This window comes from Danio rerio, chromosome 8 (assembly GCF_052040795.2).
Source record: "Danio rerio strain M-AB ecotype USA chromosome 8, GRCz13ab, whole genome shotgun sequence".
NCBI classification, from domain to species: domain Eukaryota; kingdom Metazoa; phylum Chordata; class Actinopteri; order Cypriniformes; family Danionidae; genus Danio; species Danio rerio.
The window spans coordinates 60,375,348-60,437,911 of NC_141028.1; the positions used below are offsets into that span (position 1 = coordinate 60,375,348).

General features: G+C 37.4%; 2 protein-coding genes across 3 annotated transcripts; one reads left to right on the forward strand and one right to left on the reverse strand.

Moving 5' to 3' along the window:
- The first annotated feature begins 11,135 nt into the window (after positions 1 to 11,135).
- Positions 11,136 to 59,825, forward strand: adgrd2 (adhesion G protein-coupled receptor D2). 2 transcript variants are annotated; one of them, XM_087265555.1, is made up of 26 exons: positions 11,136 to 11,554; positions 22,067 to 22,116; positions 22,233 to 22,293; positions 23,217 to 23,459; positions 24,752 to 25,402; positions 27,723 to 27,851; positions 29,516 to 29,601; positions 31,133 to 31,411; positions 31,693 to 31,804; positions 32,983 to 33,108; positions 34,364 to 34,472; positions 35,655 to 35,760; positions 36,962 to 37,014; positions 37,114 to 37,237; positions 43,496 to 43,599; positions 43,683 to 43,785; positions 45,412 to 45,565; positions 45,980 to 46,113; positions 46,287 to 46,402; positions 46,831 to 46,951; positions 51,031 to 51,072; positions 51,642 to 51,695; positions 55,437 to 55,590; positions 56,155 to 56,213; positions 56,929 to 56,959; positions 58,175 to 59,825. In XM_087265555.1, exons 1-26 carry the CDS (start codon positions 11,326 to 11,328, stop codon positions 58,180 to 58,182), a joined length of 3,438 nt encoding a protein of 1,145 aa, XP_087121681.1. In that variant the 5' UTR covers positions 11,136 to 11,325; the 3' UTR covers positions 58,183 to 59,825. The 2 variants fall into 2 exon arrangements, with proteins under 2 accessions (XP_087121681.1, XP_087121682.1); XM_087265556.1 differs by lacking the exon at positions 11,136 to 11,554 and adding an exon at positions 19,785 to 19,951.
- On the reverse strand, positions 39,159 to 41,682 carry LOC141375944 (uncharacterized). Its single transcript, XM_087265559.1, has 4 exons — positions 41,318 to 41,682; positions 40,348 to 40,479; positions 39,984 to 40,205; positions 39,159 to 39,865 (listed from the first exon to the last, which is right to left on the reverse strand). Exons 1-4 carry the CDS (start codon positions 41,433 to 41,435, stop codon positions 39,186 to 39,188), a joined length of 1,152 nt encoding a protein of 383 aa, XP_087121685.1. The 5' UTR covers positions 41,436 to 41,682; the 3' UTR covers positions 39,159 to 39,185.
- Positions 59,826 to 62,564: the final 2,739 nt, after the last annotated feature.

A 62,564-nucleotide genomic window follows, 5' to 3' on the forward strand; every position in this document is an offset into this window, starting at 1 on the left:
TTCCGACAACTTTTAACCGTGAAAAGATGTAAAAAGTGACTTTTATTGACTTGTGTAATAGTTTGCAGTGCTATATTGTGGTTGGTGTTGTATATTACGCTACAAACACCTTGTAATAAACTGCAGTTTATTTACTGTTATTTTACACACTTATTTCTCTATATATTATTATTTCTTATATATCATATTATGATCTCAAACTATTAAAATGTCAATAAAAGTCACTTTGTTAAACTGTAGAGTTGAATTCTCAACATCAAAAGTGGATAGAGCAGAGATCAACATCCCATAATGCACATCACAACCGTAAATAAATGAAAAACATCACAAAATACAGAAGCAGTTTATTAACAGATATTTTTACAGCATATATAACACCGTTCTAGTGGATTTTCAATAAATTATTACATATCGCACCTTTCATGCAATGTACGTTATTACTCAGACATGTTCTAAGCAAAAAATAAAAAAGATCTTCAACATGAGAGTATAATGAATCATGTTCAGTGTCTTGTCCGCAATGTGCATGTGCAGTTCACTGAATGGCCACCGGTGTCGCTATAAACAAGGCTATTTAAATTCTACAAGCAGCTCCTTTTGTTTCATTGTCATCTGCATGTACAGTTTTTCAAAACATACACTGTGAAAAATATCTCAAATTCAGGGGTTTTACATATTTTGTGGTTCAGGTTTTTATTTTTCCCCATTCATTTCTGCTTTTGAATTGCATTATGGGATGCTAATCTTTCATCCAACAACTTTTACCCTGACTTTTATTGAACATGTGTAACAGTGTGAAGTGCTATAGTGTCTGGTTTGGTGTTGTACATTACGCTACAAAAACCTTGTAATGAACTGCAGCACATTTATTGTTATTTTACACACGTATATATTTTCTTATACATTATATTATTTTAAACCACTAAAATGTCAATAAAAGCCACTTTAATACGATATTACTCACACATTTTCTAATCAAAAAAAGAAAAAAGAGATGAGATTATGTTGAATTATGTTCAGTGTATTGTTCGCAATGTGTGTGTGCAGTTCACAGAATGGCCACCAGTGTCGCTATAAACAAGACTATATAAATTCTACAAGCAGCTCCTTTCATTTCAGTTTTTCAAAACATACACTGTAAAAAAATCTCTAAATTAGCAGTTTTCTGTATTTTGTAATTCATGTTTTTATTTTTTACCCATTTATTTCTGCTTTTGAATTGCATAATGGGATGCTAATCTTTCGTCCAACAACTTTTAACCTTGAAAAGTTGAAAAAAGGGACTTTTGTTTGGTGTTGTATATTACGTGACAATAACCACCAGCACATTTTCTGTTCTTTTAAAGACTTATTTCTCTACATATTATTAATTCTTATACATTATATTATGTTAAAATATAAAATGTAAATAAAAGTCACTTTGTTAAACTGTATTTTCTGTTGAATTTTCAACATTAAAAGTGGACAGAGCAGAGATCAACATCCCATAATGCAATTCACAACCGCAAATAAACACAGAACACAGACTCTGTTGATGAACAGATATTTTTACAGTGCACCATGATATGCTTTTTTTGCTCCTTTCAGCATTTTCTGGATGAGGGAGCTCTCAGATTTCATCTAAAATATCTTCATTTGTATTCTGAAGATGAATGAGGGATTTAAATGACATGAGGGTGAGTAATTAATAACAGAATGATCATTTCTGGGTCAACTACTACTTTAAATCCAATGACCTCAATTCATTTGCAGTGTCTGCAGTTGTGTTTTGAGCGCAGCTCTGTCTCCATCAGTGCATTAGAGTGTTTGTGTTGCGACTGATCTTCAGTTTATTTCCCTGTGGTGTTCACATCAAAGGGGCAGTACTGGGACGAACAAATGCACAAGCAGTAAAACTTAACAAGGTGTGAATGTCCTCATGCTGCCCTGACACACAGCTAATGCCCTTTTTGCATTGCCATAGCCAGGGGGTGAAAATGAGTGAGGTCTGAGGAGTTCTGCAAATAAAATATGTACCCTGTGAAATGGTTTATTAACCATTTGCATATTTTGTGATTCACAAGTGTTTTCCATTTATTTACTGGTTGTGAAGTGCATTATGGGATGTTGATCTCTGCTCTGTTCACTTCTGATGTTGAAACTTCAACTCTACCGTTTTACAAAGTGACTTTTATTGACATTTTAGTCGTTTAAAATAATATAAGAAATAATATATGGAGAAGTAAGTCTGTAAAATAACAGAAAATGTGCTGCAGTTTATTACAAGGTTATTATAGTGTAATATGCAACACCAACCAAGACAATATAGCCAACCCAGGCTCATTCAGAAAAGTGAAAACATACCCCTGTATACCTTTCTAGAGCGCACCAAATATGTCCTAGGACAGGGGTGTCCAAACTACGGCCCGCGGGCCATCTGCAGCCCGCAATCAGTTTTGTGGCGGCCCGTGAGGCTTTTTATAAATATCAATAGAATCTGGCCCGCTATACAAAAAATGAACGTAATTCAATAAATAACCACCGGGTGTCGCTATTACATGCATTCAATTAAGCAGCAGTTCTTGTTATGATCTATCTATCTATCTATATACACACAGTTGAAGTCTGAATTATTAGCCTCTCTTTGATTTATTTCTTCTTTTTTAAATATTTCCCAAATGATGTTTAACAGAGCAAGGACATTTTCACAGCATGTCTGATAATATTTTTTCTTCTGGAGAAAGTCTTATTTGTTTTATTTCGCCTAGAATAAAAGCAGTTTTTAATTTTTTATGAACCATTTTAAGGTCAAAATTATTAGCCCCTTAAGTCTTCAGAAAAAAACATTGTTGCCCTATTAACTTGCCTAATTACCTTAATTTGACTAGTTAACTTAACTAACCTAGTTAAGTCTTTAAATGTCACTTTAGGCTGTATAGAAGTGTCTTGAAAAATATCTAGTCAAATATTATTTGCTGTCATCATGACAAAGATAAAATAAATCAGTAATTAGAAATGAGTTACTAAAACTAATATGTTTAGAAATGTGTGGAAAAAAAAATTCTTCTCTCCGTTAAACAGAAATTGGGGAAAAAATAAAAAGGGGGGCTAATAATTTAGGGAGGCTAACAATTCTGACTTCAACTGTATATATATATATATATATATATATATATATACATCTATATATGCGTGTCTGTGTGATGTAAGTAAAATTTGGCCCACGAAAACGTTTTTTTTTTCCATCTGGCTCTCGGCCCAAAAAGTTTGGACACCCCTGTCCTAGGAGCTGCGTTTTTTTGCCGTTTTTGTCTTCGTGAATCCACCAGAGGCTGCTGTGTCACTTTTCCAGATCTCAATGTTCTCGCGAGTGCCATTCATGCCTGCTGTTCTCACATAAACCCACCAGAGGCCGCTGTCCACTGACTGATCGGCTGACCCACCCATCCCCTTCCCTAAACCCAACCGACAGTGTTTTAATAAGCAATCCAGAAAAAGAAAAGCCCTCGCATGATTTTTACCACGTTTTCAGATTTTACCACACTCACACCCTGTTATTTACTTGTTTATTAGATTTTTTTGTTTTACCTGCTTTCTGCAACAATTCTTTGCCAGACTCAAACCCTATCGTCATGGTCAACTCCTCTCTGCGTCTAAATTCCGCCAACGTACGCGGCGAACCTACTGGACAAACTGGCTACGGCAGAAAAGCCGTCCATACGGAGCTAAGCAGGAACTGCGTCATACATTCCCTTAGCATTCGTTTTAAAAACGAAATGCAGCTATACATACATCTGGCTACATAATTCACAATCTCCAGCAATGTATATAGGGCTACATTTACAGAATGAGCCTATGTTGAATATTAGTGTTGGATTGTCTCCAGAACAAACCACTGTTATACAATGACTTGCCTAATTACCCTAACTTTACCCTAATTACCCTAGTGAAGCCTTTAAATGTCACTTTAAGCTGAACACTAGTGTCTTGAAGAATGTCTAGTCTAATATTATGTGCTGTCATCATGACAAAGAGAAAATAATTCAGTTATTAGACATGAGTTATTAAAACTATTATGTTTAGAAATGTGCTGAAGAAAATCTTCAACCCCAAGAAAATGGGGGTTAAAGGTTATACATAACTCAGACTTCAGCTGTAAATGTTTATGAATTTTAGCTAAACTTTTGCTGTAAATGCTTCAAATTTCAGATCTGTTCCACAAGGGCTTCGCCTTGATGTCAAAACAACATCAACAGACGATTCGTCTATACGTCTGGAGTGAGACTGTGTAGTCTCTGGGGTGAGTTTGTAGAATGGTGCCAGCTCCTGTGGGGGCGAGTGTAAAGGAAACATCAGGTGTTTGAAACAGCTCATTCTCTGCTCGCACACACTGATTTATCTGCGCATTTCAGAATTATGTTCCCGACCTCTTCACCTCGGTGCCATTTGTGTTTTTCCCCCCGCTCATAAAACAAGCGTGTATCTGCACCCCCTGCCCACCTCCAGAGTCACCCACAGTTCAGCGTCCACCCGCGGATGACTTTAGTCTAGGCATAAGATTCTGAAAGTATGATAACCTTGGAATAAAACATCACGGTTAATGCTCTAAAATAGGTTCCTTTTAAATGTCTGGGTTAAAAAATAAATAAATAAATAACTTTTCCCCTATTGAACACAATATATTTTATTTTAAGAAACATTTATAATATTTGGAGCAGTAAACATGTCAGGCTAAATAATTAAATCATTGACTTCTGCTGTCTTCATTAGTTTCAACTTTACAGCATCTTTGGAGATCTTTCTCTGACAGTAAGCGTACTGGGTTGCAGCTGAAAGGGCATCCACTGTGTAAAACCTATGCTGAAATAGTTGGCGGTTCATTCCGTTGTGGTGACCCCTGACTAAACTGAAGGAAAATGAATGAATGATACAGTAAGCCACTGCACTGTTCAACTCTAGAGCATGCTGGGAAATCGATTTATAAGCGATTAGTTTTTCATGAATCGTGGGCTGAGCAGTAGCTTTTGATGTGGGTGGGTGCTGGTCAATCGAAGGTTTTGAAAACACTAGTGGTTGGGTTTAGGGAAGTGAGTAGGTGCTGGTCAGTCAGAGCTTTTGAAAACACTAATGGTTGGGTTTAGGGAAGTGGGTGGGTGCTGGTCAATCAGAGCTTTTGAAAACACTATTGGTTGGGTTTAGGGTAGAGGGCGGGCACTGGTCAATCGGAGCTTTTGAAAACAATATTGGTTGGGTTTGGGAAGTGGGTGGGTGCTGGTCAATCGAAGGTTTTGAAAACACTAGTGGTTGGGTTTAGGGAAGTGTGTGGGCGCGGGTCAAACAGTGCTTTTGAAAACACTAATGGTTGTGTTTAGGGAAGCAGGAGAGTGGGTCAGTCAGTCAGTCAACGGTGGCCTCTGGTAGATTTATGCAAGGACAGCAGGCACGAATAGTACTCGCAAAAGAAATTTGAGACCTCAAACAGCGTACACAGTGGTCTCTGGTGGTTTTGCAATGACAAAAACTGCAAAAAAAAAAAAACAGCTCCTAGGATGTTTTTGGCGCTCTCTAGAAATGTTTATAGGGGTACGTTTTCGGAATGAGCCTGCGTTGGTTTCTGGAGATATGGTTGCCTTAAAAAACTGAATAAAGTATTTGTAAAAAGTATATATACTTTATGTATTTTTTCCCTCAATTTCTGTTTAACAGAGAGATTTTCTTCAGCACATTTCTAAACATAATAGTTTAATAACTCATTTCTAATAACTGATTTATTTTCTCTTTGTCATGATGACAGCACATAATATTAGACTAGATATTCTTCAAGACACTTCTATACAGCTTAAAGTGACATTTAAAGGCTTTACTAGGGTAATCAGAGTAAAGTTAAAGTAATTAGGCAAGTCATTGTATAACAGTGTTTTTTTTTTAGACAATCCAAAACAAATATATTAATATATTATATAATAACCAAAAAATATTTTATTAAAATGGCTTTAAAAAAATTGAAACTGCTTTTATTCTAGCCGAAACAAAACAAATAAATAATGTGAAAATGCCTGAATCTGTTAATGTTTAACAGAGGAAATATTTGAAAAAGAAAAACACAGGAGGGTGAATAACTTTGTTCTCAGCTGTATATCGTATAGAAACAGAACATTTTAGCGGTGTTAAAATCTTGACTTTTCCAAACCGTGGTAATCCTTAAAACAGTTATCATCCCATGTTGACTTTAGTCTCCTCTTGGACGTGACGGTGCATTCCAGCCAAACCAAAACCCCTCTCTCCTTTCCACAACACACACACACTTTGAAACTGGAAGCCACAACACACACATGAGACTATGCACACAAAAGGAGCTTGATGTGACGAGATTGATAAGCCGTGAAAGCATGAATCAGCGTTGAGAAATGTTAATGGAGTTATTACGCCATTATGCTGATCAATGGGGGTTTTACGAACTTTTAATGACTGATGACAGGAGGACAAATACTTCATTAATGTCAGCAGGATGTTTGATGTTTGGACCTACTGAAGTATCAGGCTCAGGATTATGTCTACATTAGGTCTACAACTTATTATTATTATTATTATTATTATTATTATTTTTATTATTATTATTTGTTATTATTAATATTATTTGTTATTATTATTACAACTATTATTATTATTATTATTATTATTATTATTATTATATTATTTATTATTACTATTAGTATTATTATTATTACTTTTGTTATTACTTGTTATTATTATTACTATTTTTATTATTATTTGATATTATAATAATAATTATTATTATTACTATTATTATTATCATTATTATTATTATTAATATTTTATTATTATTATTATATTATTATTATTATTGTTATTATTATTATTATTATTACCATCATTATTATTATTCTTATTGTTATTACTATTATTATTACTATTATTATTATCATATTTTTACTATTATTATTATTCTTATTTTATTATTTTATTATTATTATTATTAATAATAATATTTTACATAGTATTTACTATTTTTCTTTTTTAAAAACATTAGCTGGAATAAAAGCAGTTTTTAGGTCAATATTATTAGCCCCATTCAGACTTTTTTGGCTACAGAACAAAGTTGTCCCATGACTTTTAAATGTATTTAGTCTATTAAATTAACCCTAGTGAAGCCTTTAAAAAAGCTGAATACTAGTATCTTGAAGAATATCTAGTCTAATATTATCCAACTGTTATTAGAAATTCCTTATCAAATAAATTATGTATTTTCTCTCCAGTAAACAGCACTTGGGAAATAATTTTACCTTCAACTCCACATGACTGATCATAATGTTAACAAAAAAATAAGGTCAGGTCTATTAGGTGTTGCATAACTGTTAAATATTTACCATTATGAAGTACCATTGTACAACTGTACCATTTTCAGATTTACAAATGCTGTAATTTGTGCCATTTTACTACAACTTGACTTTAATCCACACTGAGAAGCGGGTTAGGGTATAGGGGAATTGATGAACTAAATTAGCCGTAGTGTAGTTGCAGCTGGAAGAGCATCTACTGCATAAAACAAGTGCTGGAATAGTTGGAGGTTCATTCCGCTTTGGCGGAAAACTCCACACAGAAACCCCAACTGGCCCAGTCAGGATTCAAACCAGCGACCTTCTTGCTGTGAGACCTTAGTGCTAACATAGTGCTGAGCCACCGTGCCGTCCCTAAATTTGTAACCATAACAGTAAAATCAAATACTATGAACATCAAAGTTTTCCAATGTTCATTAAAACATCTTTCTTTGTGTTCAACAGAAGAAAGGAAGTCAAAGTGGTTTGGAACAAGTAAAGGTGAGGTAATGATGACAGTAAATCATTTGAACTGTCTCTTTAAAATCGCTAATTACAGTAGTTGTTCAGCAGTGACCTCTAGTGGACAGGCAGTTTACTGCAACCTAAACAATTATTAAAATGTTCACTCATTCATTTTCTTTTCGGCTTAGTCCCTATATTAATCTGGGGTCGCCACAGCGGAATGAACCCCCAACTTATCCAGCATATGTTTTATGCAGCGTATGCCCTTTCAGCTGCAACCCATTTCTTAGAAACATCCATACACACTCATTTACACTACGGTCAATTTAGCCTACCCAATTCACCTGTACCGCATAAAGTTACCTAGTATAACATGAGAACTGCAGAGTCCAGCATTTTTATTTAGCTCCTCACTCCATTTAGCTCTTATGAAGGCTCTTAGCCAAAGACGTCTGCAGTTGGCATTAAAGCAGTGTGGTGTACGGTAAAAGTTTTCTATTTTTGGACTTTCGATTTTGGCATCCTACCGCACAACACCACGTGTTTGCCATTGCAACCGGCAACCGGTATGCACGGTTGAACCCATGTGACATGTGTGGCGTAGGTTGGTACTTGCCCTATTATGGGAACAATAGGTTCAACTTCCTACTATGGAACTCAATGGTTACAGGTTTCCAGCTTTCTTCAAAATATATTATTTTCTGTTGAATAAAAAATGAAACTCATGAAGAACGTGTTGTGTACTGTTGCACTACACAGACTGGCCACAGGGTGTCAGCATAAGTCAGACACAATGGAAGACAATTCCACAAGACATTCAACATTCTGTTGAACACAAAAGAAGATATTTTGAAACATGCTGGACACCTGTAACTTCCACAGTATTTGATTTCCCTACTATGGAAGTCAATGATTGCAGATTTGTGGCATTGTTCAAAATATCTTCTTTTATTTTCATTGTTCAACATAAAAAAGAAATTCAAAAAGGTTTGGAACCACTTGAGGCTGAATAAATAGTGAGTAACTTTTCATTTTGGGGGAATTATCTATTTAAGGATGTATAAAGTATGGTTGCACTGCACAGACTGACCTCAAGGTGTCAGCATATGTCACATCTATGGTAGACAATTCCACAAGATATTCAATATCATGTTGAACACTAAAGAAGATATTTTGAAAAATGCTGGAAATAGGTAACCATTGACTTCCATAGCATTTGTTTTTCCTACTGAGGAACCCGATGTTTACAGGTTGTTAGTGTTCTTCAAAATATATTCCTTTGTGTTTAACATAAAAACTAAACTCAGTTCATTGTTAAGCATAAATAAGAAACTCACACAGGTTTGGAACCACTGGAGGGTGAGTAAATAGTGTGAGAATTGATTTTTGGGGTAAAATATCCCTTTAAGTCCGTATTGAGTACTGTTGCACTTCACCGACTGGCCACAGGGTGTCAGCATAAGTCAGAAGCGATAGTAGACAATTCCACAAGACATTCAATATTCTGTTGAACACAAAAGATGTTTAGAAAAATGCTGAAAACAAGTAACCATTGACTTCCATAGCAGTTGTTTTTTTCTGCTCTGGAAGTCAATATTTACAGGTTTTTAGCTTTCTTCAGAATATCTTCTTTTGTGTTTAACATAAAACCGAAACTCAGAAAGGTTTGGAAACACATAATGGTGAGTAAATAGTGAGTAACTTTTCATTTTTAGGTGAACTGAACCCTTTAAAGACGCATTGAGTACTGTTGCACTACACCGACTGGCCACAGGGTGTCAGCATATAACACTAAAGAAGATATTTAGAAAAATGCTGGAAATAAGTAACCATTAACTTCCATAGCATTTGTTTTTTCTATTATGGAGGTCAGTGTTTACAGGTTTCCAGCTTTCTTCAAAACATATTTTGTGTTCATTGTTAAGCGTAAATAAGAAACTCACAAAGGTTTGGAACCACTGGAGGGTGAGTAAATAGTGAGTGACTTTTCATTTTTGGGTGAACTGTCCCATATTGAGTACTGTTGCACTACACCAACTGGCCACAGGGTGTCAGAATAGGACAGAAGACAAATCCACAAGATATTCAATATTCTGTTAAACACAAAAGAAGATATTTTGAAAAATGCTGGAAACATGTGATCATTGACTTCCGTAGCATTTGTTTTTCCTACTAAGGCACCTAATGTTTACAGGTTTTTTTTTTCTTTAATATATATTCTTTGTGTGTGTGTGTGTGTGTGTGTGTGTGTGTGTGTGTGTGTGTGTGTGTGTGTGTGTTCAACGTATTGAGACGTATTGAGTACTGTTGCACTACACCAACTGGCCACAGGGTGTCAGCATAAGTCAGAAGCAATAATCAACATAATTATGTTGAACATTAAAGAAGATATTTTGAAAAATGCTGGAAACCTGTAACCATCGACTTTCATAGTAATAGTTTTTTTCTGCTCTGGAAGTCAATATTTACAGGTTGTTAGTGTTCTTCTATATATATTATTTTGTGTTTAACATAAAACCGAAACTCAGAAAGGTTTGGAAACACTTAATGGTGAGTAAATAGTGAGTAACACTAAAGAAGATATTTTGAAAAATGCTGGTAACCTGTAACCACTGACTTCCAAAGCATTTGTTATTCCTACTATGGAAGTCAATGGTTACAGGTTTCCAGCTTTCTCCAAAATATCTTCTTCAATATTCTATAAAATAAACATCATACAGTTTTGGAAATCGTGAGTAAATGTTCATTTTTGGGTGAAGTGCAAAGTATTCTTGCTATATCAGTGGCGATTTATCTCATACTGGCTCGGTGGGGCTTTCTAAAGTGTAGGGTCATTTGGGACAAATTGGTCACGTGACCCCTTAAACCCTCCACACCAAGCATTTTGTGATTGGCCCCTGTTTTTGCCTTTGTTTGAGCGCTGATACCCGCAGCATTTATGGCTGAGCTCCATAAAGAGCGTCTCTATGGGGATGTGCTGGCCGGACTGATGCTCATAAAGCGGGTCTGCTAGAGTCTGATAGCCAAAGACAAACACGCCACACTGTAAAAAATATAATTGTAGAAAAACAAATTCTGTATTGGGAGTTTCATGTTCATGAGTGTAGTGTGCCAGATATTATGTCAACCCAAACCTTAATTTTTTTTAGTGCTGTATTTTTGCACTAAATACAATTATAAGCCTGTTTACTCACTGACACGTCTTACCCAACATCGCCTGCTCTTTCAATGCATGTTTCCTGCAGCGTTCCATGAATCAACCTAAGGTGTTGAAGAATGCATTGAACATTCAGAAGGAAATGTTCCTAATCAGATCAGGTGACCCCTCGTCTCTCTGTGTGTTTCATTCATCAGAGATCATATGAAGCGGCGGCGGCGCTCGTCTTCTGGGAAGATCTGCGCTTCTTTGTCTCTGTGTTTGACGTGCTCATGCCATTGATAGAGCGCTGGGGTTGCCATGGCCTGCGGTGCATGTGGAGGAGAGGAGGCCAGAGAAAAGGGCTTGTCACTGGATTTAAGTGTAATGTTGAGGGAAGGAAGATAAATGCCTGTGTGGCTTTGTTCGCTCTGGATGCAGGACGGGTCAAGGCTGATTAAAAGGAGCAGCTGGCTGAAGATGATCCAGAGAGAAACGGGGAGGGACTTTACTGGAAGAAGAGGCGGGAATGGTTCGATGTGTTGTTTCAGGTCCCCCTCAGTCCTCCGCAACATCTACAGGGGGAAATATCAAACCAGTGATGCAACTGTTCATGCAAACATCAAAGACTCTCAATGTAAGTGTATTCATTTTTAAGCTGCTATGAAACAGAAGTCAAGCATTGTTGGAAAAGGTGTTGCTAATTAAATGAAAAAAGCTGATGAATGAGCTAAAATGAGACATGCCCTTATAGCCTCACCCAAAATGATTCATAGCTCCACCCTAAATGACTGATAGCCCCGCCCTTAAAGACTGATAGCTCCACCCTAAGGGCTGATAGCCTCCCCCATCAATGACTGACAGCCTTACACCAAAGGACTGATAGTCCTGCCCTATATGCCTGATAGCTCCACCCTGAACAACTGATAACCCTGCCCTAAAAGACTGATAAACCCGCCCTAAAGAACTGATAGCTTCAACCTAAATAACTCATAGTCATGCCCAAAATTACTTATAGCTCCACCCCAAATGACTGATAGCTCCGCCCTAAATGATATATAGCTCCACCCTAAAGGAATGATAGCCCCACCTTAAATGACAGATAGCTCCACCCTAAATTACTGATAGCTCCATCTTAAATGACTAATAACTCCAACCTAAACAGCTGATAGCACCGTCCTAAATGACTAATATCTCCACCCTAAATGACTGATAGTCCCGCCCTAAAGGACTGATAACCCCACCCTAAATGACTGATAGCTACACCCTGAATGACTCCTAGTCCCACCCAAAATGACTAATAGCTCTGACCTAAATGACTGATAGCCCCTCCTTAAATGACTGAAAGCTCCACCCCAAAGGACTGATAGCCTCACCCTAAAGGACGGATAGTCCTGCTTTAAAGCACTAATAGCCCCGCCCTAGTTACTGCTAGCTCCACCTTAAATAACTAATAGCTCCGCCCTAAAGAACTGATAGCACCATCCAAATTGTCGGATAGCACCATCCTAAATTACCAATAGCTCCGCCCTAAATGACTGATAACTCCGCCCTAAATGACTGATAGCTCCACCCTAAATTACTGATAGCTCCACTCTAAATGACTAATAGCTACGCCCCAAATGACTGATAACCCTGCCCAAATCACTGATAGCTCCACCCTAAATTACTGATAGTTTCGTCTTAAATCACTAATAGCGCCGCCCTAAATGACTGATAGTCCCACCCAAAATGACTGATAACCCCACCCCAAATGACTAATAGCGCCACCCTAAATTACTGATAGCTCAGCCCTAAATGACTAATAGCGCCGCCCTAAATTACTGATAGCTCAGCCCTAAATGACTAATAGCGCCACCCTAAATTACTGATAGCTCAGCCCTAAATTACTAATAGCGCCGCCCTTAATGACTGAAAGTCTCGCCCTAAATGACTGACCACCCCGCCCCAAATGACTGATAGCTACACCCGAAATTACTGTTAGCTCCGCCCTAAATTACTAATCGCGCTGCCCTAAATGAATAATAGCTCTGCCCTAAATGACTGATAACCCCGCCTCAAATGACTGATAGCTCCACCCTAAATTACTGATAGCTCAGCCCTAAATTACTAATATCACCGCCCTAAATCACTGATAGTCCCGCCCTAAATTACTGATAGCTCAGCCCTAAATTACTAATATCGCCGCCCTAAATCACTGATAGTCCCGCCCTAAATTACTGATAGCTCAGCCCTAAATTACTAATATCGCCGCCCTAAATCACTGATAGTCCCGCCCTAAATTACTGATAGCTCAGCCCTAAATTACTAATATCGCCGCCCTAAATCACTGATAGTCCCGCCCTAAATTACTGATAGCTCAGCCCTAAATTACTAATATCGCCGCCCTAAATGACTGATAGTCCCGCCCTAAATTACTGATAACCCCGCCCCAAATGACTGATAGTCCCGCCCTAAATTACTGATAACCCCGCCCCAAATGACTGATAGTCCCACCCTAAATTACTGATAACCCCGCCCCAAATGACTGATAGTCCCGCCCTAAATTACTGATAGCTCAGCACTAAATTACTAATATCGCCGCCCTAAATGACTGATAGTCCCGCCCTAAATTACTGATAACCCCGCCCCAAATGACTGATAGTCCCGCCCTAAATTACTGATAACCCCGCCCCAAATGACTGATAGCTCCACCCTAAATTACTTACAGCTCCGCCCAAAATGACTGATAGCTCCACCTTAAATGACTGATAGTCCCACCCTAAATTACAGATAACCCCGCCCCAAATTTCTGATAGCTCCACCCTAAATTACTTATAGCTCCGCCCAAAATGACTGATAGTCGCGCCCTAAATCACTAATAGCGCCGCCCTAAATGACTGATAGTCCCACCCTAAATGACTAATAGCTCCACCCTAAAGGACTGATAGCTCCGCCTCAAAGCTTTCCATGTGACCAAAAAAGTTGTTTCGATGGGGGGGATGGCTATAGTATTGAATTTAATACTCTGAGGGCACATTAATTTTTACATAAACATAATAGTACATGAGTTCATGCTGACTAAGGCTGCTGTAAGTTTTTGACTCTTCTGAAGCATAAAAATACTATGATGTGTTTGCAGATATTTAGGAAACATGCTAATTGAACAATTTTATCTGAAAAACAATGCTGAATTCAGTTATTCTTCTTTATGCCATCCCTGCTGGAATATCTGTCTTTGTTTTGGTCTCTATAACCAGCCCGCTGCCAGTTTAACCAGTATATATCAGCACCCCGGGTTGCCTTAAAGTGGAAAACAGCACATAAAGCCTGAACGCTTTTAAAATCCTCATACAGTCAAAAACACATTTAAATGCTGAACTATAATCCAGACTCAGCACTGCATATCCTGCGACGTGTCTATTGCGCATGAGCACATTGCTTTTGACCGATGCTGAAACGAGATATATCGTGCAGCTCTAATTTACAGCATGGTCTCCAGCACATCTTTGGTCTGAGTCAGTTCAGAAGAGCGCAGATCAGCTGTTTGATGAGCGATTGAGCATCTGCCATGACAAAGCAAGTGTTTAAAAGCGCCTTCATTCACACTGTGGTCGTCTGTTGCTCCGGGCTCCCTTTGGAAAAATGCTTGAACTTCTCCTCCTTCTTCTAAGGCAGGTTTTATGGCCCACATTCACTGCTCTGAGTTCAGTAACTCCGTCCCGTGCAGCTGCCAGCTACTAAACTTTAAAGGGGAGCTATTATGCTGAAATCACCTTTATAAGGGGTTTAAACACAGTTGTGTGTCAGCAGTGTGTGAATATCTCCAGCCTCTATATCTCCAGCCTCTAAATTCCAAGCATCAGATGTAAAAAAGATATATATATATATATATATATATATATATATATATATATATATATATATATATATATATATATATATATATATATATATATATATTAGGCATGGGTGACGGAGTGGAGCAGTAGGTAGTGCTGTCGCTTCACAGCAAGAGGGTTGCTGGTTTGAGCCTCTGCCCAGTTGGCGTTTCTGTGTGGAGTTTGCATGTTCTCCCTGCGTTTGCATGGGTTTCCTCCCCGTGCTCCGGTTTCCCTCACAGTCCAAAGACATGCGGTACAGGTGAATTGGGTAGGCTAAATTGTCCGTAGTGTATGAGTGTGTGTGTGTGAATGAGTGTGTGTGGATGTTTCCCAGAGATGGGTTGCAGCTGGAAGGGCATCCGCTGCGTAAAAATGTGCTGGATAAGTTGGCGGTTCATTCCACTGTGGCGACCTCGATTAATAAGGGGACTAAGCCGACAAGAAAATGAATGAATGAATAATAGGCAGGGGACGATAAGCGTGTTCAAGGTATACCATGGTTTGGAAAAGTCAAGGTTTCAAAACCGTCAAAATGTTCTACAATATCGTTCCCAATGTATGTGTAAGATCTTTTATTTATACTTATTTTAGGACAACAGTATCTGCCAACCCAGGCTCATTCTGAAAACGTAGTCCAGCGGACGTTTCTGGAGACAGGGAAATACGTCCCGGGAGGCACGTATGGCTGCATTTCATTTTTTTAAGCGAACGCTACGGGGCGGTGTGGTGCTGTTCCCTTTCGCGCTTGCCGGCTGACGGCTTCGTGTGGAGGGCTTTCCCGCTGCAGACACGCCCCATTCACAAGGGGCTTCAGCGTCAACGCTTGACTGAAGGCGTGTCTGAAGATGGGGCCGAAGCGATCGTCATAGCAGCGTCCGCCAATGAAATTCAGTCAGTAATAGGCCACTGTCTAGCTGGTGTATTTGCATACAGCGATCTGATTGGCTGACGCTTCCGACGGCGCTTGAAAAGTTGAGCTAGTTCCAACTTCTGCAGCAAGCAACGCCTTTGAAGTGGCGCTGACGGATCCACAATGCAGTTCGGCAACGCCTGACATCACTCATTAAAAATGAATGGGAAGCGTTGACGCTGAAGCCCCATGTGAATGGGGCATCAGTTTGTCCGGTCAGCTCATCGTGTGCGTCGGCGGACTTCAGATGCAGAGAGGAGGAGTTGACAAAGGCATCCGGGTTCGAGTTTGGGGAATAGCGGTTCCAGAAACCAGGTAAGACAAAAACAGAATCCAAAAAATAAAGCGAAAAAGTTCATAACAGGGGGAGAACGTGGTAAAATCCGAAAAAGTGGTAAAAAAAAAAACAGACGAGTGCTTTTCTTTTTCTAGACGGCTTTTCTAAATTGTTGCTCGGGTTTAGGGAAGTGAGCGGGCGGGCGGGTCAATCGGTAAAACTGGTTGGGTTCAGGGAAGGAGGAGGGTGGGTCAGCTGATTGGCCGGTCGCGCAGTCAATCATTCGGTCAGTCAGACAGACAGCGGCCTCTGGTGGGTTGACGCGAGAACAGCGCGGGCGCAAACGGCACTCGCGAGAGACGTTCGAGATACGAAAAAGCGCACAGAGTGGCCTCTCGCGGATTCACGTAAACAAAAACTGCACAAATACGTACCTCCCGGGACGAATGTCGCGGCCTCCAGAAACGTCCGCTGGACTACGTTTTCAGAATGAGCCTGGGTTGGTAACTGCACCAGAATAAATATCCAGCAGAATAAATATCCAAAGATGCCGATTTAATTTGTAAATAAATCTGTGTTTTAAAACTAATGAGGACGGCAGAAGACAGTAATGCAGTAATTCTTTAGCCTGACATGTTTACTGCCAAAATATTTTAAATATTTCACAAAATAAAATATATTGTGTTCAAAGGGGAAAAAGTTTTAGTTTTTTACGCAGACATTTAAAAAGAATATATTTTAGAGTAGGAATTGCAAAACCGTGAAACCGTGAAACCATGATATTTTCATCTAGGGTTATTATACCGTCAGAATTTTATAACGGGCCATGCCTAATATATATACTAGGGATGTAACGGTATCAGAATTTCACGGTACGGTAATACCTCGTTATGAATGTCACGGTACGGTATTTATTGAATCATTTACAGGAAAAAACAAAACTTATGAAAATACTCCAAAAAAGTGCCAAAAGTGTCAATGACATACAAATTAGCCATCTATCTGTAAGCTTTGAAACAGGAACTTCAATTTTAATAACAAAAAAAATATTAAACCATGTAAAAAAAATAAAGTTTCAATTTAGTATTGTTGAAAACTCATCACATTCAACATTTAAGCACTCACTCACTTAGATAGAGATGGGTTTAAAGGAAAATTATCATATAAATATAATCTGGTAAAAGCTGGTATCTCTGGGTATTTACAATGTCCCCTGCAACAGAAAAAACCCTCTCATTTGGGACTGAGCTTTCTGGGACAAGAGAGATATGACTTGGCCCAGGTTGACAGCAGTGGGTAACGCTGTGCATTGTCTTTCCCCCACTTGAGAGGGCAAGCCATGAGTGAGATCTCATGTCTGCATCAATCTGAACAGTGTGCTGACAACACCGCTATTCAGTACGCGCGACAACACAGCTGATAAGAACTCGCGCGACAACACAGCTGATAAGAACTCGCGCGACAACACAGCTGATAAGAACTCGCGCGACAACACCGCTGATAAGAACTCGCGCGACAACACCGCTATTCAGTACGCGCGCGACAACACAGCTGATAAGAACTCGTGCGACAACACCGCTTTTCAGTACGCGCGCGACAACACAGCTGATAACAACTCGCGCGACAACACAGCTGATAAGAACTCGCGCGACAACACAGCTGATAAGAACTCGCGCGACAACACCGCTATTCAGTACGCGCGCGGCGACAACACAGCTGATAAGAACTCGCGCGACAACACTGCTATTCAGTACACGCGCGGCGACAACACAGCTGATAAGAACTCGCGCGACAACACAGCTGATAAGAACTCGCGCGACAACACCACTATTCAGTACGCGCGCGGCGACAACACAGCTGATAAGAACTCGCGCGACAACACAGCTGATAAGAACTCGCGCGACAACACTGCTATTCAGTACACGCGCGGCGACAACACAGCTGATAAGAACTCGCGCGACAACACAGCTGATAAGAACTCGCGCGACAACACTGCTATTCAGTACGCGCGCGGCGACAACACAGCTGATAAGAACTCGCACGACAACACAGCTGATAAGAACTCGCGCGACAACACCGCTATTCAGTACGCGCGCGGCGACAACACAGCTGATAAGAACTCGCACGACAACACAGCTGATAAGAACTCGCGCGACAACACCGCTATTCAGTACGCGCGCGGCGACAACACCCGCTTTAGGGTTTTCCAGCTCTTTTTCATCCCCTCTTCTAGCAGCACACTCCATTTCCGCATTACTGGATCTGTAGCGACAACAGACCGCAAGGGATGATGGTCAAGCATGGGCTGATGGGAATTGTAGTTTTCGCTACCTCCCGTTCGCTTCATTCGCCTGAGCAAATTTTCTCAGAAGACCTATAGTTTTACCGAGTCATGCGACTACGGTAATATCGAAAAAAATTAATATTGCGGTATGACGGTATTTACAATACCGTTACATCCCTAATATATACTGTAGAAAGTGCTGCATTCAACACAGTTTCTTCATGCTGTCACACAAATCAATAAGATAACTTAATTGTTTTTACATTAAGTAGATTGAACATAAAACAATTAGATTGTCCTAAAAAAACTTAAGAATTGTGTTGTTTCAACTCAGCAAAGGTAATTTTTTTAATATAAATTCATTAATTTTCCTTCCCTTAGTCCCTTTATTCATAAGGGGTCCCCACAGCGGAATGAACCACCAGCTTATCCAGCACATGTTTTACACAGCAATCTGCAGCCTAGTACTGGGAAACATCCACCCACACCAACACGGGGAATAAAAGCAAACTCCACACAGAAATGCCAGAAACGCCAACTGGCCCAGCCGGGACACAAACCAGCGATCTTCTTGCTGTGGGGCCACACACTAACCACTGAGCCACCTCTGCATAGGCCATTTTTGTCACCATAGCACAATTTCAGTATCACTGAGACATTGTTTTGACCATAAAACCCTATTTAATGCTGAAGTTTCATCCACAGTGCTTCTCTGAGAGATTGTTCTCCACAGTCTTTCTTCTCTCTGTACATGTGAGCTGGTGTCTACAGTGCATACTAATAGCAGACTCTCTCTGTGTGCTGCGGTGTACACTGTGCATTAGTGATCTCACTGCTTTTGTCCCGTCTTCAGATGAACACTAAAGCTCAGCATACACTCTTACTGAGAGTTTTTGTCTTGTTTCTCGTCCTAAACATCTAAACATTCTTAAAATTCTAGACGAGCAAAACATTTAGTCTTGTTTTGAGAAGTAATATCCCAAAATTAAATGAGTTTTAACTTTAAAAAAGCTAAATAATCTGCTATTGGGGGAAGAGAAATTATTTTGGTTTTCATTTTGACCCAATTGGCAGATTATTTAGCTTGTATCAACTAAAAACACACTTAATGTTGGCATCTTACTTCTGAAAACAAGACAATATGTCTTACACGTCTAAAAAAATGCTTCTTAATTTAAGTATTTTTAGATATTTAGACTAAAAACAAAACAAGAAAGGCATTTCTTGCAGTCCAGCCACCCACGAACTGCGCTTTTCAATGCAACAAGCTGAATAGCTTAAGCAGACATTACGCTGGACATTATACGTGCTGGCAGAATGCTCATTTTGCTGAGGTTTGGACATAAAAAAGTGCTGGACGTCCCGCTGGTCTTGATGAACTCTGTGTGCCAACATTCACACTGCTTGCGCAACAACCAACGCTGTAATAAATGACATGCATTAGCATCACAAAGCTAAAATGACGCTGGAGCCGGTGGGCAGGACATTAACACACACACACACACACACACTCACACACTCTCACAGGAGGTCAGTCTGCCTGAGATGGATTTGGGTTTGGATCAAACTGAAGGAGGAAGATGCGAAACAGATAATATGAGATTGACACACACGTCACACTGCAAACAGATGCATGGATGACGGGACTCAAACTGATTATCAGATGGACAACAGCAGGAGACCACACTGCAAACACACCTGTGAGTCAAAGCTCGATTCAATTGGTTAAATAAATCAGGCAAAGACAAAAGGAACAATAAGAAATAAACTTATTGCACTTTAGAGGTGACATCTGAAATCGACAGCTTTATACATACAGTGCTCAGCTTAATGGAGCACACCCCATTATGAGAATGAATATCTTTCTCCATTTCTCAGTGAATATATAAGTGATGTATTTTGGTGCATTTAAACAAAACAGATTTATTAAACAGATATATTAATATATAATAAAATTATATTTTATTTAGAAATTTAAAGATAATACAGTTAAATTAATGCAAAATATTACTAAAATGAATTATAACCTACAAATTTTAAACAAAATTTTTTTCTTCTCTTGATTTTTCCTCTTTTTTTAAATTTGTATTTAATCAGAAATCAGAAAGAGCTTTATTGCCTGGTATGTTCACACATACAAGGACTTTGTTTTGGTGACAGAGCTTCTAGTGCAACAGAATTACAGAGACAGGACACAAAACAGATTATATATATATCTTTATATAAATAAAGAAGTAATTAGTGGATGCAAATATACAAATTAACAAGTGTATATACAGGTATATTACTATATACAATGTTATATGTGCAGCTGTTGTGTGCAAATTGGCATATTTTTCTATTACAAACAGTTGAGGTCAGAATTATTAGCCCCTTTTTTATTTTTGTCTCCCAATTTCTGTTTAACGGAGAGCAGATTTTCTCAACAAATTTCTGCACATAATCGTTTTAATAACTCATCTCTAATAACTGATTTATTTTCTCTAATATTAGACTAGACTAATTTTTCAAGAAACTGCTTAAAGTGACATTTAAAGGCTTAACTAGCTTAACTAGGCAGGTTAGGGTAATTAGGCAAGTTATTGTATAATGATGGTTTGTTCTGCAGACTATCGAAGAAAAATTAGCTTAAAGGGGCTAATAATATTGACCTTAAAATGTGTTTTAAAAAATTAAAAACTGCTTTTATTCTAGCCAAAATAAAACAAATAAGACTTTCTCCAGAAGACAAAATATTATCAGACATACTGTGAAAATTTCTTTGCTCTGTTAAACATCATTCGGGAAATATTTAAAAAATAAAAAATAAATAAAGGGGGGTGAATAATTCTGACTTCAACTGTATATGCTGAGCACACAGTGTATTCCAGATTGCATGCGAATCGGTGGCACTAATGACCTTTTTGTTTAATATTTATTTTAAATTTGCAATATTTAATACGATAAAATGTTTGATTGAAGACAAAAATCATTTGCCATTTTACATATTTTCATCCTATATCACACACTCATATCACACACCATCCCTTACAAGAAATCGGCAAAGTAATTCATTTTAATTTAATTGAATTCATCTATTAGTTTAATTAATAAATAATTACAATTGTGTGATACAACGACTCTCAAACATGGAGGAACTGCTACACCGTAAAAAAGAAGAAGCAAATATTTATATACAGCTGGTCAGAATTATTAGCTCCCTTTTGAATTTTTTTCTCTTTTTTCCCAATTATAATTCAGTAAAAATAACTGTATATGTCCCTGTAGTTTTCCTGTTTCTTTTGAGAAAGGTTAATTTCCAGAACCTTTACTTTCTCTGTTCCTTAGAGATAATATAGACAAAAATATTTTATGTTTTTAGTAAGTGCCTTTTGATCTTACAGTAAAAAAGACATGCTTTCATGCTGAGCAGTGTTGAGTGTAATGAGTTAAAAGTAACTAGTTACTGTAAATAAAGTATATATATATATATATATATATATATATATATATATATATATATATATATATATATATATATATATATATATATATATATATATTAAAGGTTTTATTTGTCTTACAACTGCACAAGAAACAATGGCAATTTATGGTATATTAAATATGGTATTATTAATTAAATTACATCTCAATGTGATTGCAAAAGTCATCTAAAAACAGTTCTGCTGTTAAGGAAGATGACTGAGAGTGACTGAGCAAAAGTCTGCTTTCCTATTAAAGCAGGAACTGAAATCTGTTGAGTTGAGATAGTGCTCTCTTTTACTTTGTTTTGTTTGTGCCATTATTACAAGCAGCTTTTGTCCCGTTTCCTTCAGATGTGAAGATGCCTTTGTTGCTCTTTGGGGTGGCTTTGGCTCATGCTGTGGTAATGTTGGCTTTCACTTGTTCCTTTGTGTCTACATATTCAAAAAATAAATTATTCTATAATGATAATTTCAAACACACTGTGTGCTTTTTCTCTCTCTATGTTTTACACTGAAGACGATGGGTTTGTGCGAACCAACTCAATCCTGGTCTGACAGGACAGAAAGTGGGCTTTTGGGTAAGTAAATGTCTTTGTTTTTATGCTGTAAAATATACTCATTAGTCATTAGTGGCAATTTTCGGAAATTGAAATCATGTATACTTGTCTGAAAGCTGAATAAATAAGTTTTCTTCTGGTGTTTGGTTTGTTTAAGCAAGACACAATTTAGCTGAGATACAACTTTTTGAAAATCTGAAAATTTGAGAAAATTAAGTTTTGATTTATTTACAGTAGGAAATTTACTAAATATCTCAATGGAACATGATCGTTACTTAATAATCGAATGATTTTTGGACAAAGGAAAGCAAGTATCTTCCTGTTAGACTTTAGTGTTTTATGTAGAGAGTTGTGTGTAGTGTTTTGAGAAAAGTGTTTTATGCAATTGAAAACTGAGTTCAAGGCTGAGAAACAGCTTCTGGTTTTGGAGATTTGCTGTGTAGTTTTTCATTTTGAGTAAGAGGTTTCAGATAAAAACTGAATTATTTATACTTTCTACTATTATTTACAAAGATTATTTACTTTATATTCCAAAAACTTGGACATTTTTTAATTTTCTTCGGAGCTGAGTGACTTTTCAAAGCTCCTGAAACATCTAAAAATCTCATCTTTTGATATTTCCAGAACCTTTACTTTCTCTGTTCCGCAGCGGTGGGATGATTTCTCCAAAGCCACTAAAACCCCTATATTAAATTTTCACAATGACTTTTTTCATGAAAACTCCTTTGATTCACAAAATATAGAAACTATCAATTCATCGATATTATTTACATTTCTTTTCTACCGTATTTTTAATGGTAAAACTCCTGCAACCACTACTGCTGTTTGCTGTTTTTTTTTACCTTAAATTTGTGTGTTTTTCATGTTTGACATAAATCTGAACTGTTTGAGATCTTATTGACTGAACTCCCAGCAATAAAACAGCTGATGGTAACCTGTTGTAGATGTGCCAGACTCCCACATTCTGCTGCAGAAAGACGCGGTGTACCAGCTTGTGAACACTTCGCTGAGTTTCAGACAAGCTCTGCATTACTGCCGCGGGCAGACGAGTGTCCTCACAACTGCTGGGGTGAAAGAGGACGAGGACGGAGCCCAGCAGTTACTCAATAAATCCAACCTGAAGGGCCCGGTTTGGTTCCAATCAAACAAAAGACATCATCCCACAACTCATCTGGAGCGTCTCGAAAGTATGGTTTCTAAGACTGTTACTTTGGTCCAATTAAAAACATTTTGTGTCTAATCAACCAGTTTAAAAAGTTATATGAGAGAGACTTTAAAACTTTTACAAATCTTTAGTTTCAAATCAGTGGTGAGGAGTGCGTATCTAATTTGCAAAGTCACTTGATTTAAGTAAACGAGGCTTTGTTACTTCATTACTGTTTCGAAAACGCTTAAAAAATTAGCAATATCTTTAACTGAAACCAGTGTTGTGTTTTCATTAACTATTTCGAAACAGTGAATCATTTTGTGAAGTGTTAAATTTTATTAAAAGCTATAAAAGCTTTGTTTTCCCAATCACTATACAGTACATGCTGTAAACAAACTATAGGAAAGTAAAATGTCCAAAATTAAAGGGGTCGTTTACCCAAAAATGACAAATTTAGTCACTATTTTACGTGTTTAAGTAAAATGTAATTTTCATTTTATTCCGTAAAGGTTAACATTTCTTTCAGATTTTAAATAAAAATACTATCATTTAGAATAAAAGGTGCCAAGTTTCAGACAATTCTATATTCAGTTCTTAAGACAATACCACTTCAGTAGATTTAAGTATTTGGTGTAATAAATACAATCACAACAAATTTCAAACACACAAGACCACATAAAAATGACAAATGGCAGCATTTTTATATGAATTTTAGACAAACTGGTAGATAATTTTTTAATCAGTTCCATATATAAAGATCTTGAAGTGGCTGTCCATGAGTAAATTGTTAACCTGCAGGTTTCCACTGGTTAAAAACTAAATACAGATTACATTGCATATACAGATGACACTTATTGTTGATATGAATTAACTTAGTAAGAGTAATGTCTGAATAACAAATTATGCTGAAATCTACTAAATTTACTAAATGTAAAAACAAACAATTTTTCAAAAGTCTGCATGACTGTAACTCAAAAATGATAAACAATAACTCAATCTGTCAAAGTTCAGGCTCTTACGCTTTCCTTATGATAGGCCATTTATATAAATCATTTTCAAACTTGGTTTATCCTGTGTAACTAGGCTAATTTTAAACACCTCTGCAATCTAGTAGATTACTCAGCAAATATTAATATTTATGTTTACTTTTTGTGAGAGAAAAAAAGTAGCCTTGGTACTTTTTCTTCGTATTTGGTTGATTTAAAATGAAATTATTCTTTGCTTATTTATTACATTTGTCCTTTGAAAATATCTGTCTGTCTTATAGCATATGTGTCTCTTTTTTAAGTTGTAAAAAGCTAAATTTAAGTCAATATGTCTGATTCTTCGCAGAAACAGTCTTGCCAGGGTTATCCTTCAAGTCCAAGGAAGGCTTTGCGCGCGTAAACGCGACTTTCCCGCCACTGTCGGCGGCGAGCGTTTGCGTGCGCGTGCAGTGGGATGCACATCACGAGAACGTGTCTACGGTGTTCTCATACGCAGCTCCGGTTTTCATCAACGAATTTCAGTTGAGAGGACAAATCGACGAGTCTAGCCGCGGTCAAACCGACAGAAAGGTCCGCCTGGCGCTCCTCATTCAAGGGCAACATCATCCATACAAAGCCGAGCTGTCGGTCGATGGAAACTGGCACCATGTTTGCGTCACCTGGCGCTCGAGCGATGGATTCTGGGCTATTTATGTAGACGGAAAAACGGCGGATTCCGGGAAACGGGATTCCCTACAAAAAGCCAAGGACATACATGGGGATGGGATATTTATACTGGGACAGGACCAGGACACTTTTGGTGGGACTTTAACGGAGCCGTTTGTCGGAAACCTCACTGATCTGAGCGTTTGGAGTGAAGCGCTGGAGTTGGAACAGGTGCAAGCGCTGAACACGTGCTCGCCGCTGACCAATCACAGAGCCGTATTCAGATGGCGGGACTGGAACCTCAGCATCCACCAGTCTGTCCAGAATGTGTCTGCAACTCTCAGCTGTCCAGGTTAGTTTCGTGTCCATCTGCTTGAAGAATTATAAGAAGTTAAAAAATATATTTTTGATGTAGATTAGTCGCCTGTTGAGTCCCGCCCAAGCGGCAACCTCCCGCTTTTCTTGGTGAAGCTAATTACTGAAGTAACTGACACTGCAATTCATCGAAATTCCGCTAGTCCTGGCTCCATAATAGAGCAGATTTCCATTGACCCCAATTTTAAAATGGCCGACTTTACAGCAGAAAAAAAGGGTAAAGTCTAGATCGGATATGCGGCTGCACATTAATAAAGCAGCATTTTTTAATGACACTGTATAACAATAATTTATATTTTTACAGTACTGTGATGGTTGGGTTTAGGGTTGGGGTGGGGGTAGGCGTTAAAAATACATTTTATTGGGTAATTTAATAGATAACATAACTAATACTCGGTACAACTACAGTTTTTACATTACTGTGACGGTTGGGTTTAGGGTTGGGGTGGGGGTAGACGTTAATAAAATACAACAAATGAGAATTTTAATAAATAATAGAAATATTTCTCGTTAACTTCCGGCCGCAAACGTATCCGCTCTAGCAACAACAGAAAAAAAGCTGTTTACAGCCTGGTACAAAAAATATTTTGGTGCATGTAGCTAATATTACTCCTCATGACAACTGTGAGGGGGTGAATTGTCTCATAACTCATTCATTTCATTTATATTAAATTATATTAGGTCTGCATAATTAAGAGCGTGGCCACTTGAGTGACAGCTAGGTCTCTGATCGTCTTCACTTAAGCTGATTCCAGCTGATTAGCCGCTGAACTCTGCATATACATCGTATTTTTGTTGTTTTATGTGGCTTTACACAGTCACCTTTTGGAATTATTTCCTGCAATTATCAGATAATATAGCATGCTGTGTGCACTTAGTTGTGCTCCATTTCCTAGGTGAGTGCAATTATATACTTTATGTAACATATCTATAAATGTATTTGTTTTATCTAAGATACTTTATCATTTATAATTCTCTTTAGACCTGTAACGTTAATGCACTCCAGTGTTATGCTTGGATTTCTTAAATAGTCTTGCATTTTCTAACACAGACTATATTTGCAGTATTTAGAAGTAATTCACGTTTCCTCCTGTAGAAAAACATCATAAAAGATGTTGCGCCTCGCTTACACACTGCTTAATACGCACAAGAGAGCAACAGGCAAATATATTTACATATGAAAAAATTTAAATATTAAGCATATATATAGGATATAATAAGAATAGATATAGGATATAAATATAAAGGATTAAAATATTACAAAACTTATTATTTTCTAGCCTACATAAATATGAAAAATCACTGCTTTTATGTCTTCTTCATCTCGGGAGGCTTTTTCAGTTCATTCATAACAATTTGCTTTTGTATAATGTTATTATTATTAGCAGTATTATTTATTATATCCATATTTATATTTGTTTTATTAAAAACAAGCTTAGATTTGTCCACCTGCAGGTTTTAGACCATATGGGGCACAGCATGTGTTTTAGGATATAACTCAGGTTTTTGAGCACATTTTGTTATTATTGTTCATTTATTCGTTTGCTGGAAATTACAACTGAATTCAGAAATAGTTTTGAAACGAATATTTGCACTTAACAAACTAAATTAATTATTTATAGACTAATTGATGTCTGTGCGTACAGGTTTCCCTATCCAAGAGCGAATGTGAAAGTAGATCATTTATCACTTATTGTTACGCAGTAGATGCTCTGTTTAACAGTTCTCTGTGAACTGTTTGCTTGTGAAATGCTCATTTTTTCCACTTAGACTTACTTTGCGTCCTGTAAATAGCGAATGCGCTCTTGGCGTGACGCAGCTGGCTCTTAAAGGGAATAGGAGATGAGACTCTGATTGGTTTATTCTCAAAACACACCTATAACTCATTAAGAAAATAAACTCAACCCTTTTAGACCATGTGCCACGGCGCAAAGCAGATTTCCCGTCCTTAAATTAGCAAAAATGCGTCCTGACACGCCCAGAAAGCGCCCTGCGATTTGCGCTCTGCGCATGGACCGTCAAAATAGAGCCCTCTGATTTCAACAGCGGATTATTATATTGTTAAAATGATTACAATTAATTCTCTAATAGTAAAATATGATGTGTTTTTTGGAAGAGTGCACGTGCATTGTGATGATCTTATATTATCATTCTGGCATCGATATCGTGACAGGGCTAATAATGAAGTGCACAGATGCACCGATTATACCTAGCACTGCTACATATACAGATAAGAAGAGAACATATTGATTTTGAGTTTGCATCAGTGTTTTTGCTAATGTGTTGTGTTTGGTCAGTGTCCCCGAAGGCGGCACAGAGACAGCAGGAGGAGTGTGAGGTTCTGAAGGGCTGGTCTGCTGCTCGACCTCAGTACAGCAGTGCCGTCTGCACACACACTTTCCCCTTCATCTGCAGGATCAGCACAGGTGTGTGTTCGTTTGCGTATTTGTGTGTCTCTAGCTATGTTTCCATCCAAAAATGCGAATAAACTTTATGCGCAAAACTCGATTATCGCATAAAAGTTGTGCGAATGAAGCATCGTTTCCATCCAACGAGTCAAAGCGAACAAAATCGTCCTGATTAACTGGCGCCAAATATCAACAGTAAAACCTGCATGTGCTGCAGCAGAGAAGCTGCATCAATCTTTTCTAAATGAATGCGCCTCAGAAGACAATCCTGACAAGCAGTGAGCGCGCAGTGGCGTTTGAAGGAGTCAGACGCGGAGCACAGGCGCTCTTGATTCTGGAGGTCATTAATAATTTAATAACATTAATACTGAAACGGTACGGCACTTTATAATGACCAAAACAACATTTCAGATGTTTTATAATGTGCTCAGCCTGACGTTTTATCCATTCACACACATTTTAAGCATCACATGATCTCTTTTAACAAAATCACATGACGTTTTTTAATGCGCATGCTGGAGTTTGTGCGGTAAAAGTGTTTCCATCGCAGTTTATGCGCATCTTTTCTTATCGAATAAAGAGTTTATCCTACCCAGTTAGTAGCATCAGTTTTTTATGCGCAATTTAAAAATGTATGCGCATCATGGCGTTTCCATCAACTGTTTTTTTTATGCGCATTTACAAAAAATAGGTAGATGGAAGCATAGCTGTTAGCCCCTTTCACACATATAGACCTTTCCGGAAAATTGCCGGCAATTTTCCGCAAAGCTTGTATGTGTGAACCGGTCCTTTTTGAAATTACTTAAAATAATTTTTACCTTTTTGAAAATAATTTTTCCAGACACATTTAGCTGCTAGATGTTAGTCAGATCACGTTTATATGTTCTTCTTAATGCCAACTGTGTAAATAATCATCGATGAGATGCTTATGATAAGCCGTTGTTTGTTTACCTTTAAGCTTTGCGTGTGCCTGTGAAACAGCCTGTGAGCGCCTGCACACGCACATATTATGAACATCTCGACATGCAAAAGTGATCCTGCGAAAGTTGTTCACAATATTGATCATCCACAGAGTTTGTAATTTAGTCAAATGATTACAAACACAAGCGCAGCCGTTTAAAGCTCATTTGTGGTGAATGATGTCAGAATTTACCGGTATTTTGCGATGGATGTGTGAATGCTCTTTTCCGGAAAATTTCCGTAACGTCCTCGCCTGTGAACAGCGCTTTTTTGAATATACCGGTAAAGTCGTTCCGGAAATTTTCCAGAAATTTACCGGTATCACTGTGTGAAAGGGGCTGTTGTGTGTGTGTGTGTATATGTGTGTCTGTCTGTGTCATGTGTGTGTGTGTGTGTGTGTTTGTGTGCGCGCCAGTGTGCGTGCACCTCTGAGAGAGAGTGTCAATATGGGATTGCTCACCCAAAAATTAAATTGTTCAGACATAAAAAAAAACAAGATTTTTAGCTGAGTTTGTGGTGCTTGGTGATGCATAAAATGCAAGTCAGCGATTATTAAGATTAAAATGAAAGCATCTCGTGCTGTAAAATGTTACCAAAAAAGACACTCGCTGTCTTCAATGAGCTGAGTGTGAATAAATTAAGTGTGCGTTTTCAATTTTGGGTGAACTATCCCTTTAATGTCTGTATGTGCAGTTGTGAATGTGTTTATGTCTGGTTCACAGAGCACTATCTGAAGATGAAGGAGCTGAGAGAGTCTCTGAGGTCCAACCCCAGTCCCTTCATGCAGAGTCTCATGCAGTACGGCATGGTAGGAGCTTTTTACCATTAATATGGCACACACAATTTCATCAGACTATCATGACATATAACCAGAAACAGTAAAGTGATTAATGAAAATCATTAGTAATGCTATTGTGAAATGGCAACATTTTATAATGTATTTCAATAAGTAAACATTTATCATGATAGAGTTCATATTGCAACACCACAAAATAAACAATACTGCAAAATACGAATCTATAGACTTTAATTCATCCTCACTATATATGTAACAGTGCTCAAAGTAATTGAGTACACCCCATTTTGAAAATGAATATTTGTATTTATTTCTCAGGGAATATAGGCAGAGTATTTTGGTGCTTTTAAACAAAACAGATTTATTAAATAGATATAGTAGATATATTTATTAAAATAATATTTTAGTCAACAACTATTTAAAGAAAATGCAATTAGATTCAAGCAAAATAAAATTATAAACTTCAAAATCACAACAAAAAATGTAATTTTTTTGCTTCTTTTGATTTTCCCTCTTTTTTATTTGTATTTAATATTTTTCTTTAACATATAAATTTGGGTGTGCTAGTTTTTGGACCATCATCGCAAGTTATTTTGTTAGATATGCTCCAGATTTGGCTTCAGTACTGCCTAATCTAATATGTATGCACAAATATAAATTGTAGCGCTTCTTATTAAAAATATGAACTTAAAAGAGAGATTTGTGTGGGGTGTACTTATATATGCTGAGCTATAAGATATCTTACAATATTTCTGCATTGTGGTTCTTAATAAACATTTTTATTGGTGTCTTCAATTTAATTAAATAATCAATTTAAATTCTGTCATCATTTACTCACTCTTGACATGTTTCAAATTGAGTTTCTTTTGATCTATTAAACAAAACAAGAAGATATGAAGAAAGCTGAAAACCTGTAACCATTGACTTCCATAGTATTGGTTTTTCCAACCTTGGAAGTGAAGGTTACAGGTTTTCATCTTTGTTCTTTTATAATATCTTCTTTTGTGTTGTGTTAAACAAGAAATAAAGGTTTGGAAACCACTTGAGGATGAATAAATAATGAGCAAACTTATGTTTTTGGCTGAACTATCCCTTTAAAAGTCTTTTTTCAATTCTAAAGATATGGGGATCGCAATGTGGTGCGTTAATAATCAAAATATTAACTCTTTCATTCATTCATTTTCCTTCAGCTTAGTCCTTTATTTATCAGAGGTCGCCACAGCGGAATGAACCGCCAACTATTCCAGCATATGAGTGGATCCAGCTGCAACCCAGTAATGGGAAACATCCAAACACTCACATTCACACATACACTCATACACTACGGCCAATTTAGTTAATCTATTCCCCTATAGCGCATGTGTTTGGACTGTGGGGGAAACCAGAGCACCCGGAGAAAACCCACACCAACACAGGGAGAACATGCAAACTCTAACTGGCTCAGCCCGGACTCGAACCAGTGACCTTCTTGCTGTGAGGCCACAGTGGTAAACACTAAGCCACAGCGTCACCCTAAAGAAACTCTATAAATGTGTTTTCTCAGACGGCAGAGGATGTGCTGTCTGATGCAGTGGATGATCAGAGCTGGGCGTCGGTGTCTCGTCTGCTGAACGTCTCTGAGCAGGTGATGTTGACGGAGCAGAAACCGCTGGAGGACAGAGACATGGTTTCTCTTGTGCACGTTCTCTCTCGAGCCGCAGATCTGCCCATCACTGCAAACCACAGCCGAGCAGACGCAGAAACACTCGGACAGAGCTTCATCACCATCGCTGATTCCCTCCTCAGCCAGGACGACCACGAAAAATGGCAGAGCATCAAAGAGGTGCGAAACATTCACTTAATGAGTCGTCACAGTCATTTATGTTGAACACCTGAACACAATGGCCAATAGTGCTGTTTAAGAACGCGATCAACAGTGTTCAAATGGTACTGGGAAATGGGTGTTTTTACAATTTCAACACAGATTGGTACCGAACTCCAGTATCTTGACAACACTTTTACACACACTGCTGCCACACAACTGTGTTTAAACCCTTTATAAAAATGATTTTTGCATAATAGGTTCCCTTTAAAATAAATCTTTTATCCTGTGTGTTGTTGTAGGTGGTGAAAGGCCCGATGGCTGTCATCCAGACTGTAGAGCGTATGGGGATCAACTTAAACTCTCTGCTCACGGACGACACAGACAGTGTGCAGATCCACAGCCACAATATCAGTGAGTAGAAAGCAGATGCTTTTAGTCGATGTATTAATTATATGATTCATAAATGCTGTGCTAGTAATGGTCATTAAAAGTCCATGTTAATAAATGCATTAACTAATGAATTATGTATGGCAATATATGCAAATTACATGTATGGCAAACAAGTTCACATTTGGATTACACATGTAAAATATACTTCATATATGCAACATATGTTTAGAACTATTGTAAAAATTGCCACTTTATGTGTATATATGTTCAAAAATGTTAACACACACACACACACACATATATATATATATTTTTTTTTATAGAACAGTTCTGTCTGCACCTCGAATCTGATTGGCTGATAGCCGTGATATATTTAGGTAATTCCAGCATCCATACAGCCTCAGCATCCATACAACCCTTTTTGTATTACTCCGCCCACATACAGCCAGCAACAAGCAGAGACTACAGTTTGACAAATATTCCTGCTGTTAGACAACCAAATATACTTTTAAGGCTTTTTTAGTGGAAAATATAGTTGTTTAGATTGCAAATATGCAGTTTATTTGCGAGAATAGTGCCTATTTTAAAATATTCACAATTTCTGAAAGCTCGTCGGCGGCCAAAGACGGTTGACGTTGTCTATCCACAAGATGGCGCTAGAACTGCATAATAAGCCCTTGCTCAGTGTGTTCTCTTGAGCGCGAATTAAAAAGCTGAAAAACGGAAGCCTCGTGGTTTTTAAGGTGGTTTTTAAGATAGTCAATAAGAAGCTGGTAATAAGAAGCTGGATTCAGCCTTGTCCCTCTTTATCGCAAACACAACAGCAGTCTGGTGGGAAATCTCTGTAGACAGATGGAGTTTCATGTCACAGTCAGCCTTATAACCTTAAAATGTGAGCAAAATTTGCTGTTTTGTCATCACCTTAAGGGGGTCACACACCAGAAGCGCCGCTTCACATTACGCTATAGAGAATCATTCAAAATGTTGCCCTACAACTACTGAATAATGCCCAGTCTTGTCCGTATATATTTGTCATTGCAATGTTTGGAAAAATCTACATGTAAATAGTCATTTTTTTGCAGTGTTTCAAAATGCATGTTGCATATATGAAATCCAAATATTAACTTTTGTATCTATGTATTCTATTACTATAAATCAATATGGATTATGATCCCACTCCTGCGCTCCTGTTTCTCCAGAGCTGCAGGTCCAGCAGAAGCTTCTGTCTGAAGATCCGCACGTGTCTGCGTTCTGCGGCTCAGATGGGGGAAATCGAGACTGCATCTCTGTGCCTGCTAAAAACATGAAGGAGCTCCGCAACAATGGTACAGAGATTAAGTTCTTAGCAACATGTGTTACTGATCAGAAGTTACGTTTTGATTTATTTGGTACGTTTCATGAGGTAAACCTTTTCATTGAATATGCTCTTTACTGGAGATTCTAATGAGTTCTGGCATACAATACAAAGTAATAAACATGTGTTGTTGGCTGTTCCTACAAATATACACATGCAGGGCATGTAGAAGACTGTATTATCATCAATAATGTTATTTGTTGAGCATAAAAGTTTGTAACATACAAATACATAAACTAAATCTTACCTATGAAATGTTCTGCCTTTGTGCCCTGTTTTCTCGTAACTACACCCGTACACAGCCCTAAAAGTCCAGCATCTTCACATTAGTTGCATCTCAAATAGCACACTATGCACTATGTACTTATGCACTTACACACTTAACAGCTTAGTATATGACTGTAGTGTCGTCCCAAATGGCACAGTAACGTTTTTTTACTAAGTGAAAATTCAAACCGTTTCCCTGATGACGTTTGACGGTCGCCTAATCAGTGAAATAAACGACCGAATTATCAAATAATACCTGCCGTGAGTATAACCGCATTCACCATCAGGAGGCGCTATAATCACTCTCGTAGAAGAATTTTGCTTTCACCATCCAAAATAAATAAAGTTATTCAACATGTGCGCCCGATAGCTCCGCCTCTTCCGCTCCGTGAGCAAACGTGCGGCCATTGAGTGCGTGAAGTGTTCATCATTACACACATGCATCATCTGGGTAATTAAAGTGCACTTAATATTGTTAGAGTTTTCAGTGTAAACGCATTACTGACACTATTTACACTACGAAATGACGTAGAATATTGTATAAGTATGCGATTTGGGACGCAGCTATTGGCTTTAGTCTTGACTAGTGCGGTTGAATTTTGTCCTGAGAGCCCTGTACAAATGTAGCGCCGCTATTGAAGCATGCTCCGGGTCCCTATGCGATATCTAGTGTATATATCTATGACGAATAACAATATGCTCTAGCAAAATAAACGCTGTCAATTTTGATTTTACACAGACTCTGTATGTTACAGAAGCTCTAAAGGGAAATTTGCACAAAAAAAACAAAAACAAATACTGAAGACTTTGCCTACTTTTTATTTACGTGCTTTTATTTTTGCAAACGTCTCATAGGGGCTCCGTAGAATTTTGATTAAATAAACTAAACAAACGTATCATTTGTTTTCATTGTCCACATTTACAGTTACTCTTTCTTTCCTTCATTTTTGCCTGTTTAGACTTCAGAAAGGTGACTGTCCTGAACACGTGGTTCAGCTCAGTGAAGTGTCTCTCAGAGAAAGAGGAGAACATCAGCCTTTTTCCAATAGTCACTGACGGCTCTCAGAGGTAAGACTACATTACCTGACTAAAGTCTTGTCGTGGATCTCAGTTGTAAGAGCAACACATAATAACTTGACTTCTAGTCGATCATTTGGAAGTGTCAGAAGGTGGACTTTACCGAGGAATCATCTGCTGATCTGCATCCCAATCATCACCAATACTGCAGGAGACCTACTGGAACCAGCATGGAGCCAAGATTCTCACAGAAATCAGTCAAGTTTGGTGAAGGAGAAATCATGGTTTGGGGTTACATTCAGTATGAGGGCGTGCGAAAGATCTGCAGATCAACAGCCTGAGGTATCAAGACATCTGTGCTGCCCATTACATTACAAACCACAGGAGAGGGACAATTCTCCAGCCTCCACATCAAGGCTCCTGAAAGCAAAGAAGGTCAAGCTGCTCCAGGATCGGCCAGCCCAGTCACCAGACATGAACATTATTGAGCATGTCTGGGGTAAGAGGAAGGAGGAGGTGTTGAAGATGAACACAAAGACTCTTGATGAACTCTGGGAGTCCTGCTGAACACTTTCTTCTTCATTCCAGATGACTTTATTAATCAGTGATGTGAGTCATGTCAGAGATGTATGGATGCAGTCCTCCAAGCTCATGATGGAGTCAGACACAATATTCATTCTGTCTCCACTGCAGCAGGACTTTATATTCTATACTGGACATTATTTCTGTTCAGTGATGACACTTTAGTCTAAGCAGAGTCAGACCGCACTGTCCTGATCAAATCATTCATAATCAAGACATGATCATAGACTATTGTGCTCAAATAAGCGTCATCTAGAGGCCTTTACCTTTCATATAAGCCACTTCTGACACCAAATGATCAACTAGAAATCATCAAAATCCTTCAAAAACAACGTTTAGTGTTTTTGATCAGGACTGAGGTTGATCAACAGATCCATGGGAAATGAATTGGAAATCAAACATCAGATTTTTACGGCAGTTCGTTTTAGTGGGTGTTTTCATTATTAAAGTGTAATAGATTTGACCAATACACAAGGGTTAATGCTGTAAAACTTCAAACCTATATTGCTAAAGTTTTGCTGAAGGAAATTACACTTGGTTCAGAGAGAAATACACAGAACTGCTGTTTGTTTCCTGATATAGTGTGGTTACATTATACCTGTGTTGTGATATTGCTAATGTGTGTGTGTGTGTGTGTGTTGTTAATATTAGGTTTGTGGGGACAGTTTTGGGCTCGTCTGTCATTTCCAGCACAGTTCTGGCAGATGAGCAGCCCGTCAGCGTGGCCATTCACTTCACACTTCAGCACAGGCTTCAGGTAACACACAAAAACCGTTCATGTTTCTGAAATGATCACTAAACCTGTGAAAGGAAGAGGGAAAATGACACTTTTAGAGAATAAACTGTTTCTACTGGATTCCAGGTCATATGGATGTGCTTAAGCCCACACAGAGTCTATTCATTTACTTGTGTAAATGTGTGTAAATTAAAATTTATTCAGCTTTTTAAATTAATTTCAGTAATATTACTGAGAAATATAAAAATGTTCAGGGTGGCACGGTGGCTCAGTGGTTAGCACTGTGGCTTCACAGCAAAAAGGTCGCTGGTTCGAGTCCCTAGCTGGGCAGGTGGCATTTACTTGTTCTTCCTGGTGTTTCCTCCGGGTACTCCAGTTTCCCCCATCGTCCAAACATATGCGCTATAGGGGAATTGGGTAAACAAATATTTTCCATAGTGTATGAGTGTGTGTAAATGTGAGGATGGGTATTTCCCAGTTCTGGGTTGCATCTGGAAGGGCATCCGCTGTGTAAAACATATGATAGTTGGCGGTTCATTGTGTCCCTTGTTTATCAGGGGTCGCCTCAGTGGAATGAACCACCAATTCATTCATTCATTTTCCTTTGGATTAGTCCCTTGTTTAACAGGGGTCACCAGAGGACAATGAATGAATGAGTTGGCGGTACATTCCACTGTGGCGACTGAAGCAAAATGATTGAATACAAATGTTAATAATATTTATTTACAATACAGTTTGTAAAGTCATATTTTTTGCCTTTTAGTAGATCTATTAGATGAGAGACTTGCTTTGTTTACCAATTAAGTGGAACTAATAGGATCTGCAGGTGAACATAAAATAAAAGTACATATAAATAAAAGGTATATTATTGTTTATTTCTTATATTACGTTTTTAGTTACAATACTTCCCAAATCATTCTAAATAAACTAAATAAATCAATAATAAACAATTCATAAATACGCAGATTTTTTCTAAAATTTTGTGCAGAAATTAAATAAACTGCGCAGATTCTGCTGGCCCTACTGATGATGGGTAAAGAACTGGCAGATGAGGCAGTTTCATAATTATTTGGCCTCCTGTGATAATTTTAAATTCTTCATTCTATAATATTTCCCTAATGCATTTTAACAAAGAGATTGTGTGTGTTATTAAAATATAAGTAAACAGTTTTTTTGCCAGTCATGCTTGTTTTTAACTAATGATTTCTCCTTCAATCTTCAGAACACTTCTGTCAAGTTTATTCCAGTGTGTGCATTTTGGGATTTTGACCTGATGTAAGCAATGTTCATTGATTTGCATCTGTAATATTAGCTAATTCCTATGTTGCTATTCATGAAATGGCTTAAATCCTGCCTTTTGTCTTTACTCTTCAGGTCAGATGGAGGAGGATGGTCAACGAAGGGCTGCGTCGTCATTTCTACTCAGAATAATTCTACTTCCTGTTACTGCAACCACACTACCAACTTTGCTTTGCTGCTGCAGATCTATGAGGTTCAGGTGAGCGGTTATATTATACAGAGAATTATTCGTTTTACATTTTAATGCTTTTTAAAATATTTTTATTATTTGGTTGGAATTAAAGCAATTTTTACATTAAATACAGATTTTTAATGTAAATGTTATTAGCCCCCTTAAGAAATTCAGGGTGTCTTAAAAAGTCTTAAATCTTAAAAGCTTTATTTTAGTCCTTAAACAGTCTTAAATATACTGAAATATTGCGTTGTAGGTCTTAAATCTTTTTAACAGGTCTTAATTTTCCTTTGTTCATGTAAAGCTACTCTATCGGGCCATTAACAGCCATACAATCTCAATAAAAAAATGTATTTAAAAATTACATTTTTAACTCCATTTATAGTGTCCGTAATGTTTTAATTACTTACAGTAACATTTGTTTAAAAGTTCTCCATTTATTTACTGCTGAGGATACTGACCTAACCTATAGTTTTTATTATTAAATCATTATTATCGTAAATGTGTTAAATTATAATCTTTTCTGACAGGGCAAGTGAAAATCATTTCCAACTGGAATATTGGAAAAAAATCCTTAGCATTTATCCTTGTATAAGTCTAAAATTCATTCATAATGATCTTAAAAAGTTGTTAAAAGTCCTAAAGATGCAGTTTTGCATTCCTGGATCAAAACAAATGCAAGCGCAGGTTGCCAGATTGAGGACCAACATGACTCTCGAGCCTAAAGGCTGATTTAAATTGTGTTGTAAATAAAAACAACGGCACGAGATAGAAGGAATATTCTCCATATTAAAATGAGTTTTTGTCCTAACCAACACCTCGAATTGATATATTAGAAATGGCTTTTCTCACAGCTGCACAACAGAAAACAACGAACAGCTCAGGTACTCTTGTGTGTTTTATTCAGTGTTAAATGCTAATCATGTGGATCTGAATGCCATTGCAGGACATTTAGTGCCACACTACTGAAAGCAGCAGCAGCAGATAGTTCAGCTCAGATCTGGAAAATAAAATAAACTGTCAGAACTAAACACATATCAGTGATTCAGCATCTACATTTAATCATGTTAAAGAGCTTTAATATGTATTCATTAGATTATAAAGCTGTGTGCACTATTCTGTGCTTCTGATTGCCTGTATTTACATTTCTGTCGTGTTTCGTCTGGTGCAAACAGCCCAATAGCTCGTCACTGCAAATCTTGTCATGTAGCGTGTTGTTAGGACAGTTACAGTGTACCCTGCTCACGTAATGTTTACGATCTTAATATTTATATTCATTAATAACCAATTAATAGCAAATGCTAATTAATAACCACCTCACGTGTGAATCTGCATCTCATTTTAGAGTCTGCTTCTGTCCACCAGAGGTCACATTTTGGTCAAGGGCACATGCTTTAAGAGTCTTCCCGACTGACTGACTGAATGAATAAATGAAATACGCCAATAATAATGTTTTCCACCGGGGTGCTGAAATATAATTGGCTAAACTGGCATTGGGCGGGTTAAATGACCAAAACAAAGACAGATGTTACAGCACGTAACGCACATGTTCATAGCAGAATATCTGACTTCAGCAGTGCTTTTCAGATGTTCAAGAATGTTCACTGAGCATGTTTCTGAATATCTGCACACATATGATGCTGCTTTCTGCTTTAGAGGAGTCAAACACTGACATACAGCAGCTTTAAACTGAACTTGGTGAAACCCTGAAATTGTGTTTTCCAGTCTACAGAACAACCCTGTTGTCTAATGACTTACCTGATTAACATTAATAACAATCATTCTGTCCTCATTTCCTCAGCCTTCAGCTGTTATAAACCAGTTTGACTTTCTTTCTTCGGGTTGAACAGAAATGAAGATGTTTGTAAGAATGTTCAAAACCTGTAAGAACACATTCAACACTTCTGAAGCAGAAATTGAGCAGATAAACTCGACACACTCTCCTCTGTTTTGTTCAACACAACTTTATTGAGTTCTACACGTTTCTCTGTCCCCATAACAGAATATGGCGGTTTTTCCCCCGCCGTGCAGCCTGGGCCTTGGAGGCGGGTCTGTTGTTGGCCCACATGTGCTGCTTGTGTATCGGGAACTTTCTGTTCAACTCCTCTTTCAAGCTGTCAACTGTCCATGTGGTCATCCTCCTCCTGTTCGCCACGCTCTCCTCCACCTCCTCCTTTCTTACGATGTCAGTTATTGTCTCTTTCTCCTCCATGCTCTTTTCCACCTCCTCACTTTCCTGTCCTTTCACCTCCTCCTCCTCCACCCTGCGGTTTCTCCTCGGCCTCCTTCTCCTCTTTGTCTTCTTCTTCACTTTGTCTTTCTCCATGTCCTCCACTTCCGCTTTTTCAATGTGTTTTATTTCCTCATTTTCCTCCACCACACTTTCCTTCTCCTCCTCCCTCAATTTCATTCTCCAGAACTCCTCTGACAGCTGGCTGCTTATCTCCTCCTCCTTTCTTTTCTTGACCTCCTCCTCTGTCTTCTCTTCCTTCGTGTTATCGTTCACTTTCTCAGTCATCACAACCTCCTCCTCCTCCGTCATCACCACCTCCTCCTCCATCACCACCTCCTCCATCACCACCTCTTCCTCCTCATTCTGCTTCATCTCCTTCAGTTCCTCCTCCTCCACCATCCTCTTCTCATAGACCTCATAATCTGTTAGAGGACAGATGATTGCAGTTTGCACATACACACCGCCAGTTTCATGTTAAACTCCAGATTCACAGCATTACAGTCTGAAACATCTACTGTAGATGCCAAAAGCATCATTTACCATCAGAGGATGGGAATCTGAACGGCTCATCACTGGGAGAGAAGCAGAACCATCTCAAGGCCGCTCTGGTGAACAAAGCAACCTTGCTCTTCTTTTTCTTCTTCTTCCTCTCTTTCACTTTCACCTCCACCTCCTCCGTCATCACCACCTCCTCCTCCTCATTCTGCTTCATCTCCTTCAGTTCCTCCTCCTCCACCATCCTCTTCTCATAGACCTCATAATCTGTTAGAGGACAGATGATTGCAGTTTGCACATACACACCGCCAGTTTCATGGTAAACTCCAGATGAGGGCAGTAAATATACGGTTTATTCACAGCATTACAGTCTGAAACATCTACTGTAGATGCCAAAAGCATCATTTACCATCAGAGGATGGGAATCTGAACGGCTCATCACTGGGAGAGAAGCAGAACCATCTCAAGGCCGCTCTGGTGAACAAAGCAACCTTGCTCTTCTTTTTCTTCTTTGTCTCTTTCACTTTCTTCTTCTTGTCGTCTGTTAAAAGATAAACAGTTGCACATCTTGACACACTTCTCCAGAGTAATTGAGGAAATTAAATGTACATTCACCAAAAACAAACACCCAAATATAAATAACTAAACCACTCATTTACCATGATTTAAACACACTTTAACCATGAAATTTCACTTTTATTTTGTATTTTAGTATTATTTATTGTAATCAACTATAATAATATGTGATTATTCTCATGTTTTATAAAACTGGCTACACAAATAAATGCTCAATACACCAAACAATATCAAAATACACGTTCAGTGCTCTTTTATTTAAACAGAAAAGCGAATGCTTCATTTCACTGAGGGATTTTAGACTAAAGTTGTGTCGGAAAAGCTGAAAATGAGATTCAACATCAAACCGTTTCATTAAGATGCACTTGAATAGCCGAATAACAGACCATAATATTTAGCATTTACTATTGCAGCTTATTCTGTTTCTGCTATTCATTATCAACTGATGAGATCATATCATCAATATCAACTAATAATGCCAGAAGTTAATATCATCACGTACATCCTGCTACTGTTTTTGTAAAGGACACACTATTGAACTGTGTTTTACTGTATTTATGTGGTGTTTCTGTATTTTAAAGTTGCTTTGTGAAAATAAACATATAATTCTGTAAACAGCACAAGATAAATAGAGTAAATGCAGGACTTTTGTTCTGTTACTGGCGAACTGCTGCTAGTTACTGTGGATTTTACAGGAATGTGTTAACAGAGCTCTGTCTATCAAACATTAGGTTTTAATAGTAAGTATATTGTTATGTCAGAAAAACACTGGATATTCATATCAGAATGTAAATATGACTCACTATTAGAGCTGTTTATAGGCAGTTCTGGCTTTTGGAGATGTTGCTGCCTTTCGGGAAAGATCTCCATTTTGGCAGCCGATGTCTCGGGGTCAACGCCCAGTGGAAGATGCTCAACCATGATGTCAGTTTGGTTTTCAGACTTTCTGTCAAGAACTCGGGGTCTGGTAGCTGAAATGGGATGATGATTTCGGTCTTGCACCGTGAATCACTCAAATAGGCAGAGATGTTCAGTCGCTGAGAATCACTACAGGAGTTAGATATTCACTCGCAACGAAAGAAACACCCGCTCAACGCCACTACCACAATCCAACAAGAGTTTCTCGTGTGCTGCAAGGCTTACAGTTCACTTTTGGAATGCGTTCTATTCTCAGAACACGCTTCACTATGGTAACCAGACCCTGCACTAACCAATGTTTTCTTTTAAAAACAAATGACTGAGGACATGTGCAAAGCACATAGAATACAGAAAACTATGCTAAATACATTGATCAAAAGCCGTATTGGTGACACTTTATTATAACTACACACTATAAATCCTTTATTAAGCATTAGTAAATAGTTAATTAATTATCTGTTAAGGAATAACTCTGCATTAATAGACATTAGTAAGAAGTTTATAAATACAGCTACACTTGCATGTGTAGTAGCTGTATTCTTGACATTTATGATGTGCTTAATGATTGTGTTTTCATACTTTTTTACTTAATAATTGTTCATTAGTAAATTCAGTACTGCATTATTTACAAAACATTGGTATTCAAGAGTAGTTTGTGGCTTTTAGAATAATTCAGAATGAGTAAGTAAACCATTAATAAACTATTCAAATCAACATTTATATATTTTATCATTCAGCCATATAGTAATGTTAATATGTATGTTAATAAATAGTTTATTACCTCAACTTCATGCAGTTTTGTGACCTAATCTAAAGTGAGGACTATTTATGCTTTGTAAATCCCTTATAAATGACAATTAAAGGCTCAGTATGAAATGCACAATAAATGTTTGCAGGCTTATCCAAAAATTAAAATTACTGTAAACTTGCCGAATAAAAGTAGTGTCAAAATACATTAATTAGCTAACTAAAATGGGATAAAACAACCAAACATATTAATTTAACAATATATTATGATGCAACATTTCAAACTAATTTAGTGAAGTTTAAACTGTACAGTCATTTTATTTCACATCAGATTGCAAATTTTTATTTTTCATTTATTTATTGTCATGTGGACAGTAAGGAAACACGTTTCCCTGTACAATGAAATTCTTACTCTACCGTCCACAGTGAAGTCACACACAACATACACATAATACATGACATACACATAAATACACATACACAGAAGTGACGGAAGTATAACTATGAAATGTAAATATATAAATATCTATGAAAGTAAACAATATATAATACTGATTGTGGAGTAATGTTAACTAGTAAAACATGCTTTATTATTATCATAATTATAATTATGTATAATTGTCTTATGTGCAAACAATAATATAATGGTCTGAGCTGATTAAGTGCAAATGTTTGCATTAATAGTGCAAACTGGGATGGAGAATATAGTGTGCAGCTGAGCAGAAAATGAAACGCACACATATATATACACGCACACACACACATATATACACACACACAGTATGTATATATATATATGTATGTGTGTGTATGTATATATATATATATATATATATATATATATATTTATATATATATATATATATACTGTATATATGTATATATATATGTGTGTGTGTGTGTGTGTGTGTGTGTATATATATATATATATATACTGTATATATGTATATATATATATATATGTGTGTGTGTGTGTATATATATATATATATGTATGTGTATGTATATATATGTGTATATATATATATATATATGTGTATATATATATATATGTGAGTGTATGTATATATATATATATATATATATATAAAGAGAGAGATTCCAATCATAAAAAAAGCATAAAAACTCTAATTCTGGTTAAAATGCAAAGTTGTAAAAATAAAAATGTGTAACAGAAGAAATGGGGAAAGTAGGTTAACAATCGTGTTGCTCAGAATCGTATCGGGTCGTAAAACCCCTAAACTCTCGCATCCCTAATGTCCACACATGTAGTGAAATGCCAATAATCCTCAACTTGTTTTGCTCTTGTGTTGTAGAGAGATGCAGTACACGACGCAGGTCTGCAGATCCTCAGTTTGATCGGCTCTGCAGTGTCTCTGTGCGCTCTCATCTTCACTTTTATTCTCTTTGTGGCCGTCGGGTGAGTTTCTCTCCATATATGAGACTTTATATTCCTGCGTCGGCTCTCATTTGTGTGATTTCTGTCTCTCTGTGTCCCTCTAGTGTCCCGAAGTCAGACCGAACTACAGTGCACAAGAACCTGATGGCAGCTCTGATTGTGGCTCAGTTTCTGCTCATCCTCAGCGACTGGGCGGCGGGAAGCCAGGTTTGACTGATTAATCTGTCAATATATGCATATACAGTCCTCCATAATTGAATTATTAATTGAATTGAGGCTTTACAGTAATATATTTGTGCTTATACAGTTAAAGTCAGAATTATTCGCCCTACAGTATATTGTTTTAATAACTCATCTCTAATAACTGATTTATTTATCTTTGTCATGATGACAGCACATAATATTAGACTAGATATTCTTCAAGACACTAGTATTCAGGTTAAAGTGACATGTAAAGGCTTCACTAGGGTAATTAGGGTAAAGTTAGGGTAATTAGGCAAGTCATTGTATAACAGTGGTTTGTTCTGGAGACAATCCAACACTAATATTGCTTAATAATAGTGACATTAAAATGGCTTTAAAACTATTAAAAACTTTTTTTAAGCCAAAATAAAACAAAGACTTTCTTCAGAAGAACAAATATTATAGGAAATACTGTCAAAAATTCCTGAATCTGCTCAACATCATTTAGGAAATATTTGAAAAAGAAAGACAAAAATCACAGGAGGGCGAATATTTCTGACTTCAACTACATCAGGTTACATTAGTCTACATTAGATTAGTCTGTACTAAAGCCAAAGCTGGAATTAATCTAACAAAATAACTGAAGATCATGGTGCAAACATTAGTACAGGTTAATAAGCCAGAAGGTAATAGCATGAATAATGCACAAGATTAATATAATACAAAAATGTATGCAATAATACGCTAGAGATGTGAACCTACACTGTTCTCACGGTTCGGTTACTATTATCATGAGCCACAGTGCTGCCCTGATATATAATATAATATAATATAATTTAATATAATATAATATAATATAATATAATATAATATAATATAATATAATATAATATAATATAATATAATATAAAATAATATAATATAATTTAATGTAATTTAATATAATATAAGTTAATATAATAAAACTTAATATAATATAATTTAATATAATATAATTTAATATAATGTAATATAATATAATATAATTTAATATAATATAATATAATTTAATATAATATAATATAATATAACTTAATATAATATAATTTAATATAATTTAATTTAATATAATATAATATAATATAAGTTAATATAATATAATATAATTTAATATAATATAATATAATGTAATATAGGGAACACAGTGGCTCAGTGGTTAACACTGTTGCCTCACATCAAAAAGGTTGCTGGTTTGAGTCCCGGCTGGGTCAGTTGGCATGGGTTTCCTCCGGGTACTCAGGTTTCGCCCACAGTCCAAACACATGCACTATACGGCCAATTTAGTTAATCAATTCCCCTAGTTTATGAGTGTTTCCCAGTACGGGGTTGCAGCTGGAAGGACATCAGCTGTGTAAAACACATGCTGGAATAGTTAGCGGTTCATTCAGCTGTGGCGACCCCTGATGAATGGCGACCCCTGATGAATAAAGGGACTAAGCCAAAGAAAAATGAATGATTAATATAATGTAATATAATGTAAAATGAAGTGCAGTGAAATGTAAACATGAAATAGCCACAAAGGAAAGTAAACATAAGTAATGCAGTGTACTTATGGATAAAAGCAGCAGAATTGTGATGTGTGTGTGTGTGTGTGTGTGTGTGTGTGTTCAGGAGGCATGTTGGCTGGTGACAGCGCTCCTTCATCTCTTCTTCTTGTCCTCCTTCTGCTGGATGCTGGTGGAGGGTTTGCTGCTCTGGAGTAAAGTGGTGTCTGTGAACATCAGCGAGGACCGCAGGATGAAGATGTACTATGTGCTCGGCTGGGGTGAGTGAGTGTGTGTGTGTGTGTGTGTGTGTGTGCATTCATTCATTTTCTTTTCGGCTTAGTCCCTTAATTAATCAGGGGTCAACTTATCAGCATATGTTTTACGCTGCGCATACTCTTCCAGCTGCAACCCACCAGTGGGAAACACCCATACACTCCCATTCAAACACACACGCACAACACTACTTACCCTATACCACATGTCTTTAGACTGGGGGGGAAACCGGAGCACCCGGAGGAAACCCACACCAACATGGGGAGAACATGCAAACTCCATACAGAAATGCCAACTGACCCAGCTGATCTTCGAAGCTGTGAGGCGACAGCGCCTCTGTGTGTGTGTGTGTGCATGCATCTCTAGTTTTAATTGATGTTCTGTTTGATTGGTGTTTCTGTCTCTGCTGTGTGTGTAAGGGTTGCCGGTGGTTATAGTGGCTGTGACTTTGGTGGCCACTCTGGACCAGTATAAAGCACAGCAGCACTGCTGGCTGAACCTCCAGTCCAGTGTCATTTGGGCTTTTGCAGGGCCGGTGCTCTTTGTTTTGGCTGTAAGTATGTCTTTTATCTTATTTCAGCTAATAGGATTGTAGAATACTGATGTGTTGTCCTCTCCCATGCACTGCACTCTGAGTTTACCAACTGATGACTTCTGCTGCAGAGAAACACACACATGTGAAAAGGCTCTATACTCTGCTGAGTGTGTGTGTGTGTGTGTGCGCAGGTGAATGCCGTGGTGTTGTTTCGTGTGGTTCTGGTCACAGTGTCCAGTGCTAGGCGCAGAGCCAAGATGCTGACCCCCAGTTCAGACTCCAAACTGCACACGCTGGACCTCACCTGGTGGGTCACACCTGCAGATACAGCAGCAAACAACCGGCAGACATTAACAATAACACATGCTCGAGTGAGCAGCTGCAGTGTTTCTGTACTGGGTGCAGATGTAAAGTCACTCCAGTTATTCGCTAAATGTACTCAAATGTTTAGAAAGACTTAATCTGTTTTGTTAGATATTTCCTAAATGATGTTGAACAGATTCAGGAATTGTTCACAGTATTTCCTATAATATTTGTTCTTCTGGAGAAAGTCTGATTTGTTTTATTTCGGCTAGAATAAAAGCAGTTTTTAATTGTTTTAAAGCCATGTTAAGGTCAATATTATTAACCCCTCTCTGTTAAACAGAAATTGGAGCCAAAATATACAAGAGGGCTAATAATTCTATTTTAAATTTCTATGTATATATATTTTTAACATAATGTATGTGTGTGTAGGGCAGCGACGCGGCCCGTGTTGATCTTGTTGCCAGTTTTAGGACTGACGTGGCTCTGTGGTGTGCTGGTCCATTTATCTGATGTCATGGCCTACCTGTTCATCACACTCAACGCTTTTCAGGTAACACACACAGTACGCATGCTAGGCTAACAAACATATCTGCTAGCATGCGGTCAAGTGAAACAAACAGCTTAAGTAGTAGGAGGAAAATAGCTCATTTGTGAATAAGCTTTGTTTCCATCTAGCTGGTGTAGTTGTATAGGTCGTAGTAGTAGTTGTAGTCATCATCGTTGTAATAATAATAATAATATTAGTTGTAGTTGTAGTCGTCATCATCGTAATAATAATAATAGTGGTAGTAGTCATCATCATCGTAATAATATAAATAGTAGTAGTTGTAGTCGTCATTGTCGTAATAATAATAATAGTAGTAGAAGTCATAGTAGTAATAGTAGTTGTCATTGTCATAATAATAATAGTAGTAGTCGTCATCGTTGTAATAATAATAATAATCGTAGTAGTAGTCGTAGTAGTAATAGTAGTTGTAGTTGTCATCGTCATAATAATTATAGTAGTAGTAGTAGTCATCGTCGTAATAATAGTAATTGTAGTAGTAGTAATAGTAGTTGTAGTTGTCATCGTCATAATAATAATAATAATAGTAGTAGTATTAGTCGACATTATTGTAGTAGTAATAATAATAGTAGTAGTAGTAATGGTAATAATAGTAGTTGTCATCTTCGTAACTAATAATTGTAGTAGTGGTAGTTGCAGTCGTCATTGTTGTAATAATAATAAAAGTAGTTGTGGTCATCATCATCGTAATAATAATAATAGTAGTAGTCATCGTCGTAATAATAATAATAGTAGTAGAAATATTAGTTGTAGTTGTCATCGTCATAGTTAAAGTAGTAGCATTAGTCAACATTGTCGTAATAATAGTAGTAATGGTAAAAATAGTTGTAGTTGTCATTGTCGTAACTAATAAAAGTAGTAGTGGTAGTTACAGTCGTCATTGTCGTAATAATAATAAAAGTAGTTGTGGTCGTCATCGTCGTAATAATAATAATAGTAGTAGTAGTAGTCATCATCATCATAATAATAATAATAGTAGCAGTAAATGTAGTAGTAATAGTAGTTGTAGTCGTCATCGTCATAATAGCAGTAGTAGTAGTAGTAGTCATCGAAATAGTCGTTGTCATCATAATGATAATAAAAGTAGTAGTCATATATAATATACTTAAAGGGCTAGTTCACCCAGAAATGTTAAATCTGTCATAATGTACTCATATAGTCATATTCACTCGTCAGCAAACCTGTTTGAGTTTTTCTTTTGTTGAACACTAAAAATATTTTGAAAAATGTTTGAAACCGGTAACCATTGACTTTGATAACATATATTTTTATACCATGGATGTCAGTGGAACATTCTTCAAAGTATCTTCTTTTGTGTTCAACAAAAAAAGAACTCATAAAACCCCTTTCAGGTGAATAAATAGTGAGTAAATGTTCACTTTTGTGTGAACCATCCCCTTAATATTGACCTGTTTCTGATTTTTTTTTTCCCCCCTGTATCCGGGCAGCTGTAACTCCTACTTGTTATGAAAGGCTCGGATCCGTCAACACATTACAAATGAACTTCATGTAGTTGTGTTTCTGTCTTTTTCTTCCTGCGCCGCTGTAATAAATGAGAGTGGAGTTCCTCCCTGAGCTTGTTAATGTAGATTTACTGTGAGCGTCTGGGAAACAGATAAAAGCAGCAGCAGGCAGATAGAGACGCTTGAGCAGCTCCATCATCGCTGGAAATCTCTTCTGTCACGAGTGTTTTATAATGCAAGAGCTACACTGTGTTTCAGTATGAATTATATTTAGAAGTAAATAGCAAGTACTGAGTTATTTTGGTGTTTTGGCTCAAACAAAACTATTTAATTTATTATAGGTATTATTTAATGACTTTTAGACTCATTTTTTTTCTTGTTGAATCATAATTTATTATAATACAAGAGCTACAGTGTGTTTCAATATGAATAATGTTTAAAAATAAATAGCAAATAATTATTGTTATGTTTTTTTGTATTTTTTTTCAGTCTTTTAATGAGTTAAGGTTATTATTTAATCAGATTTAGACTTGTTTTTTCCTGGTTTGTCATGATATATTATTACTTGCAATTTGTTTATGTATATAATTCAAATGAAAACACACTGTAGCTCTTGTATTATGTCTGCATTTACACTGCACTGTTCAAGTGACTCAAGTCCGATTGTTTCTCCCATGTGGCACAGATGGGATATGGCACATGTACGTGTAAGCAGGAACACATCACATGGATTCCGATTTACTCAAATCAGATTCAGGCCTTGTTCATATGTGGAAATATATCCGATATGATTAGATCTGTGTTCTCGTGTCTGCAGTGTAAACACGGAGATTGGATTTTCACCAGTCAATGCGAGTCGTGCATCATTAAAAACCATAGCAAATGATGTCAAGCCTGACACTTTCATTTCAGAACAGATTTCAGCAAAGTCCCAAACCTTAAATCTCATACACGAGGACTTAAACAGTGTGATATAGCACAGGTATTTAAGCATGTTAACGGGAGCGAGAGAGAGCTCAATGTGTGCCACTTAACCAATGTAAACTAATATAAAACTAGTGCATAAATCACACCATGGACATTACATTAAGATGCCTAAAGGTTTAAAAAAGCCTATATAACAAAAGAAGATGACCAAATGAGAATATTTCTGTTATAAACTAGCGTGAAACAGCTTGTCAAAAGCTGCAAACAGATCACATAGAGGAATAGAGAAAAGAGCACTCTTTATTTATCAGCTGTTAGTCAGCGCCTGCTCTTTTTTTTTTTTTTTTTAAATTCCTGGTCACTGCCGTGTGCTGTGTAAATGCAGATAATCGGACACAAGTCACTTTTAAAAAATGATGTAAACAGGTCATTAAAAAAATCAAGATACAGTCACAAAATCAGAATTAAGCATTAAGATCTGCAGTTTAAATGCAGCCTATGAGTTATTTTTTTTTTTTTTTTGGATTTTGGCACAGAAAACAAAGTGTTTTAATTTGTTAAGGTTGCTATTTAATAACTTTTAGACTTGTTTTCCCTGCTTTATCATATTATATTATAATACAAGAGCTGCAGCACTGCAAAAATGCTTTTCTTACTTTTCTCTCTTGTTTCTAGTCCAAATATCTACAAATTCTTAAATCAAGAAGCATTTTCTAGACGAGCAAAACATATTGTCTTGTTTTAAGAAATAATATGCCAAAATGAAGTGAGTTTTTCTTTAAATTAAGCTAAATAATCTGCCAATGGGGCAGGGAAAATAATCTTGTTTTTTCATTTGTGATAAGATTATTTTGCTTAATTTAAGGAAAAACTCACTTCATTTTGACTCATTATTTCTTAAAACAAGACAACATGTTTTGCTTGTCTAGAAAATGCTTCTTGATTTAGGAACTTTTAGATATTTGGACCAAAAACAAGACAAAAAAAATCTAAGTAAGAAAAGCATTTTTTGCAGTGAGTGTGTTTTAATATAAATGATGTTTATCAATAAAGAGCAGGTGATTAGTTATGTTTGTATTTTGGCTCAGTCCAAAGCCATTTCATTTGTTAAGGTTATTATTTATTAATTTTACACTTTGAGTTTTCCCTGTTTTATCTTGAATTACTCAACTAAATCTTATAGACTTATAAAATTCAGCAAATATGTTACGTTTTTTTTTTTTATTGCAAATATTTGAGTTTTTTCATGCTCTGCTTGATTTTTATGTGCAGTTCTTTTTTTGTTTGCAAATTTCATTTTTATTTCTTAATTTTCCCTTTGCAGTTCTTTATTTTTGTCAGCAAAATAAATTTTTATTTCTCAAATTATTTTTTGCTTTGCGATTCTTTTGAGATTTGCATTTATTTATTTATTGATTTCAATACATTATGTTTGCAAAACTTTCTTTTATTCTGCAAGTATAAATGATTAGATTGACTCCATAGTTTATGGTGGAAAATTGTCCCAAAATGTTTTTAAACCAACAGTGTTCAAAACTATTCATGTGTTTGTTTGTTTACATTACATTACAATGACCCTTAAACACCTTTATGAATCAACAGCATCTTAAAATAATCGTATAATTGTGTAAGTGTTCACGTTGTTCACTAATCATGCAACTCTTCTCACTGTAGGGCCTGTATATCTTTCTGGTGTATGCCGTTTACAACAGCGAGGTATGAACTTTGGCTGTGTCTCAATTCACAGGCTGCATCCTTCAAAGTACGCACACTTCCCTTTAAAGTTCACAAAGGCTGAAGCGAATGCGGTGAAATGAGATGCTCTCGCCTAAAAAGGACTTCTGTTAACCCTTAAAAGGGATCGTTTACGTCCGATCTGCAACTCTCTTTAGACTTTTTAACACTATGACTGACTGATACTGTCAGCAGATACTCTGATTGCCTGTTCTGTTTTCACAACTCGACTCCTGCCATTAGTGTTTATTTTCAGCTCTGCTCCAGCCAATAGCAGAAAAGCACCTACTGGGGAGGCGGGAATAAAGATACTAAAGCCCCATCAGATTGGTCAAAATTTGAATAACCTGTGCATGCAACACACGAATGCTTCCCACAGAAAATACATTTAATTTATGCGGTACAGATATTGTATATACTAAAATTGTGATGATAATAAGTTTACTTTGAATGCATGCTTTAAAGGATACAGCGATGTTAACATCTCAGAGCTTTATACTTGTATGATTTCCAATGTAAATGTCATGCAGTATATGTTTGTGATAACGCAGGTGCGCAACGCTATCAGGAGGATTCAGGAGAAGAGGAAAGCTCTGTCATTTACAGTAAGAGTTCTGTTTCCTGATTGGACACTTCTGGGGTCTCATTCATAAATGTGCTGAAATCTATGAAAACATTTAGGAGGAGAATGTGCAAAGCTGTAACATATTAAAGTTAAGTATTGACTTAAGTCATTGCATCAAGTCAAGTCGAGCTTTATTGTCATTCCCCTGCATGTGTGGACATACAGAGGAGCGAAATATCGTGTCTCGCAGGACAACAGTGCTACATAAATTAATCATAAATACAAACGCAACACCTCTGCATAACTAATGCATACTATAAGATACTTAGCTATACACATGAGACAGGCTCTACAAGTACTTTTAGATGAGTATGAACAATGCTGTGCAGGATATTGTGCAAGAGAGCTATTAAAGGTGAATATTGTGCAAAAGAGGGAGTTAAGGTTAAAGCAAGCAGGGCAACATGATTGTGGAACATTTATAGTGAACATCGCTTTCATTATTGAGTCCTTGTACGATGGAGTTTAGATAAAGTATCAGGTGCATAAGAGATCAGAGTGTTTCTACATGGTTTGAGCCGAAATCGGTATCTCTACTTGTTCTTATAGGACACCTATTTTACCCCCTTTTTAAGATGTAATCATAATGTTGTGGTTGTTCTAAGTGCGCCAGTTTAGCTTCAGTTCAAACACAATTCAGATATCTTATTATAATGTGTTTAAAGTGTGTCGTTGGGGGCGTGTTGCTTCACATGAAAATTTGTTTCGACTTCCCGCCCAACTTAACGAGGGGGCGGAGCCAAGAGCTCACCCGCTTTGTGTGTGGAAACAGAGAGAGAAGCAACATGAGTGAGAGGAGCAGCATTCAACCGTACATGTACAACTCGGACACAGACCAAGCAGAGACAACTGTTAAGGAATCAGTATTCCTAATGTGACAGAACATGTTTGATGAATGAGTGGTAGATATAAAATCATTTGTGATTATTTTTTTTTGTATAGTTTTACAGCCGCTATGTAACGATGCATGGGTCATCCGTATAGGGATGCAATGAATAACCGGTTTCACTAATAACCGCGCTTTAATTCGTCACGGTTAATTAATCAAGGCTTTTCAACACAGTGTTTCTGCACGGAAAAAACTGCGGCAGCTAAACAAAGTGATGCCAACTGTGTGCTAGAGTTGGCTTGAGAAAGCCAGCATACTGTTATACTACTCTGTCCTTGAAAACAAACGTATCTCCTCCTAGGCCGTTCATGCCACAAGGCCCAAATGTGGTCAAAATGTGCCTTCTGCATTCAAGATTGTTGCTATATCTCCTCATGCCTATAAGACTTATTGTTTTTTTAATAAAAAATGTTAAATATAAAATTTTTATAATCCGGGCATATAGAAAAATTATACAAGCCCCAAATTTGGCCAAAAGCTGTATTTAGATGCGGTAGATTTTGTTGCTATATCTTTAAGGTTTATCAGACTTATAGTTTTCCAATAATAAATTTTAAGCATTATTTTTCTCAAAATATGGCAAGCCATTTTTGACTTAAACTCCATATTTTTACTGATATGGCAAGCCATTTTTGCATTTATCACTTTCACACTTATTAAGCATTGTATTTTCAAAAAAATACGGCAAGCCATTTTTACATAATGTTCATTACCTTAGTCCCTTTATTAATCAGGGGTCGCCACAACGGAATGAACCGCCAACTTATCCAGCATTTGTTTTACACAGCGAGTGCCCTTCCAGCCACAACCCAACACCAGGAATACATAATGTTCAAGTCCAGTTTTTGACACTCATAAAGACTGTCATAGAAACATCGGGGTTGATTAAGATCACTCATATTGCCAATAAGCTTTGATGTATCATCACCAACCTGTCAAATGTCCCCATAGCAATAAAACAGTATAACCTAGCAACCATTTAAAAACAGCAATATCTCTACATCAGAACATCGTAGGGACCTGGGCATTGGCTTGTTTGACTCATGCTAGCAAATGGGACTTCCTGTGTACTATGCATGGTAACAATGATAATGGAAGCCAAGTGCTAATAACGATTAGCTACATGCTATGAATGATTATCTAAATGCAATAACATATGCTAGAAATGCCTACTAAGTATTAGCATTTGATCAAACATGTACACGAACATTGCCATTTAGCAACTGCTTAGCAACCACCTAACAATGCCATAATTGTTTTAGCAACTGCCTAGCAACCACTTAGCAACCGCCACCGTGCTTCCTGCCAACTGCCATTCCTAGTCCTAGCGCAGTCACGTTGGCTTTCTCAAGCCAACATCAAAGTTTATCAATAAACTTTAGGTTCTAGTTTAAAGTTGCGAGCTTTTACACAGAGACTAATAATTAAGACCAGACAGAATCTGCAGATGTTTTTTTGCTATTTCTGTAGAGAATTTTGGTAAAAATGTGTGGATTTTTACGGAATTATTTTTGGAGTATCATAACTAAAACCTTAATATATGAAATAAAAAATTATATATTTTTAACTTTTATTTAATCTTTAAAATGCAAATGCAATTAGATTAACTTTATTTGGTTAATAAAGCAAATTTTGTCATATAATAAATCTAGTAAAAGACAGAACATATTACTGTACAAACTGCATTGTACGTAAATCAGATGAATATTTTCACATTAGTCAAAAATATTTCTGAAATTAATAAAAATCTGAATAAATAAAGATTTACACATTTACTCAAGTAAATAAACAGAATTAATGATGGCCTAAAAATCGCGCAGATTCCAGATGGTTCTACTAATAACCACGCACACTGGATTAACTTTGACTGAGGGTAAAACTAAGGCAAGTTCCTTATTTCCAATGGAGGGACGTGCACGAGAGGCAACGCGCTCACTTTCCAGCTGCACTAGTTGAGATGACCGGGAGCTTCTGTGACCATGGGAAATGCAAACGGCTGAAGTTTAAGGAAGAGGCAATGAAAATACACATGTTTGCAAACCCACCTAAAGATACAAACACTGATGCCGATGAGAGCGATCATGTGGTGAATGTTGATCCGCCAGCCGGAGAGAGTGCTGAAAGACTCGCAGTGGATCTGCTGTTTTTACTGCCCTGAATCTCGATATGTTGCAAATGTAAAATCTTTGTTGCTCATTTGCAGGAAGACGATGAAGGCTCTTGTGTTGAGCCCAATGAGCCTTACATCCTAAAATAGAGCAAGGATGCTCCTATGGTGACATCGCTTTGATTCACACTCTGAAAATGGCGAACGTGATGCAACAAACTGAGGATATAGTAATGTGCGCCTATCAGTCAATATTGGTGGACTTGACTACGTCAAGTTGCAGTCAGTCTCAAAACCGCTCCAATTGGTCCAACGTTACGATGTTAAATTGAAAAAAAAAATGACTGGGTGTGTTTATAATCACCCCAATATGATGATCTATACACTTAATCTAATCACATGTCTGTCCAAACAGCTGGAAAAGTAGATTTTCCCCTTTTTGTACCCTTTAAGACATGAAACCTTTTTAAGAATGAGATTTTATGCATGCTTATGACAACTGTTATTAAGTGTCATTTGCTTAGTTATGATATTTTAGAAGTGATAACGCTAATCGAACTGTACTATAAGATGTAAAATGGGGTCATGTAAGTAACATTCAAAAAGCAACTCATGTAAACACCTTCATCATCATATTATTGTCTTATTCAGATTAAGGTCATTGCTGTCCATGTAAGCATACTGAGTGTTACTGCACTGACGTGTGATGTCGTTTCCTCCTGCAGAACTGCTCTCAGCCAATCAGCTTTTTACCCTCTCAGAAATCCCCCAGAGCATCATGGGTGCACAGTCTGCAGACGCACTCCAGTCGGGACAGCAGCGAGAGTTCGACTCCCATGAGCTCCTGCAGCGGCGGAGGTTCACTCGGGTACAAGAATGGTGTGTGAAAAGTAAATCAGGGTCACGCTGAGGTGTTTAACATCCACAGTTGAAGAACAATTTCCAAATATTTCCCAAATGATGTTGAACAGATTCAGCAATTTTTCACAGTGTTTCCTCTAATATTTGTTCTTCTGGTGAAAGTCTGATTTGTTTTATTTCGGCTAGAATAAAAGCAGTTTTTAATTGTTTTAAAGCCATGTTAAGGTCAATATTATTCGCCCCTTCAGCAATATTAGTGTTGGATTGTCTCCAGAACAAACCACTGTTATACAATGACTTGCCTAATTACCCTAACTTTACCCTAATTACCCTAGTGAAGCCTTTACATGTCACTTTAAGCTGAACACTAGTGTCTTGAAGAATATCTAGTCTAATATTATGTGCTGTCATCATGACAAAGAGAAAATAAATCAGTTATGAGTTAGATGAATTATTAAAACTATTATGATTAGAAATGTGCTGAAATAAGTTTTTTTCCATTAAACAGAAATTGGGGGGAAAGTATACAGAAGAGCGAATAATGCTGTCTTCAACTGTATGTCACTTCTTTTCTTCCGGCAGAGCGTTTTAAAGAGGACAGCATCGTGAGCTTTCCATTAAAAGCAGCCAGCAGGAGTCAGGTGGGAAAACCCTGCATTAAGCTTTACATTTTTCACTGAAATATTAGCCTGTCAGTCACCAATAGCAGACCACACCCATCCAATCAATGGACCCTTAGAAAAACATAAGCCCCGCCTACTATACGCACCGCAGAGAATGCTAGTCTTAAAGCAGTTCTAGTCAAACACCTGCAAATATTGAAATCAATTATTTATTGAAATAATTATTATTTATATGAGTAAAAAATATTTTGTTTTAGGAAATAATAAGTAAAAAATTAAGTGAGTTGTTCCTTAAATAGGCTAGATAATTAATTCATTCACTTTTAGTTGGCTTAATCTCGAGGAAACACCCATACACACTCAATCAAACACACACTCATGCACTACAGCCAATTTAGTTTATTCTATAGCGCATGTGTTTGGACTGTGGGAGAAACCGGAGCACCCGGAGGAAACCCACACCAACATGGGGAGAACATGCAAACTCCACATAGAAATGCCAACTGACCCAGCCGGGACTCGAACCTCTGACCTTCTTGATGTGAGGCCATCATGCTACCCACTGCGCCACCGTGACACCCTAATTATTAACAATAATTTAAAAATTACTATAATTGCAATTAGATGTGTTTCAGTTTGTTCTGCCTTTTTAAATCCCTGCGTGTGGATTAAATGCCTGTGTGTAGTAGTTAAAGCCACTAAATGTAGTGTGTGTGTGTGTGTGTTGTTTCAGGTGGTTCAGCTGATAGCCTTTAAACCTTCAGGTAAACTGCATTATATTAATCACTGGTAGAATACATCAACATGGAGGAGTAAAATATTTCTGTGCATGGATATACATATAATTAGCAACCCTGATACAAATACACTACAGTTCAGTGTGTAGCAAATAAACTACACTACCTGACAAAAGTCTTGTCGCCTATCCAAGTTTTAGCAACAGTAAGTACTTACTGGACTTCTAGTTGATGATTTGGTGTCAGAAGTGGCTTATATGAAAGGTAAAGGCCTCTAGATGACGCTTATTTGACCATAATAAAATATGATCATGTCTTGATTATGAATGATTTGATTAGGACAGTGCGGTCTGACTCTGCTTAGACTAAAGTCTCATCACTGAACAGAAATAATGTCCAGTATAGAATATAAAGTCCTGCTGCAGTGGAGACAGAATGAATATTGTGTCTGACTCCATCATGAGCTTGGAGGACTGCATCCATACATCTCTGACATGACTCACATCACTGATTAATAAAGTCATCTGGAATGAAGAAGAAAGCCTTCAGCAGGACTCCCAGAGTTCATCAAGACTCTTTGTGTTCATCTTCAACGCCTCCTCCTTCATCTTACCCCAGACATGCTCAATAATGTTCATGTCTGGTGACTGGGCTGGCCAATCCTGGAGCAGCTTGACCTTCTTTGCTTTCAGGAGCTTTGATGTGGAGGCTGAAGTATGAGGAGCGCTATCCTGCTGGAGAATTGTCCCTCTCCTGTGGTTTGTAATGTAATGGGCAGCACAGATGTCTTGATACCTCAGGCTGTTGATGTTGCAGATCTCTCGCACGCCCCCATACTGAATGTAACCCCAAACCATGATTTCTCCTTCACCAAACTTGACTGATTTCTGTGGGAATCTTGGTCCATGCTGGTTCCAGTAGGTCTTCTGCAGTATTGGTGATGATTCAGAGGAAAAATAGACTTCTGACTCTTTTCAAGTTATTGTTGCTCTTACAACTGAGATCGACGACAAGACTTTCATCAGGTAGTGTATTTAAACTTTAGATGTGCGCAAACATAACTTTTTTATTAATTATGCACTCAAAATAGGGCCGGTTCTAGTAAATCTAAAACACATGCTTTCAGATGGAGCAGCATTTACTATACGGAGCCATAAGCTATGCAAAACTGCATTTCACATCAGTTTAATCAGACGATAGCGGCGTTGAAGTAACTATTCTGTTTGCTGTTTCTGCACACAGGCTGCTGAGGAGAAATAACACACTACTTGTGCACAGATGAAGACTGAAAACTGCTCCAATCCTCCAGAGTGAGTGAACAATCCAGAACAGCAGCGTTCACAGAGACTTGACATGAGATTAATGCTCATAATACACAGACTGAGACTTATGTTCACACCATTAACCCTGAGCGACCACACGACACTGGCTTTCTCTGGAGTATCTCGTATCTGAAAACTTCACGTACACAAACCTTGCACACTGAGTCCATATTAAGTACGCCATTATGAAACAAAACAAGTCAGCGATGCGGTGTTCTCCTCGCTCTTCTTAAGAGTGGAAAGAGGAATTGGCTATATATTTTGTTCATCCAAAACTAGGAGAGTTCAGCTCGTTATCGATAAAGAGCTTAGAATGACCAAGAGACAACACTCAATAGAGCATTGCCTCAAACAGCAGCGCCCAGCAACAGCCCCGGATCCCGCCATTTTGGAGTGAAAGCGATCAGCCGTTCATTGGATCTCATTCTGAGATGGCGAGCAGCTGCTTTGTTTTTCATTTATTTATTTAAAAGGCGCATTAAAGCTGAGATACAACCTGAAAGACGACAATACAACACTTTCTATCACAATCATCAGCACTTTCAATAGTTTATTTCACAGATTTGTATTATGCTGTTGTTCTATTGGAGTTTTCCTGTTAAATGGCTGCTGCGCCATCTAGTGGCTGTTTCCCGAATTGCACTAGAGTGTCGCCTCTTGCTGATTCTATGCTCTTTGTTATTGAAAAGCTGCTCTGGATTATCCACAAATACAAAGTGTATTTCAGGAAATGAGTGAAATGTTGATATATTTGATGTATATTTGTAAAATCCTGAACAGTCATTATAACACATGATGCGTCTGCGCTTGACTGAGGGCGTGTCTGAAGTTGGGGCTGATGCGATCATCATAGCAGCCAATGAAATTATTCCACAATCCGCTACTGTCTGAGCTGGGGTATTTGCATAAAGCGATTTAATTGGCTGACGCTTCAGTTGGAGCTTGAAAAGTTGAAAAATCCCCGCTTGAATCTGCGCCAGCGAATCCACAATTCTGTTCGACAACGCTTGACGTCTCCCATTTAAAGTGTATGGTAAACATTGACGCTGACGCCTCCTGTGAATGAGGCGTAATAGATAGTGGCCGTGTTGATATATCCGCGTTGACAGGGATGAAGTGCGCCAGTCACTGAATCAAGCTGTCCGCCACATTCTGGCTTATTTTCTGCAGTGTGTTTGTTATGACGTGATCTGTGGCTGAAGTGACGCCATCTTGTATTTTGCCTTTAGCTTGTACGGTGGCTCTAAACTGTCGAAACACCTCTCAACACACTTGTTCAGATGCGAAAAACAGGAGTCAAACCAGATTTGATAGTCGTATGACAGACAAGAGTTTTGGAGGCAGTGTGTCAATACGAAATCGAGTTTATTTCTTAACATGTGAAAATTACGAACAAAAATTTCGGATTCGGTAAGCAATAACCTTTACCTCGGGGTGAGATCATGTGCAGCCTGTTTATGAACATGTAAAGAGAGTATTACACTGTATTTTTACACTTTTACCAGAGTATTAAGGCCCATGCACACTGAGACGTTTTTTGCTTGCGTTTTCCGTCGACGTTTAACGCCTCGTGACTAAATAAAGGGCGTCAATGTGATCGTGCACACCAACTCGCAAAACCCCAGGCGCAAAAGCGTCATTTAAAAAAAAAAAACGCCTCATGCTCGTTTGTTTTGACGCGCCACGTTAAAACCTTCTCCACCAATCAGATTGGCACTATTGTTCACGTGCACGGAGCTGCTGAAGTTACAGTAAACAGCACTTGGAGGCGCTCAAGCGCACATTGAAGACGACATGAACGTAGAGCTGCTTATTGCTCTGCTGAACAATAATCATTTCTTCATCGCTAAAGCTGGAGCTGCTGCTTGAACCATCCATGCTTGTTCGAGTCACCAGTAACTTTAACAACAAGCGTGTGAACTTCCTCTCCTCTTCTTCTGTGTTATAAGCGGGTGTCGGAAGCTTAAAGTTGTGTAGCGCCATCTATCGTCAAAGAGTGATTTTGCATACTCTTCAGCTTGACGCCAGTGAAAAGCGCTTGGGTTTGAATACGGATAAACGTCTCGTAAAACGCTAACGATAAACAAACGAAAAGCGTCCCGGTGTGTTGGAGCCTTTACACCGTGTCCTAACTACATGTGATGCCACAAGATTTTATCGACAAAGCAATTTGTTTGTCTGCACGACAAAACACGACAGAAACATTTAAGTAGCCGGCACTGCACTTCTAATGAAATGGTAAGGGTAATCGTCTAAATCCACATTACACCTGCAGTATTCCACATTATTACAAGTACATCAGCTACTGAGTGACTGATGCTGTTGATTTGCACTGAGTTTGACTTTTATTTTCAAAGCGTCTGCAAGTTATTTTATTTTCCAGATCTGAGGTGAACTATGCTGCTGCTTTTAGTAGTTTGGCAATAAATGTCCTGTGAAATATATATATATATATACACATATACACACACTATGAGCTAAACCATACATATATATATTATATATATATATATATATATATATATATATATATATATATATATATATATATATATATATATATATGTGTGTGTGTGTGTGTGTGTGTATACGTGTGTATATATATATATATATATATATATATATATATATATATATATATATATACATATATATATATATACATACATACATACACACACTGGCCACTTTATTAGGTACACCTTACTAGTACCGGGTTGGACCCCTTATGCTCTCAGAACTGTCTTAATCCTTCATGGCGAAGATTTGGCAAGATACTGGAAATATTCCTGAGGGATTTTGCTCCATATTGTCATGATAGCATCACACAGTTGCTGCAGATTTGTCGGCTGCACATCCATGATGCCAATCTCCCGTTCCACCACATCCCAATGTGTCCTCGGGTGTTTGTTTTCAATGTCAAACTTGCAAAGTCTGAACTTAAGGAAAGGATGAAGAACTTTGTGCATTTGATATTGAGGAAAAGCTCCAATCAGATAAGTGAATGTCTGCAGCCACGCTTCTGTTTTTAGATGTTTCCGTTTCCCCATCCACACTGACACAGAGCAGCAGCAGCATTCTAAAACCAAAACGGCCTATTCGGCGTTTCCAAAACACTCCAGAGGTTTAGTGTGGATGGATGGTGCAACCGTAACAAATATTATGCATTTTAAAACTAAAACATATTGGTGTAAATGGGGCCACACACACACACACACACACACACAGTTTTTACACACAACAAACAAACAACTTGCATTTCATTCTATTTTATTGCAACCAAATAGTTGTCAGGTGAATGTTAAGAAATAGAGGTGGTCATCTGTGTAAAAATGTGCTTTAAATACTGGTCACATCACTTTAATAAATACCTTCTCTTTTATTACACTCATTTCTGGACTCTTTCGTAATATTTGTTTTAAATAGCTGCTGAATAAATGCATTCGACAAACAAAAGTAGAAAACTCCTCATCCGCTGGAAAGCAGAAAGAGACAGAAATAAGCCTTTAAATGAAACGGCAGAGATTACACAGGAAGTAGAGCATTTCTCTCGTTTTCCAGTACAAACATCTAAACAAGCTGGATTTACTGCGCAAGTCTGAAATGGATCAATAATCATCCAAATAATCAAGTCTGTATGTTTCAGTCTGTATTTTGTATTAGAAAATATGGCAGCTCAGTGGTTTGCAACGTGGCTTCACAGCAACAAGATCGCTGGTTCGAGCTTTGACTGGGTCAGTTGGCATTTCTGTGTGGAGTTTGCATGTTCTCCCTGTGTTGGCGTGGGTTTTCGGCTGCTCCGGTTTCCACAAGTCCAAACACATATAGGGGAATTGATGATTGAAGTTGGCCGTCGTGTATGTGTGTGAATGACAGTGTATGGGTGTTTCCCAGTACTGGGTTGCAGCTGGAACGGCATCCCCTGCATAAAACATGCTGGAATAGTTGGCGGTTCATTCCACTGGGGAAACCCTTTGATAAATAAGTGACTAAGCTGAAGGAGAATGAGTGATTTTAGACAGCGATGGGTTTTTGGTTACAAGTCACAAACACTTGTCAAGCTCATATATTATAATTAAATGTAAAGTAACGAGAGAAATGTTTGTAAATAAATTATAATTAATGTAAAAAAAATATTTAGACAAATTCTGTGTGTAACTGTACGTCATAAGAGTTCACAAGTGGTGTAATAACTCCAGTAACACTGTATGAAGGGTATCTTAAATGTGTCTTAGGAATCTGTAGACATGTGCAATGGAAAACAGGCACAGAAACACTTGATCTGCTGCAGCGAATAGGAAAAGAGCACT

What these genes read in the sequence shown, in the direction of transcription:
- LOC141375944 (XM_087265559.1), bottom strand. Translation starts at nt 41,435, where the DNA reads ATGGTTGAGCATCTTCCACTGGGCGTTGACCCCGAGACATCGGCTGCC. An exon ending in GCCTATAAACAGCTCTAATA is followed by an intron (nt 40,480 to 41,317) that starts GTGAGTCATATT and finishes ATCTTTTAACAG; the next exon opens with ACGACAAGAAGAAGAAAGTG. An exon ending in CAGATTCCCATCCTCTGATG is followed by an intron (nt 40,206 to 40,347) that starts GTAAATGATGCT and finishes GTCCTCTAACAG; the next exon opens with ATTATGAGGTCTATGAGAAG.
- adgrd2 (XM_087265555.1), top strand. Translation starts at nt 11,326, where the DNA reads ATGCCTGTGTGGCTTTGTTCGCTCTGGATGCAGGACGGGTCAAGGCTG. An exon ending in TTTTGGGATTTTGACCTGAT is followed by an intron (nt 37,015 to 37,113) that starts GTAAGCAATGTT and finishes TTTACTCTTCAG; the next exon opens with GTCAGATGGAGGAGGATGGT. An exon ending in ACTGGGCGGCGGGAAGCCAG is followed by an intron (nt 43,786 to 45,411) that starts GTTTGACTGATT and finishes GTGTGTGTTCAG; the next exon opens with GAGGCATGTTGGCTGGTGAC.